Source organism: Rhopalosiphum padi, chromosome 4 (assembly GCF_020882245.1).
Source record: "Rhopalosiphum padi isolate XX-2018 chromosome 4, ASM2088224v1, whole genome shotgun sequence".
Classification (NCBI taxonomy): domain Eukaryota; kingdom Metazoa; phylum Arthropoda; class Insecta; order Hemiptera; family Aphididae; genus Rhopalosiphum; species Rhopalosiphum padi.
Genome location: NC_083600.1, coordinates 29,141,238 through 29,213,326, shown reverse-complemented (window position 1 = coordinate 29,213,326; position 72,089 = coordinate 29,141,238). Strand labels below are relative to the sequence as shown.

General features: G+C 25.7%; 5 protein-coding genes and 2 long non-coding RNA genes across 17 annotated transcripts in view; 4 read left to right on the top strand and 3 right to left on the bottom strand.

The window, feature by feature from the left end:
• LOC132928596 (E3 ubiquitin-protein ligase SHPRH) overlaps nt 1-6,406 on the bottom strand; it is a 12,943-nt gene extending 6,537 nt beyond the window's left edge. The window contains exons 1-4 of one of the 4 annotated variants that reach the window (XM_060993389.1): nt 6,320-6,406; nt 1,492-1,662; nt 229-341; nt 1-172 (exon numbers count right to left, since the gene is read on the bottom strand). The exon at nt 1-172 is cut by the window's left edge and continues 281 nt beyond it. In XM_060993389.1, coding sequence (XP_060849372.1) covers nt 1-172; nt 229-341; nt 1,492-1,651 — 445 coding nt within the window. In that variant the 5' untranslated portion in view covers nt 1,652-1,662; nt 6,320-6,406. Of the gene's footprint in view, nt 173-228; nt 342-1,491; nt 1,663-2,528; nt 2,885-6,319 lie in introns of those variants that run through there. The other 3 variants (XM_060993387.1, XM_060993388.1, XM_060993390.1) reach the window with 3 other exon arrangements.
• A 110-nt stretch (nt 6,407-6,516) lies between these two features.
• On the top strand, nt 6,517-11,171 carry LOC132928597 (protein will die slowly). Its single transcript, XM_060993391.1, has 8 exons — nt 6,517-6,787; nt 6,847-6,943; nt 7,862-8,025; nt 8,576-8,665; nt 8,729-8,868; nt 8,941-9,172; nt 9,241-9,328; nt 10,249-11,171. The coding sequence occupies exons 1-8, from the start codon at nt 6,746-6,748 to the stop codon at nt 10,347-10,349; spliced, it is 954 nt and encodes a 317-aa protein (XP_060849374.1). The 5' UTR covers nt 6,517-6,745; the 3' UTR covers nt 10,350-11,171.
• Nucleotides 11,172-12,874: 1,703 nt separating this feature from the next.
• LOC132929482 (tyrosine-protein phosphatase non-receptor type 2) lies at nt 12,875-19,451 on the bottom strand. 2 transcript variants are annotated; one of them, XM_060994862.1, is made up of 10 exons: nt 19,265-19,451; nt 19,091-19,195; nt 17,797-17,958; nt 16,557-16,691; nt 16,367-16,494; nt 16,083-16,308; nt 15,861-16,019; nt 14,916-15,166; nt 14,697-14,840; nt 12,875-13,118 (listed from the first exon to the last, which is right to left on the bottom strand). In XM_060994862.1, the coding sequence occupies exons 2-10, from the start codon at nt 19,175-19,177 to the stop codon at nt 13,082-13,084; spliced, it is 1,329 nt and encodes a 442-aa protein (XP_060850845.1). In that variant the 5' UTR covers nt 19,178-19,195; nt 19,265-19,451; the 3' UTR covers nt 12,875-13,081. The 2 variants fall into 2 exon arrangements, with proteins under 2 accessions (XP_060850845.1, XP_060850844.1); XM_060994861.1 differs by lacking the exon at nt 12,875-13,118 and having other exon boundaries at nt 13,149-14,840; nt 19,265-19,450.
• Nucleotides 19,452-19,748: 297 nt separating this feature from the next.
• Nucleotides 19,749-21,114, top strand: LOC132929484 (CCAAT/enhancer-binding protein gamma). 3 transcript variants are annotated; one of them, XM_060994864.1, is made up of 4 exons: nt 19,749-20,040; nt 20,276-20,415; nt 20,484-20,640; nt 20,709-21,114. In XM_060994864.1, exons 2-4 carry the CDS (start codon nt 20,305-20,307, stop codon nt 20,816-20,818), a joined length of 378 nt encoding a protein of 125 aa, XP_060850847.1. In that variant the 5' UTR covers nt 19,749-20,040; nt 20,276-20,304; the 3' UTR covers nt 20,819-21,114. The 3 variants fall into 3 exon arrangements, with proteins under 3 accessions (XP_060850847.1, XP_060850846.1, XP_060850848.1); XM_060994863.1 differs by having other exon boundaries at nt 19,756-19,982; XM_060994865.1 differs by lacking the exon at nt 19,749-20,040 and adding an exon at nt 20,067-20,198.
• A 19,195-nt stretch (nt 21,115-40,309) lies between these two features.
• LOC132930739 (uncharacterized) lies at nt 40,310-41,900 on the top strand. Its single transcript, XR_009662270.1, has 2 exons — nt 40,310-40,445; nt 40,569-41,900. It is a non-coding gene; the product is annotated as an uncharacterized LOC132930739 (long non-coding RNA).
• Nucleotides 40,402-40,994, bottom strand: LOC132930740 (uncharacterized). Its single transcript, XR_009662271.1, has 3 exons — nt 40,890-40,994; nt 40,554-40,785; nt 40,402-40,488 (listed from the first exon to the last, which is right to left on the bottom strand). It is a non-coding gene; the product is annotated as an uncharacterized LOC132930740 (long non-coding RNA).
• Nucleotides 41,901-49,775: 7,875 nt separating the features above from the next.
• On the top strand, nt 49,776-71,578 carry LOC132928331 (serine/arginine repetitive matrix protein 1-like). Of its 5 annotated transcripts, none has more exons than XM_060992918.1 (11): nt 49,776-49,989; nt 50,416-50,597; nt 53,958-54,059; nt 54,128-54,298; nt 56,266-56,456; nt 65,348-65,422; nt 65,523-65,748; nt 65,813-66,228; nt 66,786-66,892; nt 66,948-67,164; nt 70,412-71,578. In XM_060992918.1, exons 2-11 carry the CDS (start codon nt 50,473-50,475, stop codon nt 70,438-70,440), a joined length of 1,659 nt encoding a protein of 552 aa, XP_060848901.1. In that variant the 5' UTR covers nt 49,776-49,989; nt 50,416-50,472; the 3' UTR covers nt 70,441-71,578. The 5 variants fall into 5 exon arrangements, with proteins under 5 accessions (XP_060848901.1, XP_060848904.1, XP_060848905.1 ...); XM_060992921.1 differs by having other exon boundaries at nt 49,778-49,989; nt 66,957-67,164; XM_060992920.1 differs by lacking the exon at nt 49,776-49,989 and adding an exon at nt 50,025-50,167.
• Nucleotides 71,579-72,089: the final 511 nt, after the last annotated feature.

The following is a 72,089-nucleotide window of genomic DNA, read 5'->3' as shown; positions in this document are numbered from 1 at the left end:
TTAGAATATTTTTATACCAATTTTCTAGCATACTACGTGAACTGCTTGTTGATTTTATTTTAAGATCTTTATCATTGGTATATGCTATATATTTACTTGTTGATGGTTTAGATGGGCTTTGAATCAATGGTTTTTTAATACTATCTTTGATTATAATATTTTGGTCGTAGAACTAAAAAAAAAAAATGTATAAAATAAAAATATATGTGGAAATTTTAAGTTTAATACTTCAGGAGGTGCTGTATTTTCCATGATGCAACATAACATTTCGACAGTTTTTCCTAGACCCATTTCATCAGCTAGAATGCCTCCACTAAATGGAGATCCATCAGATTTTGTTACTAAAACAAAATAAAATAAATAAAACTAGACTGATATATACGTAAAACACTATATAAAATATGAATAGCAAATAAATAAAATAAAATAAATAATCACTTATTATTAATTGTTTTGTTAGCAGATTTATATATATTTTTAAATATTGAACAAAGCATTGATTATATTAATCTTATAATGTATTTTTCTCAGTGACCTAAAGTGATATATTGATTTGTTTAAATATGAACACTTAAATATTCTGAAATATTTAATATTTAAATAAATGTTTTGTAAGCATAATTGTAGAGTAGGACAACACAATTATTTTACAAAAAAAAAAAAAAGGGTAGATAAACTTTTTTAAACTGCGTGTGTTCTAAGAGTTCTTCTGTATATAATTAAGATGGGGAATGGATAATAAATTACAAATTACAAATAAAAAGATATGATAAATAGTAAAGCAGTGGAATAACTGAGAGCTGATACATCCCTCATCAAAAGGGCCTCATGAAAATATAGGGCCATTGCCCATAATTTACACATAAATAAATATAAATCTACCAAAAAATGAAAAAGATTGAATAATTTACTTTTTAAAAATAAAAAGTAATAAATAGTAATAATAAGTAATAATTTTAAAATAAAAAATATGTTTAAATGTTTTCATATAGTGTACTAATACACTATAGAACACTATAATATATTATTGTATTTGTATTTTTTTTTAACACAATTAAAGTATATTTTTATCTGCAACCCATAGGCTAGCAGCTAGGTGAAGAAAAAGTGTTTTATTAGTCTACAGTGCTGACTTGTGCCTGTATGCGTATATTATCGGTAATAGTAAGTTTTATTTCTTACAAAAAAATGATATTAAAAATCTATGTAAGCTAGTTTAGAATTTATTATGTTATTTTATATAAAAAAACTTGAAAATCAGTTTAGCAAAATAAAAGCAAAAATTTAAAATTTAATAGCTTCATTTTTTTTTTATAGAGGTGGAGAATTTTTATGATGCACCACCTAAGTTCTGTAAATTAATTTTGTTCCAAGTAAAATATATAAAAATATGCATTTACATTAAATCTGGGTCCTGGAACATACTTGCCTACTTGTAAATGTGATTATTGTTTATTTAATTGCAGCATAAAAATTAAGTTTTTAACTCACAAATATTGTTTTTTTCTCTGTCGACCATCCATTTCACAGCTCTTCGCTGGTAAGATCTAAGTGTAGGAATAATAATCTGAGGTTGTTCAAAGTCATCATTAATGTGTGTATGATAAGTTTTAATGGCTTTAAAAAACTTAGATGCTTGCAAATTATTCATATTTGAAAGTCCTAAAAATATTTATAAAACTGTAACATCATTTATACTTATAGTTTTAAATATATATTATATTATTTTTGTATTATGTACATCAGTTAATATAATAAAAATTAATTTAATTACATTCCATAATTTATGAATAAGTAATTTCTCCGTATATCTTGTATAAATTAGGATTTAAGTATTTTAAACAACTAAATTTTTAAAAGTATTTTTTTATTTAAATTATGGGAAAAAAAATATGATCCAAATATTGTTTTCCCAAATTTAATTCTGGTTTCAAGTATAAAAAATATAATATAATCTCATTAAATGATTAAATACATCAAATTTATATACCCAAGATAATTTGAATTATTCCTAAGAAAATTAAAAAAAAATAGTATATTAATATATTATTGAACAATTAGGAATCAATAAATATTTCATTAAGGAATTAAATTTAGAAAATAAGATAATACAATTTAAAATCAATCTAGCAACAAACAAATGATTAGTTTTAACATTTGTACTACCCGAGTATACTAATTATTGCATTTATAATAATTACAAGTATATTTATGTTCAATGTCAAGGTAAAAATCAGAGTAGAATAAAATATATTAGGTATATCTCCATTTTCTATCAAATTATGAAACCGGATAACATTTCAAATGCGAGTTCTATATATTGTATACTTCATAGACTGAATTCAAATCATCTACTATGGCATTACAACGATTATATTATACATTTTAAATTTCAAAACATATTTGTACTTTTAATAAAGAAAAAAAGTGGACGAAAATTTGGGCTAGAACACTATATATTTGCGTATTAATAAAGCTAATCATATTATGAGGGCAAATGCGCTTTAATACAATAATATTGTACATACATCAAATTTCAGCCAATTTAATCAAGCAGATTATTGAAAATTCAGCCAAAGAGTCTGATTAGGAACAAAATCTAACGTACCAAATATCAATATCTACATTCGAAGATCAACAAAATAATACGGCAGATCAGTTATTTAGTATTTACATAATGAGTACTAATTAATGAGAAGGTACCATTGTATAACACAATTGTACCCTTAAAACGAACAAGAAATAAATTAATATTTAAGTTTAAACGAACTCTGCGTAAAAAGTTATTTAATACAAATCATACTAATCATAGTAATTTACTAAACAATTTATAAACTAATAATAAAATCTTATCTAATATTCTATAATAGCTGCTGCTTTCAATACTATGCACGGAATACAGATACAGATATAATATAAATGTATTATTATTATCTGAGGACTGAGGTATACAAAATTTTACGATATACCATGAAGTTTATTGTTGTTTACAGATTCCGGAGTATAAACAATATCCAGTGTAGGAAACCTACCCGACCTAAATATCTTTCAAAGAAACTACACTATTCCACTGGTCACCAGTGAAAAGCCGCGACCTGTTACTCTTTTAAAAAAATGGTAAATACATATTATCAAATGCACTATACGATAATTGAGATAAATTTTGTCGTTGGTGTCGTAGAGTGAATGTCATTTTATGAAAATTCAGACATACAACTTAAAATTCGTTAATTTTCTTTTTTTCAAACTAGATAGAATATTTTATTTGATGTAAACGTGCATCAACGTGTTACGGGAATTACTGAATGAATTGAAAATTAAAACACAGTTTAACTTTTACTACTAATAAATCAATTCTTGGGACGTCGAAATTTAACAGATAACATTATATCAATATCAATAATTAAAATCTGGGTTTCGTATATATATTATCGTATTCAAGTTCCGGCACATAAGAGTTATTGATGAGTAGGGTACATAATAATATGTACTGATATGAAATTTTTGGGTTTTGACTTAAATTTGAAACATAGAAACCAGGTTTCACATTATTCACTTTAATTTTTACGTTCTTGGGTAATTCTGATTTCATCTTTTACCAGGAATCAATTATATATTATACATATATATATATTTTGTGTGAAAATAAACAATAACTATAACATTATACTATCCCTAAATCTCGGAAAAACCCACAGGAATTAATCAATAAAATAAAATTTAAGTTATATGGCCATATGAGCTTTAAACTTAATTTGTTTCTTGAAATGAAACTAGAAGTTGTTATAGATGATCATGATACCAAAACAAGGTAGTAAAATTTAGGAACAATACAACTAGGTAATATAAAAAGAAAATTACAGTAAAAAATCAAACCAAATTAATTAAAATGATTATGCATAGACTACTGCAATGAAGGAATAAAAAATAAAACAAATGAAAATTTCTTAGAATTTATTTCGTTTATACACGGATTCAACTCGATTAACTATATTTAGTTTATTTATTTATGTGTACTTTAATAATTAAATTATTGATTATTTTATTATTTTATGAACTAATTGAAAAGAGACTGATGAGTATTGAGTGACAAATCACGTACCCATCACGATTGTATATTTATTATTTATATTAATTATATTATTATTATCATCTGTTATATATACAGGGCGATTCTTTTATCATAAAACACTCATTATTTCAAAAAGTATTCATGTTTTTGAAAACATATTTTTACATAGTTCCAAGTTGTTAAAAAAACGACGTTTTTATTAAAAAATAATATTTTTAAATATTTTTTATCCTTATATTTTCTTAAGTTTTTACTTTTTTGAATGACAACATAGTTTTAATTTCATATTCCAAAGCAAAATAATTTTCTAAGTGTTTTGATACATAAAAATCGGATTTAGGGTAAGTAGTTTATGAGTTATACGTATTTAAAGTTTAGACAAGCGAAGTAGAGGACAAAAATTTTGAGGGGTAACCCCGTACCACTCCACTCCACGAATCAAAACTTTAAATACTTATAAATAAATAAAAATATAATTTTTTTAATAAAAACATTATTTTTTAACAACTTGAAACTATGTAAAAAACATAAATACTTTTTGAAATAAAGAGTGTTTTATGATAAAAGAACCACCCCGTATATTATATATTATTATTATTATATTACAATAGAAGATACCTTTAATCAAAAATAGAAAAATTATATGGCACTTGCATGGACTTTTATTTCATGCTCACTTTTTCTTTCAATCACTATCCCTGTTTCAAATCCGATTTGACTAACTAATTAATTTTATTTTTATCAAACAATTAATTCTATACACGTTTGTACATCGATTTATAATAATGAAATATATAAAAAAATAAACATATCAGAATATTACGCATTCGGGGAAGGCATTCAGTTGTCTATGGCTACACGAAAGAAAAATATTGGAGCTAGGGACTATATTTTTTAACGTGTATGAGAAAAAATATTTACTTGTTTATTATATTGCATGGAAGCATGGAGCAGAGAGAATTTTGTAGATACAAATGGACTGAAGTCTGAAACACTGAAGCGATCAAAGATTTTAAGGTTTGGCTGAGCCCCACACTTGGATATCGTATAATCACATGTGTCTGAGTATGGCTTTATAAATTATAATTTAGAAAAAGGATGACAATTTTCCATTTGAATCAGAAAAGAGCGAATAATCACATTTATTATATCTAAAAAATTATGATAATAGTATACATCTATATCATATGTTATTGTTAATAATTTTCGAGTTTCAATTGAATCGCGTATAATCGGTATGGCCTTACCGCCATAGAACATTGTCATAGACGTACACAGGGGGGTGTTCAAACACCCCCCCAAATACTTGGGTTTTTGCATAATTATTTACTATTATTCAATTTTAATGTTAATTTTGTTATATCAATGTTTGTATTTAAAAAAAATATTTTAAGTATATCTAATTTTCATAAATTTTTTTTGTATATTTATTAAAAAAAGTTCTACTTTTCAATAACTGATTTTCAAGAATATTCCACAAAACTTTTTTCTGCGTACGTCCCTGAACAGTGTAGTTAATTGTGAATAGATTCGAGCTTCGAGTTATGCGCCTATGCCTAATAAATATTAAAGTTATATTAACCTAAAATTAATCAAAATATTTTTAAAATGTCATCCTGTAATGTTTATAGTAAAATAAAGTAAAATTTTAAAGTCCTCGTGAATATTTTTGAATTTGGTGCAATAAAATAACAATAAAATCTTTATTTTTATTTAAATATCAAATGTTATCAATATTTGAACTTTAAATAACACTAGTGAAAAAACCAAGCTAATGTATTTTTAATATTTGTAAATTGCTATGATAACAACTTAAAATATAAAAGAATCCACAATTTTGGTTTTTGACAAAATAGTTTCTTTATACCGTGGTCCGTGATAAATATTAATATATATATAATATATAGTAATTGTACACATTATATTATTATATGACGATATTTTAAATTAATTATATGTACAACCTATGAGTAATCTTTCATTAAATTGTCAAGCTTTTTATGCTAGCATAAAAATGTTATTAACGTTTAAAGAGAAGAACACTAAAAATTAAATTCAAATAACTATAAAGCCATTTAGTTTAAAATTAGTCTAAATATATTTTGTTAATATTATTGTACATATTATATAGGTACTTAGACTATTATAAAATATAAATTATAACATAATAATAAAAGTAATAGCACAGAATAATAGGGGAATGTTAATATTTTAATAATTTATATTTAAATTGTAAATTCAAGTTACCTGTCGTGACTCGTGGACCTCGGTTCCTAATGTTCCTAGTTCCTATATTGTGACATTTCTATTTTCTACTCATCGTTGATAATGAACTGATAACAAAGGAGTATTTATCATGGAGTGAACGATTCGTTTGATATTTGTTCCAAAGGCGGCGCCGTCAGTATACTTCAGTGTTGTATACCTATAAGCGGTGGCGATTGGATGGCGGTGATCAAAGCTCGGTGTTTATAGGTCCTAGTGTCCTACGAATATAAACAAACACGAATTCTAACCAAATCCGACTGACGGAATATTATTGCTTGATGAGCCTATTCGACATTTAGATAATACCAAGAGGTTTTCATTACCCAAATTTCTGGATCAGGATCGAGTTATTGAACGAACTCGTTATTATTTGTAAACAGCACTTCATCCCCTGTTGGCCAAAGTATGCAGCCGGCCAGGGATCGAGAAAAATCCTCCAGCAATGTGGTAATTGTGTTTTTTCACGTCTCATCTTTAGATTTCTTTAAGAAATGTTTATATTTTAGAAACCCAATTACTCGTTAAAATTTACATTGGCTGGTCACACCAAAGCTGTGTCGTCAGTAAAATTCAGTCCAAATGGCGAATGGCTAGCGAGTTCATGTAAGTTACTTTCTTGAATTTTAGAGTTTGTAATATATTTTTGATATGAACTGTGTTTTATATTTGATGTTATATATTAATAACTTAAGGAAAAATTAAAAAATACTAAAAAACCTTATGTCTAGTGTTTAAATTATAAATAAGCTAATTAAGGTATCTTATCACATTTTACTAATTCTTACATGCATTATATGAATGGAAATTGTTGATACAGGAACTTGATTGCAGATTGTTAATTATATCATTCATCTCTTTAAGATTCATCAAATTTTCAAAAATACACGAGCCACGTTTATTAGTTACAGACAAAATATATTAGTATAATAATATTAATAATGTATTAACTAATATTCAATACTAATAAATTACTAAATTAAGTGTCAACATACCACAAATTTCATCATTATTAAAATGGATATTACAACTTATTTTATAATATTAATACCTAATATAATACACAAATACACTTTAGTTTGTAGAGAACAATATGGTAAAATAGTAAAATAAAAGACTAATGCCGGGTTGTGTGGAAATTTGATTAATTTAGTTGTTAGATAAAATGTAATGAATCAATCGTAGGCCACTAAATCATGTTTAAGAGACTTTTATCTTACTATTGTTTCATTATATGTGTGTATATAGTGTAAAAGCAGTAAAATAAAAATTTTAAAAATGGAGGGAGTATAATTTTTTGCGTGCTCATTATGGATACAGGCATAAAAAATTATACACTTTTTTAAAATCATTTTACATTATTGTAAAATACCCGGTAAAATATGTTTGGTGTCACATACTTCAATATATATTTTGAAATATACTTAAATAAATGTATTTTGTTAATTTTAGTTAGGTATATTAAAATAAATTTGATTATTTTATAATATATGACTTATTTAATTTATTAATTATTGTTTTTAGCTGCTGACAAATTGATCAAGATTTGGGGTGCTTATGATGGCAAGTTTGAAAAGTCTATTGCTGGACATAAATTAGGAATCAGCGATGTCAGTTGGTCATCAGATAGTCGTCTTTTAGTATCTGCCTCAGATGACAAGACTTTAAAAGTTTGGGAATTAAGTTCGGTAAGAATTATTTTGTAGTTATTATATTATGTAATCTAATTATGAGTGGTTTAAGATATTTTAGTCTTTATTTATTATTGAGTGAATATACCTGCAGGTGTTTTATCCATCTAAATAACATGCAAAATAATAATTTCTTATTCAATTTAGAAGAACTAATTTGTATTAAATATTTATCTTTTATAATAAAATAATAATAATAATTTACCTATTATATAGTTTAAAGTTAAAGATATAATCTGTGTTTGTACTTGGCTCTTCTAGATATTAGTTTTCCTGTAAGCTATGTTAGTAAAATATTACAATTTAAAAATGTTCAGTATCGAACAAAAATTGAAATATTGTAAAAATGTCTATGTACAAACATGATAACTTTTTTTAGCTTTATGGCTGGTATGTATTAGGTTAATTTACTGTAATATTAGAGAACACCCCCAATACTGAGTCTGCTCAATACAATTTTGGTTTATTGTAAATTTGTAAGCTGGAGACAACACTATGGCATCTTCTTGAAAAAGATTAATTATTATTTTTATTTAAATTTTTTCAGTCAAAATGTGTCAAGACGCTTAAAGGCCATAGTAACTATGTTTTTTGTTGTAATTTTAATCCACAATCAAATTTAATCGCTTCTGGATCTGTAAGTTACTAATATTTAGTAACTATCATAATTCTATTTTTTATATAATATTTATTATTTTAGTTTGATGAAAGTGTAAGAATTTGGGAAGTAAAAAGTGGTAAGTGTCTGAAAACACTTCCTGCTCATTCTGATCCAGTTAGTGCTGTTCATTTTAATAGAGATGGATCTCTTGTGGTCTCTAGTAGTTACGATGGTTTATGGTAATATCTTTTAAAGTTTATGTATATCTAATACATATTTTATATTTTTGTTTGATTTGTTTTTAACCTTAGTCGTATTTGGGATACTGCCAGTGGTCAATGTTTAAAAACACTGATCGATGATGACAATCCACCTGTTTCATTCGTAAAATTCTCACCTAATGGAAAGTACATCTTGGCAGCCACCCTTGATAATACACTAAAATTATGGGATTACACAAAAGGCAAATGTCTTAAAACTTATGTTGGCCATAAAAATGAGAAATACTGTATATTCGCAAATTTTTCTGTGACTGGTGGAAAAGTAAGTGTTAAAATTTAATTATTACAATATTAAGTACATGCTAATTTTGATTGTTTATATTATTTTAGTGGATAGTTTCGGGATCTGAAGACAATATGGTATATATTTGGAATTTACAATCAAAAGAAATTGTACAAAAATTACAAGGTCATACAGGTAAACATGTTTTGAATCTCTATAAAAGTTATTATTTGTATTTCATTTTTACTTTGTTACTTTTTAAACTTAACCATTGTATGTATAGTATGTATCTAGGCTCTAGGACATTGTTATTTTATAAAATTATGTAAAACATTTTTAGATTATCTCTACTAAATAAATAAAAATTATCTTTTTAAGAAGAGTTAAATTAATAATGAAAATATGTAATTTTATTGTTGAAACAAGAACTTGTAGTATCATTTTATTAAACATATCTTAATTCAAAAATGTCATCTCTAAACCTTATTAAAAAAAAAATTTCTTTATTATGAAAAAATACAATAAACTCTCTTTCAAATTTAGTTAAATTAAAAATCACAGATCACAAACCTAAGTTTATATATTTTTTTATTATTAATGAAATATTAACAGAAATTATTATTGCAGTAATATTTTAACAGATAACACAAAAAGATGACTTCAAGCTCATATATTTTTAAATTTTAAGTTTCATAATGATTGACAGCTTTTAAGAATATACCACATTTGCATTTGTTCCCATGTTAAAAGCACATATCTTAACAAATTGTTGCTTAATAGTTTAAGTTTAAATTATTGAGTTTAAAAATTAGAATGAATCTATCAATTATGAAACTTAATCTGTTAATTTTATCTGTATTTGAAAGTCATTTTTTATGATAACTCGGTTTGTTACGATTAATGAGTATTTTTAAATTGCAATATTTTATGTACTCAAAACTCACTAAAAAATTGGGTTATTGAAAAACATTAACTTTTAAATACAGATAATGTTTTCTCATTAAGTTTCATTTAATTTTTAAAATATAGAATCTAAAAATGAATTCCAGAACATACATTTGCCATGATGACACATCAAATTTGTTTTTTAATAATTTTTTTAAATTGGTTTACAGATGTAGTTTTGTGTACTTCATGTCATCCAACAGCAAATATAATTGCGTCAGCAGCATTAGAAAACGACAAGACAATAAAACTATGGAAAAGTGATACTTAAAGATTAATTTAAAGTTTAATTATTATTTTGTATAATATGTATAAAGGGAATGGTTATATTCTCCTGCCTTGTGACTATAGTCTTATTTTCATTGTAATCAACTGTAAAATTACTTACAGTAATAGTAATAGTTAAATTATTATTTTTACTATTTTTTCTTATTTTTTTGCTCAAAACTTAAATATTATTTATTAAATCAAATATACAATTGTATTGCCTTCAAATATAATAAAAGATAATTTGCCTCAAAATAAATTATCTACAATGTTTAAAGATTATATATTGTACAAAATATGACTGCTTTATCACAAGTAAAATACTAAAATCTTAAAATTGATTATAAATATTTAATTTATGAAATATTAATAGACATGTAGTGTAGTATGTTTTATATTAAAGTTTTTAAATTTCATTTCACTTTTAAGTTTGTATGTCCTAAGATAATTAATTGTTTACTGTCAATAATTTTAAAAATCAATACTGTCAATGAATCCAAGTATTAATTTAATTTTAAAATTTACAATAATACATTGCAGTTCATATATTTTATATATTATTTGTTTACAAGTAAATTATTTTGTACTTTTATAAATTGTAAAGTATTTTTCTGGAACTTTTAATTATGTTTTTAAAACTTTAAGTACATAATTCTAATAATAGAAATAAATTGAACTCAAAATGGTATTTTTTGTTCTTGGGTACCGCTTATATATTTATTCTAATACTTGTTTAAAATATGTTGTAATACAAAAATTAGTTTTGATGAAATGTATAATATTAATAAATTGTATGTTAAAATAAAGCAAATTTCTATCATTTTAACTAATATTACAGTCATTAAAAATAACAATGTACTATTACGATTACAGTTATACTAAATTTCTAAATTAATAGTGTGACTGGGTCTGTGAATTACTTATACATTCACAAACATTGCTTTTTACTATAGTAACTTGCAGTGATGGTTATTAACTATTTAATTCCTAATTCCTCTAGATTGGCATGAATAATTTTATGGTGTTAATTGGTAAAAGCTTAAAATTAATCTACATTTTTGGAATTATTTTGTGTATACAAACTATGATAAAAGTAATATTTTCTAGTCCCTATAAATAATATTGTCGAGTTACAATTTCGACAAATTTAAACTTCAAATTTCTATAAAAAATATACAGTATTAATTTAAGCTTTCTGTAGAGTTACATTTAAAAAATATTTAATCATAAAAATGTATAAGATTTAGCTATAATAATTTATAACATTTTTCACAATTAAATGATTTGCACATTTTCATGATTTTTCGACATCAAACATTAAATGTTTACAAAAAATAATTGTATTTTTAATATTATTTTAGTATTTTATCAGGACAACAATTTTAAAAAAAAATTTCATCGAGTATAGTAGATACTGATAATTTTGAACTATGGAATTATTTTTTGTATGAATATCATAATTATTAAGTTATTTATAACCTATCCAATGTCTTTAACATTTCAAATATATTATCAAAATTTACATCAACAATCAATTTTTATTTTTTTTAAGCATTTCATTTTATCATTATATATCATCATATATTTAAATTTTGTACTACACTGTATAGCCAAAAATTTAAAAATTATTTATTTGTATGGAGTTTAATAATATCATATTCATTAGCTATGATTTTTAAATATCAATATTGAGTATCCTTTAATTTGTTAATAAACTATTAATTATTTGTAATGTTGAAGGTAAAATAATATCAACTATCAAATTTTATTTATAAACAATTGTGATATTTAATTTATTATTGTGTTCCTGTCAGCTATAAAATATATAAAAAAAAACCCAAAAGTTACATATAAGAACAAATAGTATAATATGTTATTAACTTATATATTTTAGAAAACTTATTTTAAAATTATTTATCTTTTATAAAAATAAAGATTTTCACCTAAAATGTTAGTCATTATGTGTAAATTGATGGAGAAAAAAGCTAAGAGAACAAAAAATTGGTAAATGACCAAAATTATTTTAAAAAAAAAAATCTCAAATTATTATTCATAGCTCTAACAGTATACTGAGTCTAGTTCCCTGTTCCTTGAGCTAAGTAAAAATATATTTTATTATTTGGTAATATGATTTATAAGTGTCTCTGTGTTTGACTGTAAACTTGCTTCATAAAAAACCGATTTAACTCTTTACATTAAAACTCATTTACAATACGAATAAACACTGAACACTGTTGAGTATATTCTTATGTAAGATAATAAATAGAACATTTTTTTTTACTTCAATTTTAATGCATAAAAAAAAACAATTTCCTAATAATTAATATATTCTATTACATTAATTATCTAGATTTTATTGTATATCAAGATCAGAACAATTATAAAAATTAAGAATAAGTAAAGTTTAAAAAACAATTATTACAACTATTTTTATCTAATGCACATACATTTTGTTTTTAGATTTAATATTATTAAGATAATTCTTAGTAACAACAATTCTTAATTCATTTTATGTAATAATTCAAAAATATTAGTGACATAGTTAATATAGTTAATTAAGTGTTAAAAACTTGTTTCATCATTATAATAAATTTACATAATACTATGTATATTATATTTATAGTAAGACATGTTTTAGACTTTTTTTTGTGACAAAAAAAAGATTTTATTTATGTGTTTATTTTTCTTAAGTGTAAAAAAATAATTTTCAAGAAATGTGAAGAATATGACTCCATTTCATTTATTTTTACTTTGTTTTCCATTGTTGCAGTGCCTAGAAATTTAAAACAAACATTTTCTAATATTAAATTGTATTCAAGGTATTTATTAAGTATTGATTAAATTTAAATATTATAAAAATGTATAACACACAGTATAATATATTAAATAGTATAATGTTTACCTATCACTAATCATAAATAAGTAATTCTGTATTTTCAACATTTTAATTAATATTTAAAATTTAAACGCAATCTTCAAAACAGTCTTTATGGTATGAGCAAACATTATTTACCTTCCATAAAATGATTAAAAGTACATTTCATTAAGTAGAATAATAATTAATAAATTAACATAGTTGTGATAAAATAACAATAATAGTTATTTTGGATAAATTTTATATTCTGACAGTAGTACATTTGATCAATATATAATTTAAAATATTTAAGTTACTATTTATAATTTTGTTTTAAAATACTTAACAAAAATAATTGAATATCCTAAACCTTAATTGCTTATGTCTTAATAATATTAGTTACACTGTTTAGTTATTAACTAGATACCTATTAAGAATAATACATTTTTACAATGTTGAATAGAAAAAAAACATTTTTCATTGTTAAGCTCAAGCAGAGTTCAATAAATAATAATTTATAGATATATTTAGATCTTAATTTTTTTTCAAATTAAAATCGTTCATTCACATATTTTGATAATTTGTTTCCTTGAGTTAAGTTTTCATAATATTACATTACATTTATTAATATCAAATTTAAATAAATAATGATCTTAACAGTATCATCCATATTCCAAAGACAATAATTAAAAGAAAACTAATAATACATCAAAGTATAATAAATGTAGGTAGTTAAAAATTAAATTTTTTCTTATATTTTATTTAATTAAATTTTTCATATTTTAATTTTAAAAATAAATAAGAGAACACACATCATATTAATTAGTTTTTTATTTAATTACCACAATTTGTGATTGTAGATTAACATTTTATATTTTTATTAAAATAAAACTTAATTCAACTCAATAATATAGTGTTATTTCATTAGACAGTATAATATAATTTACGGAATGATTAATTTTAATCAATTCATTAAGAAAATAGATATATTATTTACTTACATGTGTTACTGACTAAATTTAAGTAAAATGGTATGATTTATGCTATTAGAAATTATTTACATTCTTGTTTTGTTTATAAAGCTCGACATCTACAATTCACAAAGATAATTTTAATTTGTTTTATAGACAAAATTCCATGTAATTTTATTAAAATTATAAAACAAATTAAAACTAAGGTAGAATCAAAGTAAAATTTGGCTTTATTTTTTTTATTATTTTTATTATGCTTATTTTCAGTCTTCTTTTTATTCAAATGGAAGTTTAGCTATTTTGATAAATATTTGGTCGTCATCTATATTACCACTTCTTATTATATTTAAATTAAAGCAAACATTGTATATGTCTGTTAATGCCCTTGTAAATTGTAAAGCCGAGTATAAATAACTAAATGAAAAACCGTTATTTTTTATAATTCATCAAGTATGCAACAATCATTACACCACCACTAAGAGCTAAAACTCCAATTCCTAAATTTCTCAATGGATAAAACCACGACCTTTTGATTTGTTCCCATTTTTCTTGCTCTTTTTGTTTTCTCTTCATTATTTTTAATTTGTCGGCCATAATTTTGGTTTTTTCTGCCTCTCCTTCAGCTTTGTTCTTGTTACGTTCGTCTTTGGTATTTGTTGTATTCATACGACTAAAATAAAATAAATAAAGTAAGAAATTCAATACATAAAATATTATTTTAAACATAATTAATGAAATTGCATACTCATTAGATTTAGATAAATCGAGATCTCTAGGAGGTGGTAATGGTGGTGGAGTTGATTCATTTTCATCACTATCAGATTCTGACACTAACGATTCTTCATCATCATAATCATCTTCATCCTGCTGCCTTAATGATTCCATACGAGGGGGCGGTAAGGGGGGTGCTTCACTACTTAATTCGCTATCACTACTTTCACAGTCTGATTCGCTTATATTATTCAACAGTGAGCCATCTAAACTAGGTAAATTATCCTAAAACAAACGCATATAGATTATATATATTATTATCTGAAAAATTCAAAATAAAATTTCATTTTTGAATTTTTTATACTGTTAAAAGATGTGATTTAAATTTGTATTATACTTAGGAACCTTTTGAACAAAAAAGCTAAAATATACAAATACTGAATATATCAATTTCTGGGACTTGTTAAATATAATAAATATTTTATAATACTAAATTGACTTATTAAAAAAAAATATTAACATACTCCTTCTCGAATAAAAAAATATTAACCTACTTTTTTTTCAATATTTGTTTAATGATATAAACTGTGTGTTATAAAAACCACTATTATATATTGCACCAGTTAAATTGTTATTAAAGTACTAAAAACACATAGTACATGTATTCTTACTGAACAAAATATAAAAATAATACATTTTTCTGCTGTATATATTTTTTAAATGTTTAAAAAATAAAATTAGGGTATTGGCCCACTGAGCACAATCCACCTCTACAAATCAAGAACTGTTAAATTATTTATTGATTTTATTTTATTATAATAAAGAAAGTAAAGAACATTTTATGAAGAAAAATATAATTAAGTTGGAGATAGATGAAAGAACAATAATTAAAGGTAAAATATATTAATAAACATATTTAATCATAAACTTTCAAATAATAACATTAAATTAGATTTTTTTTTTAAATAAAATTATTTACCTCATTATCCGCTTCCCAATTTGAATCAAGGGCTTCAATAACACTTTGGTATACAAATCGAAGTTGTTCGGGAGCCTGAACAAGTCCCAATCTACATTTTCTCATTTCTGCTAGTAATGTACGTATGTGAACATAGTTTAAGCCTTCTGGTGTATTCATCTACATTAAATACATAATTTATTTTATGCTTTAAATTAAAATTTAATCGCTTAATTTATTCACTTTTATAAGGCAGGAATCTATTAGACAAAATGTTCCCGAACGACCTATTCCTGCAGAACAATGAACGACAATCGGTCCGTGAGATGGATCAAGACTACCACTACGTCTAACATCTCTGAGAAATCGTAAAAATGGTGTGGGTGTTTTGGGTACTCCAAAATCTGGCCAATCAGTATAATGGAAATGATAAATTTCACGAGATTCTCCAGAATCTAAGTCATTAAGTCTAAAATAAAAAGAAATTAATGATTTTTTTTAAACAAACAAAACTGATTTATTCTTACTTTAAAACACTTAGTGCATAAAACCCATGATTGATTTTAGAGACAAATTCTACAGATAGACCAACATCATTCCATACAAATTTATCATTATCCTTTTTTTTCTTTGGCCAATATTGATGACATTTAAGCTTAAGGAAAAAAATGTTATATAAATAATTAATTGAAATATAGTATAAAATATATATTTTACTTTTTTCTTTTCGATAACTTTGTTCAACATTACGATGGCTTTAGAACTTTGTTCCCACACCATAAGCCAAAAATGAGAAGTGCTGTTTTCTAAGGGTCCTTGAGTCAGTATATACTGCCTTTCACAATTACATACCTAAATCAACAAAATATAAAAATTATTTGTACATTTTTATTTTTACATAAACACTAGATTCATCAATTATGCTAAGCCCCATTTTTTTTAAATTGTGCATTTCTACAAAGGAACCAAAGGATAAGGATGAAACAAAGAGGGTTCTAAGGAATGACATAAAAATTTTAGATAGATATTTTTATACATGATGCCTAAGACCAAATCTCAAAAATATCAGGTCTATGGATCTAAAAAATAGAACTTAATGTTCAGTATAAAGGAAAGTATTTTGGAATAACATTGAACTAATTACTGAAATTTAAGATTAATTTGAAATACTACAGTATAAACTAAGAACTTAATATAGAAACTAATAAGAATCTTATGAGGAGCAAGTGCTACTATCCTAATAATTGCAAAAATGAAGATAGTGTTCATTACAGCAGAATAAGCAGTTTTGGTTTGATCAAAAAGCACCCATTTAGGAAAGGCTGGCTACAATTTATCTATAATATGGAATTAATAGTGAATAAAAACAAGACTAAATATATGGTGATGACTAGGAATGCAATAGTAAAAGGAAAATCGCAGTATTGAATAATTTACTTTTGAGCAAGTAGGCTTAAAATGCTGGGACCTAATACAAACGAAAAAAACTAAATACATAATGAAATTAGGATGAGACAAATGCAGAAAATAGATTTTACTTCACAATAAGAGAAATATTCTCATCCAAGTTACTGTTAAGATGCACAAAGGAGAACCTATATGTACATCAGACCCATAGTGACAAACACATGCGAGACGTGGACTAATATTCAAAGAGATGAAGAAAAACTAGTGTTTCGAGAGAAAAATATATGGACCAGTCTATACAATAATAACCTTAGTAGTTTCCAAAGAATATGGTCCTAAATGAACCATTATAAGTTTTAGAAGAAGAAGAAGAAGATGGATCAAAGGGATGGGATCATACATAGTGGATTGCCCTATATGATTACATTAAAATATTCTGTCAGTAACAAGGAGAGAAGTTTTGTCATGTCGAACAAAGTATAATATGTATAGTAGTAAATACTACAATGAAACTATTGTTAAAATTATTTAACATAAATGTTATTCTTACTTGTACAAGATTGGCATTTATGTAAGATACATTTCCTCTCTTTAGGATAATTCTAGTTTCATCATAAGGCGAAACATCTTGATATCTATTTAATGCCTTATTTTGTGGTTTCTTTGCTTCATCAGATGTTTTCTTAATTTTTGAACTTTCTACTTCAACAAACTGAAAAAAAAAAATCAAAAATTAAAAAATTCTATAGTTAATTAATCCAATACGAATCATACATCAAAATTAAGTTAACTAAAATTAAAACATTAACGAACTAATAATTAACCACTTCAATATATTTTTAATAAAGAACATCACATTTGTTCAAAATAAATACGTGTATTATCTGTTTTGACTGTTTTTAATTTAATTGTACTGGTAAATGTTTGTTCCATCTCCAAAAATTATTAAGGTAGGACATTTTATCCCCTGGAAGTAAATAGATTTAGGACTTTTGGCCACTGATAAAATATTGATTATAGGACATTTGGTCAGACGGTTTTAAATTATTATTTAATAAAAAAAAAAAAATTATATATTAATTTTGAATTTTACATAAATAACCATAATAATAATAAAATTAGAAATAATTTAAATCAATCTAACATTGCTTATAACTCCTAAGGACAAAATATCCTTGCTTAATATTTTGGGAGGCAAAACATCCGTAAACTCGATTTTTTGATGGGGATGAAACATTCAATGTATCATAATTTTTAAACTATATAAGAGATTGTATATTTGTCTGAATATTTCTAAAGTAAAATTAATTTATTACCGTGCTGGAAACAAAATAATTTTTGTTATAATTATTATTTTTAGTTTATTGTACACATTTTAGATATTAAGTCGTATATTATAGTTTACACCATTTAAACTAGGAAACAGTTATACATTAGGTATGATAAATTACTTTAAAATATGAAATCTTGTATTTTTCACTAGCTAAAGCTGTTTGAGACTACTTATTATACTTATATTGTCAATTTAAAAATTATATTTTTTTAAATTAATAATTATTATATATTTATCTGTAATACCATATCATGTTTTTAATTTGGTTTAAAAAACATTATTAACATTTTATTTTTATTTTATACAGTAAGTATTCATCCACAAACTATAATAAAGATAGTTATAATATTATTGATGTATGGATACGGCGTTTGAATAAAATACATAGGTACTAATATCTATATTAACTTAATAGTAGATTAAACAATTTAATTATACAATGAAATAAATAGAATATAACGCATACTCATTGAGTCATTATATTGTTTACACAACCATTAAATGTACTTACTCTGAACGTGATGTTCCACATATTCTTCGATTCTATGTCGTTAAATTCATCTTGTAATCTTTTTTTCACTTGTTGATCGGTATGCATATTGAATTTTTGATATACCTTTAAATAAAATGCAAAATGTTTGTTTTCTGAATATTTTCTAGTTTCAAGCAATCAAAAAGTGTGTACCTGTTTGGTAATCACGGTGTAATCTACAAAAAGTTATTAATACTTAAACACAAAGTATATAATTTTATATTACAAATAAAAATATATATTATTCAAATATAATATTAAAATAAATCGTAAAAAAATTTACTAAATAGTAAATTGCAGTTCATAACTAAAACTGCAATCAATATAGTGTAGGTATTCATTTTTTATCACGACATTCTGTAATAAATGTATTACATTCACGATTGTTATCATCAGTGTGAACCACCACGTAGGACAAAATAACCAACTAAACCAACACGAATAATCACTGACGTTTTGTTCTATTGGCCGGTGGCGGTGACGGTCCAAATGTGATTAAAGATAAAGTTTATACAGATGATATGAACCACGATGTAGAGAAGATCAGCTCGACTTCTCTACATCGTGATAATATGAACAACTACACAAAACATGAGCGTCTCCACAACAACCATGGTTCGACCACGGAAGGTTGTGCGCACAATAACAGAAAAATAAACATTGTGCCAGATAATGGTACTCCGTTATCTATAAGTTTTATATTATTATTATTGCATAGAGTTACAGTATAAATACGGTATCTATATCTAACGTCGTAATAATAATAGTAATAATATTCCGTGAGTTGATGCAAATTTATTCAATTGCAAAATTCATTCATTTTCACAACACCGGATCCGATTCTTCATTACACATCGGGTGCTCTGTTTGAGTAAGTGTGATCGCCGGACTTAATCCAGTTTGACATTGCTCGGTCGTCTGTACATAATGTATATGTAAATTGTATATATTGTCAATGACCCAATAATTAATACACAATAGTGTCCTAGAGACATCTATACACGTTTCTCTCCCGTGTCCTCGAAATTACAATAATTGCCATTTTATTCTCTAAACAATTATTTTGATTTCGCAACTTTTTTTTAAGGTTTTTTTACTACTGTGGCATTGGCATCTCACTCTTATTGTAACTTTTGGTAATTTATTGTTAACTCTGGTTTTTAGAATCATTTGAGGAGCGTGTGTCGCGTTGTATGGCTCGTAAAAATAAAGAAAACAAAAACATGGCTCTATCGACCATGTTACGGGATGAAGGCGATAGCAGTGAAGAAGATTACCGACGAAAACGAGACAAGAACAATCAGGTATTTTTAAATTCTTGCATTATATTTTTTTTTGTCTATATTTATGTATTTTTTTTTTAACTTGTCAGGCGGTTAAAAGAAGTCGAGTCAAAAGTAGAATGCGCACTCAACAAACATTGCAACGTGTGAATCAATTAAAAACAGAGAATGATATACTTGAAGAAAAAATTAAACTTTTAAGTAAAGAACTAGGATTTTTAAAAGAACTATTCATGGCACAAGCTGGTAAGATTTAATGATAATATCAGTATATCATCATAACTTAAATTTATGCTTATTTTATTATATTTTAGGGACATCACAAATTGAACTCCCCAAATCCGTTGACCTTAAAACTTTATTGAGCGACACTACATCAGATATTTTGGATAATGATTTAGCAAAACCTCAAACTTCGTCATAAGTATAATATAATTTGTTTAATTTTATGGGCACAGTGTATTTTATAAGTAAAAATTATGTTATGAGTCATATTGATTTAATCATTTTTTAAATATTTTTGTCCCATACTCAAAAAAAGATATTTATTTGTTAATATTGATTAGGTTATGGATTTAAAATAGCTTAAATCATTTTTATATGGTTTTATTAATATTTGTCTAATTGTGTGTATGTTGTGCAATATTTATATTTATATTTATTTTTTCAAACAATTGTACAATTTGAAAAAAAAATTTTAATGAATGTTTAATATTTGTATTATGAGTTTTTTATTTCTACAGAAGATGAATGACCCGAGTTGAAAAATGGGGATAGTTAAAGTTCATACAAGAATATACAACAAAGAGGGTTGTTGCCTTGTTGATTAGTAATTCATTTTTATAAGTAAAATTATTTCCTGGTCTATAAACAAAATATTATTTTGAAAGTCTCAAAAAATTAGTTCAATTTTATTTTTAAAATAATGACATAATTAATCTAATTAAAGATTTGTCGAACAACCTCTGTCACTATCATTCATCAAAAATAATCATTATGATGCAAGATTCAATTCCAACAAATCAATATATAAAGTTAAGTACTTTTTATCGCACTGCTGTGCAACTGATTCTTCAGTCTATCCAGTGGTTGAGTGTTTATAATATTTTTTAATACTAGTGTCATAGGTCAACTTTTATCAATTGACTTATAATAATAATTTTTTTTTTTATTAAAATGAAAGAGATAGTAACCTTAAAACGTATTACTGTGAAGCAACATTTTTCCTAAAAATAATAAACTATTAGTTATATATAATTGATTAATTGCAACATAAATTTTTATTGTTGAACTATTGTACAAATACCATAGGATAAAATATCAACACTTATAATAGAATATTTGTATATATTTTCTTCATTGTGCAATTAAGGGAACGGTGAATTGATATCAGTTATTTATTTGTACATTACGTAGAGAAAAAAAACGTTTCACATATTTAAAACATTTGATGTGTAAATATGTTGATTATTGACCTATTGTGAAATTTAAAGTGGAGTATACTATCTGGTTGATTAAATTAAAGTTTAAAATAACATATTAATCAATTAATAATAACTTCAAGTTTAAATAATAGAAGACATTTATTATGTTTGATAATTAATTGGTTAGTATACAATAACAATTATTGGTTCTATAATTTAATGTTAACGTAGGACTCAATACATTGAGTGAATGATAAATTATTTTATTCATCAGTGGTATACTGGTATGTTTTTAATTTTTATAGCAATAATTTTAATGAAGAGAATATTATAGATTTATAATTACACCTTAATACTTAAATTAGTAAAATTATATCTCTTGTGATGGCATTGACATGACCTTATAAAAAGTTACATAATGAGTGTTAGGTATGTTTTTCATACATCATGGCATTATTGAATTAGAGGGGATTAAAGTAAAGTTTGTTTTACTAATGTCAGTTAGGTCTTAGGTATTTAAAGTAATTAGAGAATGAGTGACATTATATACTATTTATATATTAAGTATAGTGAACAATAAACAAATAATTGTTTTCAAAAAAGGTATGCATCTGCTAAAAATTGATATTTTGCATGAATTACACACCTGCATGCCTACATAGATATAGTATACAACAAAGTATAAATAATATAATATTGATTTTTTTTTTTTGGAATTACAAAATAATAATTTAATTTTAAAATCCATTTAAATATTTAATAGTTAATACACTAATTTAGTAATATTTTTTTTCAAGCGACAAACATTTAGCTACTATTATAACAGTATCACAAATCCACATCGGTTAAATTAACCTAACCTAACCTACTTACTAGTGTCTGTTGGCTGTTGCACTATTATCCAAAATAAATTAAAACTTAATTGCTAATTGGATAGTATACAGTATGTCACAGAAGTCTTTTATTACTCTTTGTATCTTAGTGGCAAATCAATATATTAAATACAGATTTTTTTTACAGTAATAAGTAAATATAAAAAAAAATATATTACCCTTAGGTTTTTAATTATTTAAGATATTTTCATTATTACTATTTAAACAGATTTTTTTTTAAAACATTAAAAATGTTTATATTAATTTGCTATGGAGATATTAAGGTTGATACAAGACTTTTGTGGCAAACTGTATATTATAGAATTAGCAATTAAATTTTAGTATATTTTGGATAATAGTGCAACAACCAATAGACACTAGTAAGTAGGTTAGGCTAGGTTAACTTATACATCTGTATTATCTATATATTCTATATTAAATTAAATCTTTTTTAAATTGTTGTGTTTAATAATTCATTTACTTTTGATACTATCTATATTCTATGCTATGTGCCTATATTCATTTATAATTGATTTGATTTAATACTGTGAATAATCAATGATGACTATCTTGATGACGTTTTGGTAAACATATACGATGTCATATACCTAGTTCTATTTTCTATAAACTCTATTAAGTACTATTATTTATCAACCTACCCAACTCATGTTTCCGCAATTTTTTTTTAACACTAAATGTAGGCTTTTATTACTCTCCAAAAATGTATTGTGCTTGTGTAAAAATAATTATTATATAATACAGATTACTTGTCATTAATTAATTTTACACAAACACAATAAAGTATAAACTTTTGAAGAGTTATATCTTATAGAAGCGTTAGAAGCCGCCTCCTCGTGGTGCTTTCTGAGTTATGCTTAATAGTTTTATATTAAATTAATTTTGAGACAGTGTTTTCTAAAATGTTAAACGTGAAACCGTGGGCGAAAAGAATGCAATTATTTTTAGGCGTAAAGATGAAACTATTTTATCATTTTTGGTTGAAAAGAGGAAGGTAATTTTTGGTCAAAAGGAGTACTGACCCGAAATTTGTACATCACCACCTACTAACTATAATCATTTTTGTAAAATAATTTATTTATTGAATTGATTTCAAAACTTTATAATTACCTATTTTAAAACGATAATAAAAAGATTAATATAAAATATTTTATCTTAATATTTTCCAGGAACGAAATTTCCGTTTATTGAAATTGAATGATATTTCAGATGTGACGACGCAGTAAAATGATACTATTGCACAATCTAAAATAATTATTTTGCTCCTACGCCTTTATAGTTTATAGAGATAAAATAACTATCTTAGTCTATAAAAGTCTATAAACTAATGATGATTTGTTTAACAGACAAAAGTATTGAAAATAAACAAAAATATCAGAACGAAAAACATCCCAAATTTATTTTTCTGTAAGTATGCTCTAGGGTTCTAGCCTTCTAAGTATACAGAAACTTATAGGTATTAGGTACTGTTAAAAATTAAAGTAAATAGCTTGTAGCTAATAGCTACTACCTATCCACTCAGCCAAGAAAATCTTCTCACGGATTAAATTCATCAACTTGTTATGGAATATTGTACAAAATACAAACATTTAATGATGGACCTTAATAGATCTTATACTATAAGAACGGTCGGATTACTAATTTATTAATTCTGTTAATAATTTTAGACACTAAAAGTTTTAATTTTGTCTAACAAAAAGAAATCTTTTAGCATAGTATCTACATTCTACAATAAACTTTGGGTTGCCAACCGGCCGGTATTTCAATCCGATAAGAGTTCCGACGAGAAAATTGTTTGGGAATTAATACCTAAGGTTAAACTGGTTAAAGCCGAATTAGTTATAACTTATAAGTTAGGTAACTAGGTACTACATGTAATCCGTGGTTATATAAGTAAATAATTTATTATATACATACATTTATACAATATACATAATACATATTGAGTTCTTTAAACAAATTAAAAATTAAAAGAATGTATTTAAGGCTGCAAAAAAATACATTTTAATAGTAATTAATATAGTTTTAAAAATATATAATTTATTTTATTTTAAAATTACCTGTACGGCTGTATCTATGTTTACCTCTAATTATAATGTAAATTTATTTTAAATACAAATCGGTGGAAAATTATGATTTTTTCTTTTGTACCCTTAGGCTGGTATTTTGCAAATAACGAAGAGTTGGCAACCCTAAACTTGATCTATGTGTACTAGAAAATAGGAATACCAGGTTCATATATACATTTATCCAACTAATAATGTCGATTTTTTTGTAAGAATACTGAACAAAGTCGAATAATGAAATAAACAATAGTAAGTACAAAATATAATTATTATGTCGAATAAAATGATTAGTAATAAATAATAAACGAGAAAAACCAACTCAATCTGCATTGATAAATTAGCAAAGTAGATATTACAGTTTTAATTAGATACCAGACACCAGTTCAAGTTATTTATTGATATTCTCGTCGTCTCTTAGCTCGAACAGCAGTTTAAAAATAACTATGAACAAAATAATGGCATAAATAATACATTTTATTGTTATTATTTCTATAAAATATACTTTTACATTTTTAATATTAACTTTGTAGTTCGTACCACATAAATATCTATCCGTCCTCTGTTTTCTAAATCTCCACTCTTTTTTATCATCATCACCATTAAAACATATTTATTTTTCCAACAACTGCTCTCTGGGTCTATTGACTTCCCTTCCCTATACTTGCACTTTAAAATATAAAAGTTTCCATTTGAAATTGAAACACCTGTAATAATTATTGTTATTTGTTTTATTATTCCTCACTGCCCAACCAATTACTCAAGAAACCTTTCACCCGGATGGCCGGATAATTAGAATCGCCAACGATTTATAATTCCTTTTGTAGAATTTAATACACTTACAATTTACCGTTGTTATAAATTTATAATGTTATATTGTTATGTACTCATACTATACCATCACACCTATTGTTATTAAAAAGTAAATAAACAACAAAATTATACATATCTACCTACGTTATTATCAGCCTAAAATGAAAAACTGACATTATTTAATTTTAGTTTTTATATAGGTAAGTACTTTAGTTTTTAGTTAATATTTGTTAATTATTATAATTATTTTAATTTTAAAATTTTCTATTTTCTTTTAATAACATCAATTACTTCATCTAATTAAGTTACATTTTATAGAGATTTAGTCAAGCTGGAAGTTTCGTGACTCTTTTGAATTTTTGGGTTTTTTCTTGTGCCACTACACTTCCTATGTCTGTTGTTGATTTTACTAATATATCTACTTCATACCCATTAGGCAGTGACGTATCCAGGAGAGATATATGCCTCCCCTCGTTGGCCGTATTTACTATTTTTTTGTTTTAAAGATTTATATTTATTTGTATACGCTATACATGAATAATGAAATGAATATATGTCTTATAAAATTTTAGACAGCGTGTGCTCCTTAAAAAAAATTCTAAATACGCCACTGCCATTGAGTACTTCTTTGTCACTGAGTGGCGGTCAATCTTCGTTAGTTAGTGACAAGGTTAGATATGTGTGATATATGTACCATTATTGTGTATCGTCTACCCTCTGTAATCCTTAGTGCTGACACTCTATATACATCATTATTCATTGCGTTAGATCTTAGCTATCACCAAAGGGCCACAATATTTGTTTTGGAGTTTGGTTAAATACCGTGTTGCCTCTGTAGTTTTTCAAATAAATACTATGTGAGCAATCTTGTACACAGCTGGTCTGCAATATTTTGAATTATACCCAATATTCTACATTTGTTGCTCCTACGCGATTTTTTCTCGAACTTGATCCTATAATTGAGTTGGATCTTCCCAGTTAACTGTAGTTATGACATTGCGTAAATCACCATCATTAAAACTAGGAAGATAGAAGCTATATAATACATGAAAAGGTAATAGTTATTTAAAGCATTATTTAAATAACGTTCAAATGTTCAATAATCATTAAATCTTTGTTCTGTATTCGGTCGGATTCCATATTAGCTTGTGCAGTAATGGAATTAATATACAGTTTATTCGCTCAACCTATCTGATCGATTGTGGGTGTTGTACCGAATTTAAGTATGCCGGAACTCGTACTGACGGCAAAATTCTTCAAATGATAAATGCCTTAGCTGTGAATACTGACCCTCTATCGCTGATCACCCGTCTTGGAGACCTATACATTGATATAAAATTCCAGAGACTGCTTACCACTGCATCAGTCCCACAGCTTGTAACTGCAAACACTTTCATATATTTAATTATTAGGGCTCGGAAGTTGATGCATTTTGCATTATTTTTGGAACTTTTTAGACAATGCTCTCCTGGCCACAAATATGTTTCATTAATCATTAGCATATGAATTTGAAAAACTAATTTTTTTTTTGAATTTTTTGGTGTTAATTACTTTTTAAGTCATATTTTGACATCTTTAGCTCATTTTCTCATATTTTTAATCATTTTTACTGATTTCACATTAGTTCATTTCTTATCGTTTTATGTCGACCATAATGCTGATAACTTACTTAAAACGTCTACTATATTTGTATTTTTTTAATTTAATTTTTAAGGTCATTTTTTGTCATTTTTATGTCATATTTGTATTTTTAGGTCATTTTTAATGTTTTTAAGGTCATCAACTTCTGAGTCCTAATAATTATATTATCAATCATCACTAAAAATATCTTTTTCCTTTAGTTGATTTCATACACGGTCCTATATCTATTTGGACCATGTTAATGACTTCAATGGAGCGCTTTCCTACTTCGATTAGATAGAGGGTTCAGGTTGTTTCCTTCGTGAGGGTTTTGTTAGTATACATTTTGGACAACAGTTAATATTTACTTTTACATGAAATCGCATACGAGGAAAATAGTATTGTTTCATAATTTTATTAATGGTATATGATCTGATGCAAAATGACCAGACAAATCATCGGGGGGTCATTGGGGGGGAACTTAGGGGGGCTAGCTCCCCAAGTATTTCAATAGACTCCCAAAAATCGAAGGTAATATGTTATACTTGTGTATAAAAAGGGGGCGGGGTCACTTTACATTAAATTATTAAAGCCCCCCTTAAAATTCAATCAAATGTCCACCCATGTTCTTAACCGGTGTTCCACGGACTTGGTATAAGTGTATTAGTAAGAAAAATATTAAAAATTAAAAAACGTATATAATTACTGTTGTATTTTACGGCTGTGTTCCACGAAAACTTTATAAAATGTTATAAGTGTTTTGTCATTCGAAAAAGATTAAGAAGCGCTGTCATAGACATATATAAACAACCATTTATATGTATATGTCTATGGATATGATCACATTTTTACTGATACAGTGGTACGCATATTCCTCTTCAGACCCAGTCAATTATTCAGTTGTCGGCTTCTCATTGGCTATTAATATTATCAACACTAGACTATATTTAAAAAATTAAAAAAATTAATTAATCAAATATGTAGTTAAATAAGAGTATACTGTTACGGTATCAGTTTTATAACAATATTATGTTATGTTTACATACAAAATATTAATGCCAGAATTATTACGACCAATGAAATAACGAGAACTACTGTAGGCGTGGTGCGCTAGAATGGACGAAAACACGTACCGATGTAATCATACTTATCTATTTAGTTATTTAGTCATCAAATAAAAAATGCAAATTTTGTCAAAAACTGATTAAGCATACAATTTTCCGTTTTTTTTCTTAAACTTTGAAGGATAAAGCCGTTGGAAACAATATACTAATAGTCCTAAGGGGAGAAATTATATGAATAGGGTTGGGAAGGGGGGACGCAATAGGAGTAATTCCCAAAAACAGACATCATATATACTATAACCTAACCTTTTTTTTTTTTTTTTTTTTCCTGTTTTAACCGACGACGCCGCGGGATCTGCTTTCGCATTGCTTCCGCGGCGCCGCCATCGTTTATTGACGGCATCAAATTTAGCATATACATGGGTGGCAGACGGGACAGCTCCCCGACTTACCCCCGTTCAATCATTTTCTAAGCATTAACAATTAAATTTAACATTAGCGAAGGACTTCTTCCTGACCTTCTCGAGCCGACCGGAGTCCACCACTCTGGATGTTCCGTTCTCCATCAGAGCGGTCGCACGTACCCTTGTGCCCTTCGCAGGGCCTGTTCCTCGCGTTCATCCTTTTCCTTGGTCAACAGAATCGTCTCGACCATGCGGATGAACTCCACACGATTAGTTTCGAACTGTTTGATAATTCTCCTTCGGGCTTGGGTGTCTTCTGGCAAGTCATGTGACAGGGGACCACACAGGATTTCCTCAACGTCGCCCGCGTTCGGAGGTCGCCTCACTATAACCTAACCTAACCTATGTTATGGTTGTATCATTAGACATTCGAAAGTACGTACCGTTGTATTTCTAAGGTTAGTGACTTTTTTCGCGTTGGTTACCATTACCGAGGTCTAATCGATCTTATCTAATTATTAATGTGATAACAAGCACGCCAATACGCCATCAACTGTCTGCCACGTATATAGATACTATGGTTGCACAACGAGCACGGATATGACGACTCTGAATGTTCCTCATCATCAAGAATGAATAGAAAGTCGCGTCATACTAGCGCTCTCTATAGCCTCTATTATTGTTATTAGTTATGGTAACATCACAAACTAAATGTAGTCTGTGGTAACATGGTACAAGATTTCTATAATAATGACTGTAGAGGGCACTAGTAGTACGCGACTTTTTGTCAGATTTGATAAGAACATTCTGCGCCGCTCAACGCCGTGGTCCAATATGGGCCGTAGTGCAACCATAGTATCTATATCCGTGCTGTCTGCCTATCAGTAAACTATGTTTACTTTATGTGATATATTGAATCGAGATCGTAAGAATTGTGAGTATTGACTACTGAGTAATCAATTCGACGCGTGGGTTTGAAATTTCGTGATGGCGTCTGAAAACTCCGAATCCGACACTACGAGCAGGATTCTGCGTTTAATGCAAACGATCTAGTGCATTCTTTACTTGAGCAAAGTCGTTTACGAGAACAACAAATGGTCAAGATTATAAACAAGTTAATGGAGACGTAAACAACAGAAAAATCGTTTACTTCAATGTTAACGATCATTACCTAGACGGCCAGACAGTACCAATGTTGAACGGAGAAACTAGTGATACTGATGTAGCTACTAAATGGTTCGCGTCGGGTTTCATTTTTTCTGTGAATTCTCATTACTCAGCAATGGACATACTAGTGTGTTGAAACTTGTAACTAATAGCCGTTGATGCATAATGAAATGGAACATAACTGCAGTGAGAAATTGCGTAACACAACACAAACCAAACGAGTTCCAAAATCTACGCCAAAGAAGGGACCAGTGACAACGCAGGAGAAAGAAGTAAAAAGTAAAACTGTGGACCTTACTTCGCCTAAGACGGGTCTCCGCTATTATAATTGTCAACTGTCGGAACATATAGAGTGAGATAGCACTCAACCTCGTGAGCCGTTCAAGTGTAGCTATATTTAAATATAAAGGACACATACCACAGTGCTAAGTATTGTCAAGTTCAGTCATAAACCGGGTCTATGCACAACCGAAAAGTAGCATAATACATTAATAAAATAAGCAGTATGAATTTATAGTCACTTAGACATTATATATGAACTGATAGATACGGGTAGCGTAGTTTCTATAATAAAAATATCCTCTGCAGTGTGATTCAGTCTATACTCCAGCCACTGAGAGAGCGCTTCTGGGGGGTTACCAAAATTCGTTCATTCTTGCGCATTTCCATCATTAAACCCTCCAAAAAACTGGCCGCCGTAGTGGTAGAGTGGGAGAAATTTGAGTACAAAACTGCGGGGTTCAATCATTTGTATGCGCGAAGAAGTAGCGCTCTCTCAGTGGCTGGAGTAAGTATAGACATCAATACAAAGAAAATCGACGGGTGTGTATACTGTTCAACCTATTAGTTTGGGTGAAACAGAAGTAGTTATATGCATCAATAGAAACGTGTCAAGCTGGTTGTATTTAATGACAACGATACAACAACATGAAATAATTATTAGGCGGTCTTTCACTTTTTACTAAGTTGGAAAATATCACTTTCATCAAGACTACCAACCAATTGAGCTTAGGTTATGCCGTTATGGTATGAAATTTCCTTATAAACGTCAGATATTTCTAGGGAATTTATAAGCAACTGTACAGTGAAAATAAAACATGAGGTGGAAAAATTGCCGACAACAAGTGCCAAAATGGTTACTACGGACAAATGTATTAATGTAATTGTTATGAATAATGTGAAAGTGAATTGAGGTGATTAAGTGATGTTATACTCACGCATCATCAGACGACGCTAACAACTGAGGTTTCAATAGGTCCAATAACTGTAGAAATGGTGCAGCATGGTCCAGAATTTATCCAGGAAGAAGCAAATGATCTTGTTTAACTTTTGAATAACTACCGATGCTGTTTTGCATTTAATTTGGGTAAACTAGATTGTATCCTGGTGATACAAATAGACATTGGGTATTGTCGAAAATGGTCAACCAGTTGTATGCAAACCATATCGGACTAGTGTTTCCGAACTAAAGACTATAAGCAGTATAGTTCGTGAATAGAAGAATGCTAGTATAGTAACAGAGACCAATCTATATGCGTCACTTGGAATATTAGTCAGTAAAAAAAGATGGCGACGCAAGACTTGTAATAAATTATCCCAGTTCAAATTCACAGACAGTACGAAAAGTATTTCCAACACCCAATCTCGATGAGCACTTAGAATGACTATGGAGTGCTAAAATGTTTACGACACTAGACCTTGCATTTGGCTTGGTATCGTTGACTAAATCTGTAAAAGAGAAAACACCTTTCATCACGCCTAGCGAGTGTGGCCAGTTCGAAAGAATGGTGTTTGGTTTAATCAACGTTTCGTATGAGTTTTTATGGTTAATGCAACAAGTATTACACCTTCTATAAAAGATAAAGTGCCCATGTGGTATCTTGATGATATATATTAATGCCATCTACATCAATACCATATATGTTAAAGTTAAACCGACTACAGCATATGTTAAAGAGTTTGAAGGAGCTAAATTAACACTCAAATTAAGTAAATATTATTTTAGAGGTAACTAGGTTCTAGGTTTTATGTTACCAGCGGAAGGCTTGCAACCAGGTGACTAAAAAGTTATTACGGTTAAAGCATTCCTAAAGCCGGACAACAAACATAAAATTATTCAGAATTTTCATCCCACATTATGCAAACTGTAAAGAAAGCTTTATCAATTAGTGAAATGTTAAAGGATGGTGTACCATTTAAGTGGATTTTTACCTATTATCAGTCATTCAAAATGTTAAAGGATCATCTTGTCAATAGGCCAGTTCTACAATTATCCGACACAAAGCCTTATACAAAGTTACATTATGATTCGAGCAGTGTGGGTTTGTGTGGCAGATGCATGTGGTACATGCAGTGTCAAAGAAGATAACCAGTGCAGAGAGAAACTATCATCCCATTAATCAGGAGTTAATAGGTCTATCGCTATGGTATGGAGCACAAGCAGACTTCGTCCATATTTGATTAGTATATAATTTCTGATAGTCACAGATAGTCAATAAATAGTGTATTTAAATACATAGAAAACTGTACAACCTCAAGTAGCCAAGTGAGCTGCTATGTTCAGTGAGTTTTATTTCAACATTAAGCATCATCCAAGAAGTAAGATGAGACATATAAATGAACTTAGTAGAGTTCTAATAAACAGTTCCGAAGACACTGAAGCCGAGGTACTTATAATTATGAGAGAGGAACCCCGGTATTAATTATGCAACGTACCAACCTCAAACTTAAAATGATTGTAAGCATTTTGAGTCGAAATGATTTGGAACGCTCAGTAGCTGAAGAAGCTATGGTGAGATAATATAGTATCAGAGTATCTAGAACGGTATACTGCACATTGTACATAATATAGACTCTATGATCATACCTTCTATTTAGTATATTTTAATGTAGAGGGCCAAATAAATATATGATTGGCGACTCCGCCTACCACGAGGCGATGTTACACAAGATGGTATTCAAACATAAACAGCTGTTGACTGGAAATTTGAAAACAAATCTTTATTAACCACCTATTTTTTTTTTTAGCACAAACCTATAGATTATTCAATTCTGTTCATTATCGATTATATTTTATTGAATCATATATATTTGAAATGCGTGCATTTTTATTGTGTGGACGTTACCTAAAATAGGAAAACGGTACCTAAAACGGGTTATAAAGTAAAACACTACTAGCGTCTAGCACTACAATCTAACTACTTTTAGCAAACTTTAAAGAAATATTTCCCTTGATAAATTATAAATAATAATATCGTATCTATTTGCAATAGTTTTGATATTAACTTTTCTGAAAAGATGAACTTTTGAATTAATTATATAGCATAAGATCAACACTTTCGAGCTCGTAAATTATAATTATTTATTATTTTCATGAGTCGTGAAAACATTCATACATAGAAATATTCATTTTTATTTTTTTATTCGACGATATACGATATCTTTAATTTTAAAAATATTATGTTATTGAAAATATATTTTAAATAATGTCTTAACCTAAAAAAAAATTTTGTATTTAACTTTGATTTTTGAATTCGGGGACTAATAGTATAAAATTATGACGGGGACCAATTGTCTGCATATTGGGGTTTTTTTTTTTTACAAATTAATATAATATACCATACCCGCATGTGTGGTCTCCGCCTTACAAGTACGTATTACGTAACGAGTTATGAGCATTTTTAATTTAGGATATATTTTATACAATATACGCAATACGCATAACTTGTTAAAAAATTGAAATAGACCAATATACGAATACAAAAATGTTCTTATCATAGGTCGATCACTAATTTTTAAACTAACGGAACTAAACGTGATCTGTTGAGTGCAAATTTATTATTTTACATACTTCAGTACTTGTAAGACTGAGACAACATGCGAGTATTGAAAAAGACGAGCACCGTATTTATAACTGTATGTTATTGATTTTAGTCTTTAGAATAATATCCATACTTATAATCACAAATTAAATTATATTGAAAACATCGCATTATCGCAATAGTCGCAATACCAAAAATTGTTTCGATATTTTTCCTAATTATTTTATGTCCTATAATGAACAACTCGTTTTTATTATTTCCATTGACGGAAATCGAGGGGGCCTAGCCCCCCCCCCCCAAAAAAAAAAAAAGCCCACAAAGCCCCCTCAAACATTCTTGCAAACATAAAAATTCTGTAGTTTCATTTGCATGTATTATATATTTATATTCTTAAAAAACAAGAAATATAACACATATAATAATTTTTATGTTATAAATTTGTTTGTATAATATTTTACATAATATTTTATACGAAAATTAAAATTATAAGTTGGAACACTGTCCTATAGTGATTTATTTTATCGTCTGTCGAATGAAACAAAATATATACAATTATATTAATTTGGAAATAGAATATATAATAATTTTTCACAGTTAAAAAAAATAGTTATTTTTTGCTAAATTTTCATTTAGAGTGGTAGAGCTGGAGAACGGGTTTTGTTATTTTGGGTCTTGTTAGATTCACATAGTCTAGGAGAAGTGCTGTGAAGATTTTCAGAACTTTATCTTCAATCGCTAACTCACTACAAAACTATAAAGTTGAAAAACATAAAAAACTACCAATAAAATGTGCTTTATTTTTTTTTTTTAAGCTCTGTAGTGAATTAATTATAAAATATAAAATTCTGAAAATCTTCACTGCACTTCTCCTAGCCAATGTGAATCTAACAAGACTCCAAACAACAAAATCCGCTCTCCGGTTTTAGAGATCTATCTCACTAAATGAAAATTAAAATAAAATAAATTATATATACATATTTCATACAATTTATAAATTTCTAACGGCTTTGGTTTATGAGAAAATCGTAGGCCCCACCCCAACTTTTTCAATGGATTTCCACCTATGATTATTTCCCTTTAACCACTACGATATATCTGTGCGTCAAATTGCTTAATTTTATTGTGACTTATTTCTTATTGTTATTATTCCAAAAATATTTGCAGCAACTTGAAATACTTTTCACCAGTTATTGTTAATATAATATTATTTAGATTAATATTTATATCATAGACAAAAATCCAAGGGAGTATTTATTCATAATTCTAGAGGAGCTGTTACATTTTATTTGGGTCCCAAAAATAATAATTATTGAATTTTTTTTGGGGAATATTTAAATTAAAAGAAATAATAATAATAATAATAATATTTTTAATTCTCCAACAACACATATATACAAAAACAAGACATAAATAACAAATTTTGTTGGATCACCTCGAAAGCCATAGGCTGTGCTGGAGCTGAGAGTTCATATTATTACAATATTAAATATAAATATCAAGAATATATCATAAAAGAAGGAAATATTATAGTTATTTTACAATTATTCAATAAAATAAAAATAAAAGTATAAACATTAAACAACAGAATCAATAATTAGTGAAATAACATCAGTAAGATAATTTATAAATATTAGGTATTAATATCTAAAGACAGAAGTTTTCTCTTTAGTTGTTTAAAATTAGCAAAGTCGTGAATACAAATTTTATATTTTAAACAAAAATTAGTAAATACAAAGTATGGTCCAGATTGACAAAAAGTAGTTCTTAATTTAGGTATAGTTATATTAATATCTTTAACAAATCGTGTATTATGATTATGAGTAGGAGTACTAATTGTGTTAATATATTTAAAAACAACTGCGAAGACATGTACTATATGAAGACTTAATATTTAAGATTTTACATTCATTGTATAAAACAGTTGTTGGATAGAGTCTTGGCTTATTGAATATATATTTTACAAGACAATTTAATGTTGTATGTAATTTTTTAATATGAGTATCAAAAGTGTTACCCCAAAAAGCTATACCATAGGACACTATTGATTGCACTAGATTTATATACAGTTGTTTTAACGTTAACAGTTGGACAAGGGTAAAGATAAATTAATTGATGTTTTTTTCATTATAGTATTAGATAATAAACCTTCATAATAAGATGAATAATCTTTACATGTCATATTCATACTACTTATTTCCATAGGGTCAATTATAATTAAGTTCTTTAAATTGTTTGTATATAAAACCATCATCCCTAATGTTTGATTGCAAATCCAAATTTACATGGTTCAAAAAATGTTAGATTTATTTTAATCGCTTAGATATGATAATCAATTTAATTATTATACTTTCATGGTATCAAATAATGTAGAACGATTCAATAGTGTAGCCATAACATACTACACAATATTTTTCATAATAGTGTTGCTTTTTCAATTTTAATAAATTCATATTAGCATCTGCTCAGCCTTGGAACGCTCTTTGATGGTTTTTTACTTAAACTAGGTAACCATCGACAGCAATTATAGTAATACTTAATTATTATGGTGCACTATCTTATTTTATCTTGATTTCAGATTGTATAGGTATATTATAGTAATATACTATCATAGACTAATTAGACTACATATAATAATATGATTTATAAACTATATTGTCTATATTACATCATTTTATAATAATATAGAGTGTGATATTTTATTCTCGATTTCAATCTAACTCTTTAGTACAACACTCTCTAATAGGACCAAATACATTATTAACATTTAAATTATTTTTGTGTCCAATAATACATATTAAATATTTTTTTTAAATCTACATTAACGTTACTTAATTGTGGTTGTTTATTATAATTGCAAGTGCCATATTTTCCACTACTAAAAATATACAGATTAAATAAATTAACATCAATAATACTATTTACATTAATAAATAATAATTATTGGTAACTTCTGTTAAATTCAAACGTGTTTAAATGTTGTTTCATTTATATACAAACCTAGAAGAAACGTAAATAAAATTGGAATAATGTATTAAATTGTAAAATGTAGATAGTAACTAAAAAAGAGAATTTTGAAATATTGATTAATTTATAGTTTATAAAATGTGAAATAAATACTGAGTAACTATATTCAATTGTATTTGTAATTTATTTTTACCTATTTATTGATATTGCTAATTCTTTATTTTTATTTAATAGTACATGCTGAATTGTCGGGAGTATTTCACCAGACAAAGCTATTGTATTAGATATTTTACTTTTATTAAAATAAGAATGGTCCTTTAATGGTTTAGGTGCATATAACTGTAAACCTGATTTTTTTTGATTCCATGTGCATTTAAAATCAGTCTGAAACTTCTTCCAATATATTTATAATTTATGCCAGATCTAAAATTAGAATAGTAGCAGACAAAATATCTGCTATTATTCTTGACTACCTGCTTAAAAAATGATTAAATAACCTGTTATTTGTTAATATGAAGTAATGTAGCAACAACATGTTTACAAGTCTAACTAGCACCTACTTTACAAGAACAAACCATATTGGGATACAATCCATGTAATATTATTTTGAAAGCTCAAAGTTCCATGAACTTAATGGGGTTTTTCTTGTAATGCAGATATTTGAAGACACATAGCAAATAAATTAATATTAGCATCATATTGTGTAAGTATACCCACAGTGAATTAAATGCCCATAATTTAAAACATTTTCGCCTTCAACTATGTTCCTTGTTGTTGGTGTTCCATTTCAATTCTTGACTATGAATATCGGTTTTATACACGTATCGACCGTAGATCGCAAACGTCGCGCTGTGTGTACCCGCGAAGCCAACACGACAACGGAAAACCGAAAAACGCTGGTAAAGACAAAATTGGCGGGGCTCAGGGACGAAGATTTTGAAAAACGCCGATTTACGTCTTCAGTCGAAACGCGCGAAACGTCGGACAGGCGGCGCCGTGACGGCGGTTTTCGATTGGTCGCACGCAGCACAATTCTCAATGTCAGATACTGAACCACGATTCGAAGCGCCTCCGGTGGATGTCAAAAGTATTTACTATTTACGTTTTACCACGAACTAAGATACTATAGTATCTACATAATAGTAAATAGACTGATGAGTGATGAGGGATGATACGATATTCCATGACAAAATTGAAAATTCATATTGAATTATTGAATATATTATATTGGACAGACGGATCACGGATTTTATATATTTTTTAGGATATTTATTCAATAATATTGTAAGTAGTTTTTTTTCCGATATAAATTTATTTATGCATACTTATTTAATATATAAGTACAATGAATTATCTATCTTCTATAAACCAAGCTTGTGTTTAAGGTATAGAGTTGCAATTTACAAAATATACAAGCTAGATAATGAGATAATTTAATAACAAATTTATAATAAAATATATACATAACAGTATTTATAAATTATATTGAATTTTGAATTTTCTATTTTTTGTAAGAAAAACTTACAAATTTTGGTTGGTTATGGTTAAAGTAGTATAAATTCTAAATTTTATATAAATAACTTAAACAAATATTCATGGGAAAATTATTCACAGGAATGTTCAAAGTACACATTTAACATTAAAGTTATAAGATTTTACCCTACTTTTGATGATGGAGCTAAAGTATGTATAGTGTCTAATTTAAAAATATACTGTTAAAAATTACAATCTGGAGTCATTAATGATGAAAACATAGGTATAGAACTGTATTGGTGTGATATGGAGTCTAAAAAAAAGTTCATCAGATAACTTTATGGAAGATCTGTCATCCTATGCACATCTTACAAGAATGCATGTTAAAACACTTCATGATTAAATAACCATAAACATATGCATAAACATTTCTCTGGCAATTCTAATAACCTGTAATTGGTTGCATCAATAGATAACAGATTAACTTGAATTACCTTATGGTTTTCAGGGAATATTGTTTTCAAATCTTCAATTAGTTTTTTGTTTAAAGTATTGAGTACTTGGTCTAAATCTTCCAAATAATTTGTACCTTCATTATATTCAAAATAGTTTAAAATAAATAACTTTATAAAGGTATGCTGTTGCTGAATAGTTGTGGAGATTATCCAGTGATCATACTAAATACACATAGCTCCAAATAAATTTTCTGAACAATCTCTTCATCACAATTTTTTTGTTGATATATCATATAATTGTATTAAACTTGCTATTGAAATTATCCAATCTGTTAGTAATTTGATATTATAACTTTTCTTAATGTTGTGCCATTATCTTGTTGATATAATAAATTTTTGTACATCGACATTTAAAAAAAAATTGAACATTGTTAACAAGAAATTGTTTTGATATTCAGCATTTTAAAATGCTAAAATGTTTTGATTCATCGTCAGATTTAATGTCTGATTCTTATGGCTTTATTTGAAAATTAAATATATCAAGTAAGTTATCAATTGCATTTATGAATTCTATTGTATTCTCAGCTGAATTTTGATATGATCCATCTGCCATGCATGTTATAATTAACTAGACAACAGTTTTAGTGAAAATGAGACGTAAATTTTACTTTAATGTTTTACTCTCAATTTAGGCGCTAGGCAATGAGTTTGTTGGACATCAGAATTATAAAATTGTTTTAATGTTTACTTTAGATAATTTTGTTTCTAGAAATTAATCTATAGTTAACAAAGTTATTTATGGTTGATTTTAGTAAATTAGGAGGGTCAAACATGTATATAATTTCTTGTATTCCCACTTTAAAATAAGGGTTTTCTGGTATTACACTCACATTATTAGTGAATTATTTACAATAAGAATCCATATTAGATATTATGATTTTAACATTAAATGAAATACTCATAAACTTAAAAATACACTTATAAATTATGTTTTTTAATAAAAAAAACCCCAGCAGAAGTTGAATCAAAAAAATAATACCCATTTGGTTGTTTCTACGAATCATGTATACTTTTCATCATTAAAACTATTACATATTTAGCGTCATCAATGGTTTCATGTGTCTCTACATCATAAAATCCATTAATTTCATCTTTAGCATAATTATAGTAGAGACAAGTTTTTAATGACATTTTATCAGCAACATGATACGCAATCTCTTTCTTTTTTTGTTCGTTGGTTGTGCTTTTAAGGAAAGTACTTTAAAAACAAAATCATTGAGTTCAACACTTATTTCCCAACGTTCTGTAGTCCTCTGCAAGGTTCTCAAACTTAGTAAAAACCATGATTTTTTAAGAAATCAATAAGCCTTTGCACTATAAAAATGAACCATTATAACAAACCGTTTTTCTTCCTGTGTATAACTTCTACCCAAGGCTATAGTCAGCAAAATATTTTGGGAGAGGGTTAAAGTATAAATATATTATATTATGTAATAAAATATAAAATTATTATAAAATCTTATTTCAAGAAAACATTTTGGAGGGGGGTAAGGGTCTGAACCCTAAACCCTCCCCCAGGCTACGGTCTATCTTGCTTCCATAATACACAATCAAGCTTGGTTTGTAATAAAATAATTAAATAACACATTTTTGACTTACCAGCAAATAATATGTCACACATATTGTAGAATTCAGATAATGTTCACTACTCACTGGTCCATCTAATCAGTCTTGTAAATTTGTATTAAAGCTGATTTCAATTGAAATTTTTGAATTTAAGTTTATAGTTTATAGTTTTTGAGTTTAAGCGATTTATATAAGTAATATAAACTACCTAAACAAGATGCTGAAGAAATATCTGATGTCATATTGAACAGTTTTTTGAACACCTAAGTAAGTATTCTTGGAAATAATTCAACTGGACTTAAAAAAGAATCTAAAATCAAAAACTTAATTAATCACATGTCTTGAAAATTGTAATGTTTTAACATTTACTCTTACTGTTTGTAATATCAGATATATGTTCAAAAGGTTGAGGAGTAGCACATTTTGGTACCTCAATAATTGTCTCATTTGTTGATTTCAACAGAAGTGGGAATTTTTGGAGCCGCATTTAATTTTTATCGGTTTGTATTACATAAATAACAAGTAGAATCAAAATGGTCAGAACAGATTCTGGTTTGAGAAAATCTAGATGTATCATTTAAACCATGCAAGTCTCCAAATAATAAACCTATAATTTTAAATAAATATTTTAATTAGAAATAAAATTTCAATACTACTTATGTAATCATTTTTTCACGTAAAATTAGAAAAATATTTATTTTAACAACTTACTACAGTAAAGTAATGCTATATTTTTATTGTATAAAAATTATTTATGTTAAGGCTGTTGGAGCACAACATTTGAAATAATTATATGTATTACGTATAATTAATAAGTGGATAATATTCTTGTAAAAATCTCAACTAGTTTTTTCAATCAAAATATCAAATGCAAATGTGCGGCGAAAACGCAGTGATTAACCAGAGGCACCACAAAACATATAAATGTTCTATCTTATATAGTACTATTAGTAGTAAGTTACATGACAAAATATGTAGTATATATAAATATATATTTTGTCATGGTAAATTAGTAGTTAGTACTGTGACGATTGGATGTAGTATCTACGCCGGCCGCCGGGAGAGTACCTAACATTCCGAATCCTTATCAAGCATGCGCCAGTTTTGGTGACTATACCATCAGAGTCACGAAAACAACTATTCTGATTGGTCTATATTTTCCGCGCAATATTTGAAATATAAAATATTGTGTCATGTGTATACACTTTATTGTACAGTATGTTAACTAATTAAAATGCAGTAGCTCTAATTAAATATTTTAGTGCAGTTTTTTTAATGTAATATATGACTAATTGCATACATTTTACCATTACATACATGTTATATAACTTAAAAATTTCTAACATATATTATAATTTTGTTACAAATATAATTGATCAATTAAACTGATTTGTGCATAGTAGCTCATGGGGGATATATTATATTATGATTTATGAAAAACAAATGTATTTAATAATCCTTTATTGTAATATTGACCGACGACTATTACTTATTAGAATTACCATATTACGGATTTATGTATATTGTACACATTATTATTTTGTATTTTTATGACATTTTTATGTCCGCCCCCATCATAATTATATACACGTACAATGATTCCCGTCCATTTTTTCTTGAGATAATGAATATTTTTAATTACATTTCACTAAATATTATTAACAAACAATGTACCAGACATAATTTAATCAGGATTGAAATATATTTCAACCATTAGTTTAATCATATGTTTGAATAATATCAGATATGCGAATTTTGATGGGTTATAAAGTATTCTGTATAGCACTACAATACTAACTATTTTTAGAAACCTTTAATATTAAATTATTTAATTTTAAATATTTCCCTTGATAAATAATAAGATTTAATAATAATGTTTTATTGTTGACCGACTTCAATTTTCACTGTTTACTGAGATGCCGAATAGTTATCGCTGTGTATCCGTCTAGTCAGGGACGGACTTACCATTATTCCGCCCCAAGGCATTACAACACTATAATATTATATAAATAAAATTAGAAATATACTGAAAAAATTCGGCGCCCCCGAAAGATGCGTAACATCATTTTTAGGCACGTGCCTAGGTAGCCTAAATTCACCCCTGCGTCTGGTGCATACCTCTTGATGGTAATATTAACGGAGTGTTTAATAAAATGTTTTAAAACCAGCCATGGGAAAATTAAATTGAGATACCAATATTTCTATTGAGTTTATATTATTCGTCCACAAATAGATGAACTGCTATTGGTGTTAAAAAACTATTGTTCCTCTATTGTTAATGTCATTTCGATTGATTTCCAACAAGCTGTGATAAAAGCAATTGAAAATGAAGTAAAAATCCAATTTTGATATTTTCATTTAATCAATCTATTTGGAAAAAAGTTCAAGAATTAGGACTAGCCATAAAAATAATAAATACAATGAAAATAAACGATTTAAACAAGGTCTACAAATTAATAAACGCCTAGTATTCTTACCCCTGAATTTGAATATGATTAAAAAATGTAATAAAATATGAATTATTATTTAATTATTTGTATTATTACTATTTTAGGAAAATATGACGTATTGTATGATACATTTAATTACAATAAATTATAATGACGTAGATTTATTTTATGTAACGTACGTCAATGGAATTTATAAAGCAACACCGACATTTGGAACCACGTATTTAAAACGCCAACCACAAATTTCAAACATTTCCACCACATTTATGGAGTGTATAGCATCAAAACAAAGTTATACCCGCTCTAATAAAGTAATAACATATCTAAAAGATTTAACAATAAATATCAAAATATTGTCAGGATTAAACACCCAAATATTTATATTTTTATTGAATCAATACAAATAATTAATTCTGCAATGATGATATCTTTGACAAAGAACAATTGAGATTTTTTTTTTTAATCTTCAAGTGATGAGAAAAAAACATTTTCATCTATTTTTATTGTTTTGATATTAACTTTTGAATTATTTGTAAAGTTTAAGATAAATACTTTCTCGACTTTCATAAATTGTAATGATTCTCACGAGTCGTGAAAACACTTACACATAGATAATTTTTATGTAACGATATCTTTTATTTTAGAAGTATTGTATTATTGAAAATACGTTTTATTCTAAAAAAATATTTTGTATTTAACTTTTGTGCTGGGGACTAATTGTCCGTATATAAGATTGATGGGGGCCAATTGTCCGCATACGGTGTTTTTTCGAGGGGACCAACTGTCTTAAATCTAGAAACCATGTTGCCTGGCGCACGCGTGATAAGGACGGATGGAACCGATAGAACCTCAGATATATAAAACAACCTAACCTATATACATCTGTGAGTGTAACCGTAACGTTAGGAATAATAATATTTTCCAATCGTCAATTAGACTCACCCTTGGACCATATAATATTCATATATTCATATAAAATTCAACATTTCAACGGAAAGTAGTTTTAATGTTTATTATTCATACATGATACATCCAATATATTGGATCGATTTAATGGTTTATGAAGTATTTTATTCAATTGTCTAGAAGTCGACAGTTGAAATTATTACAATATTACAGTCCACAGATAACTAAATACACATCTGTATATTAAAGTAAAAATGTCTGTATAATGTAAAAAATTCAAAACCACTTTTATTAATTACTTTTTATTCAACATTTGCCTACTATAGCCTATTGGTATTTGTTCTGGCTACTCTTATAAATATTTTAATATAAATAAAATACTCAAATAATGTTCCTGCCTAGGTTAATATATAAAATAATAGTATACATAATAGTAGATGGTTATTGTTATTATATAATATTAAACAAGAAGTTATAATTTTGGATATTTTGAATTTTGATAACTTTTTTTGGTTTTTATTATTATTTTTTTTAAATTTAAATTTTAAGTGTTCCGTTTGTCTCAAATCTCTAATATCTACAACAGTGATCGGCAACTGACGGCCCACGCCGTTATTGTATACGGACTGCTTTAAATTTTAAAACATTTTTTTTCATAATTTCAGTTTCAGATGGCATTTTTTTTTTATAGTAAATAATTTAACAATGTAAAATTTTTATTTTTATCCGGCCTGCGAATTCTTTGTAATTCGTAAATTTGACCCGAGAGTCCAAAAAGGTTGTAGACCACTGGTCTACTACGTTCATATGCATAAAAAATTATCAAGTGTACCTATGTATATTAGTTGTATAGTTATTAATGTTATGAGTTTATGACTTATAAATTATATCCAAATTTGGGTAGTATCTTTTTACAAATTATGCAATTATAAATAGTGTACTGATTCGATTTATTACTAACTGTTGTTTAATTAATATTTAAATATCATCCCAATCAGTGGCGTAATTATGGGGGGGCAAGAGGGGGCACTTGCCCCCCTGACAATTTTTTGAAAGCTAAAGGTATATATTTTAACCGGGGGGGGGGGGTGTCAGGGTTTTGATAATAATAAATATATTACATTCATTATACATTGCCCCCCCCCTAGATTTTTTCCCAGTTACGCCACTGAATTCCCAATCATATTGGTTCAATACAAAGTTTGTGGAATGTAATTTATTTGGTATTTTAATTTAATTTATTTTGATTAACTTTAAAAAATAGTATATCCAGTATTTAATATATAAGTTATAAATTCAGTAACTGAACAGTTAATAAAATACTAATACATTTAAATGGACAGTCATAGACCATAGTGATTTTTATTTTAAATACGAATGTAATGATTGTAAGTATTTCTCTATGTAATGTAAGCAAGGTACCTGGTTATTTTATGAAATTCGTGCCTTTATAATATAACATTTTTATCAACGTACTAGTGAGATATAAGCAATAAGCATATTGCAAAAATCAATTATTATGCAATTTGAAGAAGTCACATTTGAATAATTTAAGTATAATTATTAATTTCTCGTTACATTTATTACACTTATTAATATACATAGACTACACTACTACACCATGATATAATTATATCATGGACTACACCATAGTCCATTATACACTCCATATACCCAGTAGAAGCGACACTCACCCCTCCACTTTTATTTTCTTCATTTCGGGCGACAAGAATGATGTTGTAAGCACGATTAAAGATATATCTTTAATCGTGGTTGTAAGCTTAATGGTAAAGCATGATGTTACGAACGCTACGCCATAGCATAATACTACCAAATGACATCAAGTGCTTCCTGGTGGTATACATGTTTACTAAATGTGTGTCGTCAAAAATCCGCCATTTTTTCACATAGTGTTATCGTTATCACCTTATTTACTCCACGTGGTTATAATAAAATGTAATAATTGTATTGATCATAACATTCATAACAGTTTAACACGTTATCTAGAGAATTGTCTATTGATTTATTCCAATCTTCTTATTTTATAAAACGTAATAACTAGTAAAGAAATATTTAAAAATTGTAAACACAAATGTATGTTTGTTTTATTACAGAAAAACATAAAGATACAATTTTAAGTATTTTATTTTTATTATGTTCACAAATCGATACGCTAAATACCTATAATATATCCAAGAAGAGGATCCCATAGTTCACTTTAAAATATGCCCTCCGTGGCTGTAGGCTGTATGATTACATTATATTCAACCCGGTCTACACAGCGTCGGCAAGTTGCTAAAAATCGTATAACAATAATGTATGATAAACATATTTATACTATTAAAAATAATTATTTAATAATTAAATATTAATATTTAATAAAAAGAAAAATGTAATTCAATCTGATGCGTATTATCATTGATTATAAATTTATAATCAATGGTATTATTGGTATTGTCGATTAACTGATTGCTTTAGTAAAATAAACTACTATAACAGTAATATAAAAATATAAAATATCCTAATAAATATAGGCCTTTCGGACCGTATATCGCTCAGAATCGTTTTCGGTTATTCGGCGAGTGGTGAGTGGTAACCTACACAATGACGAGATCCACTTGATATCTACTATTTATAACAGAGCGAATTTTCCTATATTTTTCTATTAAATTAATGAATTTATTAAAATTCTGATATTTTAGATTTTTTAAATAAATTCAAGGGTCATGTTTAGTACATTTAAAAATACTAGTTAAATGCTTCGTTTTTTAATCATTAAAGGAGTGGTGTCTTGTGATGATTTCAGCTTCTTTATAGATTCTAAGCGGAGCAATTTTATAACGATGTTTTGTTATTTATTTTTATGTTTTTATATAAGATGAGTTATTAAAAAAATGCTTCGATCTTTGAAGATGTGTCGTGTGTGTGTGTGTGTGTATAGACTCATATACTATTCGTATATTTTAAATATTTTTACTTTTAACTGTTTTAAAACCAAGTAAAATATAAACAAACTGTATACCGATATCTACCTATTATATGTAACTTACATATTATTACTACACATAATAATAAAATATACGTCATGTATTAGTATTAAAAACAAACTCATTGTTTAGTGTTTACAATTCTTAAAATGTAATAAAAAAAAATAATAATAATAAATTCTCTAATCTCATCTGGTAGAAATGCAGGCAGTGCTCCCTTTTCACCCACCACTCAGTATACACAGTACAGCCACGAATCATACGATCGGCCAACTTGAGTCATCGTCTTTCTTCTCTAAATTTTGGTTATTGATCGGAATATTATAGTGAATATACTGTTTGTCCCGGGCCAACACAGAAACAGCAACATCGATTTATTTACCACAACCCTTACATTTTACTAGTTACTTATATAATTATATCTATTACCAATACTTACTACATAATTTTATAATTGATATAATATATTTAAAATAATTAAAATTATATACCTATATACATATAAATTTATTAATACGATAATATACCTACTTAATATAATATAATATTTTTTGTATAAATATTAAATATATTTTACAATTATATTAATATATTTTATTGTAGAGGGATGCAATACCTAATTTAAGTGGGTATTACCGTGGTAGTCAACTAGTAGATGATTGTAATCCGTATAATATAGGTACACAAGTTATAGTTACTAAGTACCAATAGTATCTTCTATCTCAGATTTTATTTTTATATAGGTAATAGGTACTATTTGAAACTGACATTGGTGCACCATAACCTAGCATGCTACTAATCGTATGTTATTAATCCTACGTGTATTTTGATTGTTAATGTTAAGTTTATATAGATTTCGTTAGTTTTTTGAAGGATTAATAATTTTCATTTTTCTGAACCTTTTATATTATTGATGATAATATCTTTTTTTCTACTTTCCCGTCGTTGTAGATATTTTCGAAGAGTTCCTAGCTATTCATAATTCATTATATTTAAAACAATTAAAAATCCATATAGTAATATAGAACTGTTAGATTTCTTGTATTCGTTTTTTTCGATTATTTTTTAAAATATTAGGAATATTTAATTTTAACCTCTTATATAAAAGTATAAACTAATAAACTAGATCCAATTTTATAACAGAAACCACCCTCGAAGGCTCAAAGATGAATATACGCAACAACATATTATAATGACCTTACTAGAATTTAAAAAAGTCAAGGAAAAGCCATATGTTCATCGTAATATTTCATGAGATGTTTTACGGGTGGAAATTGTCTGCTATGCTGAAAAATCTACGGGTTGCAAATGGTTAGGTATGGCAAATACTGACAATGGTGCCATTCAACTAAATTCACAATTATAAATATATTGTAATAATCAGCGTTTTATAAGATACTAGAGTATTATAAATACCGTATAGAAACACTAGACACAAGAATTATAGTACGTATAGGGTATAGATATAAATTATATAATAATGGAACCGCGCAGTATTGAAAATTATACCCTCTGGTAGTCTGGTTTGTGTCGAATTACTCGAATTATAAAAAAATCGTTGTCAAAACATCAGCTGGTAGAGCAACAGCTAGACAACATTTTCTTTTATATATAATATACAATAGTACATTACTATAGCATTACAAATTACAATAGATTGTCTTATAAATTATATTATATACATACATATCAAATATTATTATTATTACATTATATTAAAGTGAACTCACTGTATTCCTATGTATGTACGTCTTTAAATTTTTTTAACAATGTACGAGCAACCTCATGTAAATCGAGTACTTACTCAGTAATACAAAGAGAATATTATACCTATTGTGTTATGTTTATGTATATAATTATATTATACTATTATTATGTATATAGGAACCTATATAATATGATTTTAAAAATATATATTTAAATTGTATATTATTAAAGTAGGTAGGTACAGATATAAGGGATGTGGTAAATAAATCGATGTTGGTTTTGCTGTGTTGGCCCGGGGCAAACAGTATATATTCACTTTAATATTCCGATCAATATAGCAAAATTTGGAGAAGAAAGACGATGACTCAAGTTAGCCGGTCGCATGATTCGTGGCTGTGCAGTGTTTAGTCACCCAGACTACCAAAAAGAGAGCGCTGCCTACATTTCTGCCAAATAAAAGTAAAGAGTTTATTATACATTTTTTTTAAAAATTAAAATTATTAAAAATTGTAAACAATAATTTTTGTTATTGTGAATTAGAAATAACTAATAAATTTATCCTGGCAGATAAATTATATAACAAAAAATTATATAATACATCTGTATAATATGCTGTTTTCAATAAATATTTAAGTCTGACTACGTACCAACCAATATTTTTATTTTGTCACTAAACAAAATAAAATATATATAGCTGTAAGCTGTAATAGTACATAGTTAGTCATTGGATATATATAGTATTGATACAGTGTAAAAAACTGATATATAGTTGGTATGTAGATAACTATAGACAATTCATTGTTCTATATGTCTTTACTTTATCTAGTTAAAGTATTTATTTAAATATATAATTTTAAAGTAAATCTTTTATCTTTCACATCAATATAGGTACGTTAAATTATAATTAAAATATTTATAATTATGTATAGAATTCCTATTTTCTACCTTACGGATTTTAAGACTTACAATAACTACCTAATGGGCAATGACTAATATTGATATCATTACAATTTCAAGGATGAGTATTGAGTTTCATTAACCAAAGTTATATTGTTAGCTACCTACTTAATCCTTGTAGATTATTTTTTATTTTTCACATAATTTGAAATATGATTAAGGCTTTATTTTTTCTGATAAAAAATGTTTAATCAACATTATTTAGGTATAAGCCATTAGGTAACTTTTTATTGTTTATACCTACTTATTATATGGTAGGTACATTATTAAAGGCTCTAATAATAGTGCTTTTATATTTTATATCACGAGGCACGAATTAAGCTATATGATAAATTACATTAAATTGTGCTTATGGTATCTAATTTGCCATGTTTGGTTATTGCTCAATCATTGTTTATTTCGTTATAATCCTGCATAATATTGGTTATTAATTATTATAATAATATTATATTCGGAATTTCGGCAAGACACTAATATTCACGGAGTAATGTCGCGCGGGGAAAGTGTTTCACACGACATATTATCTACTATCTACCAATTGTCCAATTATTAAAAGCAACATCAATAACTTCTGCGCACGGCATGACCCTGGTTGGCGGATTCAGGGCACACACTGCGCATAGTGATCCTGGTGCCTGGTCATACATCTGAAATCCGATTGCCTGATGCCTTACTAGGCCTAATATTTGATAAACAACATGGCGGCATTTATTGTCCGGTGCCCATGACTGCAACAAGTCGTGTGCCGTTCTAACTATAGATCGTTGCGTTGTTCGACGTTTTGAGTTTGAAAAAAAAAAATACGTGAGTTCAGATTAATTTACATTTTTATCGGTTCGTTTTATTGTAAATATTATATTTTTAATATGGTGGTCAATCTGGAAGGGTGTCAGATCAGTGTTTTTAAATGATTCAGAAATAAATTTCTGACACCGGCATTGGATTGCGCTCCACATACCAACCTACATAATTATTATTTATTGTAATAATAATTTTTAAATACGATGTTAAATAATGCATCGTATTATTTAATAAATTATTAGTATCCCATAACGTGCACTAATTTTTATGAACGCTTAATACTAATGACTGGTCGCGTACAGTAAATTATGTAATATTGTACTCAGCAAATTAATGTAATAATTTATTTAAGAAATCATTTAGCTCTATAGCTACTAGGTTAACATTGACTTGATGGTCGTTATGTGTCTTATCACATTTTTATTTTAGATTATTGTGTGCTATTTAAACTGAATTTGATTTGTGAGCTATACAAAACATTGGAGAATGCCTAAACGAGGAAAAGAACCGAGACCATCCAGTCGTCATTCTGGTGGTCGTTTTTCACCAACATCACAACCACTACGACAATCTAGAAATGATTATCAAATTGCAGGATCTTCACGTTCAACGTAAATATATTGAAAATACTCATACTTTTTTTATTTAAATTTTTATTATTTTTGCTTCAAGTATAGGTAATTTTACGTATTTACTTCACATATTTAATAACAGTGTTTCATTAAAATTGTAGAATTTGTTTTGTACTTATATTTGAACATAGTTATTCTTATTAGTTAAATTTTTTTTTATCTTTTATTATTTATTATGGAATTGATAAAATATTCTAGTTGGAAAATCGTCTAGTCTTAGAGGTAAAAAATTAATTACCAGAAATATGTCACAACAAAATTTGTGTTGATATTTGTGATTTATTTATTATTTAAAGTGAAATCTAGTCTTAAAAATGTAAATATTATTTTTATATTTAAAGTAAGTATTTCATTTGGAATTCATAATAGATTAGTACATTTTAAAAATCTGTAGGTATAAATTAAATTCATAACTGTTAAAAAAATGATGAACATGAAATTATATACAGATTTACAACATTACATGTTTAGATGTACAGTAGAGCGTCGATTATTCGCACTAATTGGGACTGAAGGGGGTGCGAATAATCGATTTATGCGGATAATCAAACAACCATAGAAAATTTAAAAATAAAGTTAAAAACTAATTTACTAGATATAATACTAAATATAATATTTATACATAACATAAAAAATATAATAAAAATATATGTAATGTATTTATTTGAAATAACAATCAATTTTTTTGTTGCTAAATTTAAGATTATGTACATTGAAGTGAGCCATAGTAGATAATAAAATAATCTCGCATTTCATTATATGTACATGATAAAAGGAACATAACGAATGATAAAACTAAATTAAATTAAACTAAAAATAAATTTGTACACAAAAATTTTGTAGTGCGGATAATCGACGCTCCACTGTAAATTAATTTTATACCAAAAGAAAAATTTAGTTTCTTTTGTTTAAAGAAAATTTTATTAAAATATCAATAACCATTTTTTAAATTATTTATATTACTAATATTTTTTACACATGCAAGTTATTCTATATTTATAATTATTTTAATCTGTTTAAATTTTAAAATAACTAAAATTGATGGCTAGTTATTATTAATAGATGGTTTGCAGTCATGTTGAGAATATTTCAAATGTATTCAGAATATGTAAATACTTGATATGGTTTCTGTTTGAAATATGTGTTTAATTACTTCGTTTAAAAAGTATTTGAAAATAAATACAAATACTTTTATTTTATTTCAATAAATTTGGTATTGAAATATCTGTATTTTTATCATAAAATTATACCTACTTAGTTCTTATACTTCTTTATAAATATTGAAATTAAAAAGTATATATTAACATTCTAAAATGAGTTTAAGAATTTCAGATGTCACATATTATTATATAGTTATTTCTTAATCTGGTTAAGCTTAAATATGTATTAGATACAATTTTTAGCTATTTTGTTATCTGATTATTTGATAAAATTATATTAATTCTTAGCCATCATAAGATAATATTTTAGAAACAAAATTTAATATAGTAAAATACAAAAATATTGGTCATTGTAATATAATATAAATGAAAGAAAATATATATTATTCTGAAATATAAATAAAAAGAAAACATTTTTAATTTGTCAAATGTATTTAAACACTTAACAAGACTGATGGCATGAAGGAATTTGGGTTTTGAAATTACTCTTTCGTAACGCCAACTTAATTTATTTTTATTTCTGAGACCAACATTACTTTATTTTCCTAGAGGTCGCTGATTATACTTTCAGGTTACCATCAATGCTAGTACTTAAACTATTGGTTTTGAGAGAGGGTGTAATAAGTTTGAAATGCAAACGTCAGGAATGTACTACTGTTACATCGGCGACCAAAGGAATATTGAGGCCTTAGTATAGAATACAATTAATTGGTCATCAATGAGTCGCCCATGACTACCCTACTCAACTCTGATTGCTTGCGCAATATACTGTATAAAACCGAATAAAATAAATTTAAAAATGTATAAACAATATAATTTATTATGTTATAAGTTATAACATTTTTGCTAATAGTGTATCCATTGTGTTCTACTGGCAGTTATGAACAGGATAAATGGAAGTGCCGTATTAATAGTTTGTTTATTATATAGTATATATATAGTAGTTGACTATATAAAATAAACAATTTTTTTCTTAAAGATTTTTAATTTTTTTTTTTGTTATATTCAAACAATATTAATCATATGGACTTAAAATTCCATTATAAGTTAAATTATCATTTCTATATTCATAAAAATTTTAAAAATATTTAGCCTAATTTTAAGCTATTTTATACTATTCTATGGTACATTGGAATTCGCTTAAATTGTAATAATAATAATTATGTGTAATAATTATTATAGAATTGCATTATTATTTTATTTTTTTCTGAAATTAGTTTAACTTCCCACATTTGAAATTTCTAATATTAAAATAAATTATAAAATATCCAAATATCCTTAGAAATAGAGGCTACTATACTACTGAGAATCATTTTTTACAAACAATGTTTATCATTAAATTACATTTTAACTCAGTTATTATACCAATTCAATGACGATATATGGTCAAATTTCAAAACGTACTATTTAGGAACTTACCCCGTTTTATTTTTATTATTCATAATTATTAATGTATTAATGCCAAACTTACAATAAAAAGTATGGCAATTAAACGAGTTAGGTACATACTTATTTTATGAATAATTTCTCAAACATCACTTTAGAAATACTTCTACTCAATTTTCATAATTTGTAGTTAAAGGAAATATTTACCGTATATCTAGCAAATAATGTTATAATACTTAAAAATATTACTTGATTGTTTATCATTAATGTATTAACATTAATTATTAGTAAATAATGCTATTTACTATTAAATAACTTTTACATATACATATAATTTGTATCAACTATATGAATTGTGTATAAACTTAAAAATCTGTTTTTGGTTGTAAGAATTGAAACTAAGATAAAATACCATTTCTGATCAGTGTAAATTTTTTTTTATTTAATACTTACATACAATTTTTTAATGTCATAATTCTTATATATTCATAATAATATGTATATTTTAAAACAGAAATTTTGTTTTTAAACATTTTTATTTTATTTTTTTGTTTTATCATTTTGATATTATTATCATTGTACTCTAGTACCAATTCATCAAAAGGGTGCAAACAATTGTATTATTATTTTTTTAAAACCTGAGTTGAGTTTTACACAAACTAAAATCTTGTATTTTATGAAATTTGTAATAATTATTACTGAAATTTATTTTATCATTAAAAAGTTATAGTGAAAAATGTTTACTGATAAATATCATATTTTAAATATGATAATATCATTGATATTTGTATAGGTGTGATTCTACTTCTGGAAGAAGATCACCTCATACCAAAGATAATAACAAAAAATCTAATGGAAACGTACATCCTGGAAATTCTTCTAACAGAATACTTGTGTTAGTAAATATTTTAAACATTAAGGGGTTTTTGTTAACACTAAACTTAATATTGTGTGTCACTTTAGGAATTTAGTTAATAGTCCAATCATATTAACTGATGATGATGATGATGATGACAATGTATATAAGAATTTAGATACTTCTGTGAATTTATTTCGAGAAAATGGAAATAAATTGAAACCTGAATCAGGCGAAGGTGCAAGCCTTGTGAAACATTTCGTACCTTCTGCTGATAGGTATGGCTTATATGTGATAAATGATAATATTGTGTGTAAAATGAGTGTGTAATATCTTAAATTAAATGCTAAAATCATAAACAAAATATTAATAAAATAACATGTTGTAAAACAAAACAAATGAATCATAATGAAATAAAAACCTAAATATTATGTTTAATACTAAAAAATTTAAATTAGGTATCTAAAATTAAACAAAAATCATGCAAGCATCACATTCTATACATCACTATGGTAATCATTTTTATAAACGATGGTTTTTCATAAAGAGAAGTTATACTTTACCTATAAATATATTAATCAATAATCATATATTTATTTATGATATATATTGTATAATAACCATTATTTGAATATTGAACTTTAATAATATTTAAGTAATTTATAGGCTGATTGGTAAATAATCTAAATTTATTCAAATTTGAGTATCTAGATTCTAGATTCTCTAGAATGTGGATACCGGTGTACTTTATTTAATTTCTTAACTAGCTATCCTAACATATGAAAAACATAAATTGGCATAATTTATAATAATAAATTAAACTAAAAACAATAAAGCAAATTATAAATTTATTGAAATTTGGAAATTATGGATATATATAATATATATAATTATTAATAATACTGTTATATTTAAATTATATATATAGGTAATTAGTACATTTTGAATAATTCTATAAGGAATTTGGAGACACCTATGCAATATCCTTATTTGCAATAAAAAGTAGGAATTGCATAATAGGGAATTTTGATGATGTATATTTAATAAGCTTTTTCATATTAAAGTCTGTTATAACTTCATATAATTAGTTTAGTGGATGCAAAATAAATTAGAACCTATAACCCATTTATCTGTTATTGGTATTTGTTATTATTCTAGTGTAGGTTCTATATTTTTACATCTAAATCTGTGTTTAATATAAATATATCATTAACAATACCCTTTTAAGTCATTGATCATCCGGTATTGTATCTTTTATGGGATGAATATCCAAACTATTGTTCATGGACAAGTTTTTACTGGGCCCACTAAAAGCTTATAATCAAATAACAATCTTTTTTGTGGATTTTATGGAGTTAAATGTTAGTGTTAAAATTAATGAAGATAAAGCAGATTTTAATGGCAATTACATTTTGACTTGTTGTTAAGGTGTTAGAAAGTATTATATGATTCATTAAAATATGCCATAACTTTTACAGTTACAGAACTTATTTTTATTCAAATGTACCTCATTTATATTAAAATTTTCCTAAATTCATTCTTTGTAAATAAATAAATTGTTTTATATGTAAATTACTTACATAGTAATATTATAATGAGTACATATGAAAATTAATATTTGGAATGCAAAACAATTTTTTATACTTCACAATTATTGAAAATATTTAAATTACTTATATTTTTAGGATTATAAAAATATACAGGGGTATTAGACATAAAATAATCACAAAAAATACTTACCTTAATACATTTTATTTGAGTTATTAATAAAAATAATCTGAAATCGACTAATTTGTTCTTTTAAACCTTTTTTTCATTGTGTTACATTAAAGTTAGAAGATAAGTACTGTGCTGTTTATGGTATGTAAGCATAACATTGATTATTTTAATAATTTATGAAAAACTCATCTGTTACTTGTAACTTATATTAATGTAATTTTTACTAATTACTACTATCTTAATTTAGGATGATAAATAATTTATTGAATCTTATTTTAATTAAAAATTAAAATTTGTATTAATTATTTTTTATTATATGATATTTATACATTCAATTTAAGCATAATCTAATTGATAGAGTCTGTAGTTGTTGCAAAGACGATAATGGTTTTTATTTCTTTTTAATTTGTGATAATATATACTTTTGAAGTGAAAAATAATATTTTAGTGTATAATAATATGTGTATGAGTATTATATTTATATATATACATATATATAAGTATCTGTTTGTATATTTATTAATAGGTACCACATGTCACAGAGTGCTCCTGAAAAACCAGTGTTTAGAGGACCAGAAACTGATGTATTGCATGATCTTGGAAATGACAAATTAAAAATCATTCGAGTCCAAATGATACGAGCTGACATTCAGCAAAACGATTCATTTCGTAAAGCTTATGTAGTTGAAGATTCAGTAGCTGGAAGTAGATCAAAAGGTAGGTGATATTTATGATAAAAAAGGTATTTTTCTACTGCAACAAGTTAATATATATTAATTAATATCTTAATGTTTGTATTCCCAATCAATTTAAATTACTATAAACCCTTAAAAATCCATTATGAATGAAAAATATTGGTTTTTTAAAAATTATTTTATTATTTTATAACTTAATATTTATTATCAATAAAATTATATAAAAAAAATACAGCGAAGAAAACATGATTTTTTACATTTTTTAAATTGGTTTTTTTTGTTTTTATATTTAAATTTTATTGTTTTATGTTAACAAAACTTGTTTTATAATATTTTATTCAAATCAAATTTTTACATTAACTTTCTTGTGTTATTTTATTATTTAAAAAAATATTCTAAAAACAGTTTATAATAATATGTTATTAAGATATGTGGTCAATCATGGCCTGTTAGCCAAATCTAATTCACAATCATATTATAATAACTGTTCCACAGAAGTATTCTATATAATATATTAGCTTTCTTCTTGCACTTCATTACCTATTAAAATGATGTCTTATGTATGTGAATCAATCGTTTTTGAATTCATTATTTAATATTCATCATTCATAGACAATACGACATTCCTTTGATACTTTTATAGCTATCTTTGTGCGCTTTGTTGCCCATAAAAAACCACCTCTTATATTGTAGTTTTTAAAATGTATTTCATCATTAACTGATAATTTAGACATTCTCAGTCCCTGTCTAACCTATTGCGTTGTATCGTCCATCCATGCTATTACCTAGTTTTGTTTAGTGTTCTTTCTAACTTTTTCTTATTGCTCGGCTCCCAGTCGTAGTATGATGTTCAATAGTTTTTAACCTTTCTCAAAGATTGGGCTATTAATGCAAAAATAATGTTTCAAATCCAACTGGTAGTCCCAGAGATTTATCACTTCCAAATAAACTCTTCAGTTTTATTATATTTGTATAGATTAAAATCAAGCCATTAAGGGAACACAACAATTATTGTTAAATATATTGTGATATACTCCTCTCTATAATATCCTACTAACTTTAAGGAGTATATTTTTTCTAATTCTTTGGCCATAAAAAATAATTTTTATTTGCCTACAGCAGGGTCGGCCTGGGTACCTGAGGGCCCAGGCAGGAATTATTTTCTGGGGCTCAATAATTTAATACTGTATTTTGGGGCCCAAGAACTATAATACGGCAAGGGCTCTGCCAGGAATCCCGGCCCTCTGGCCCTGACCAGGCCGACCCTGGCCTACGGTAAAATAATTTTGTTATCACTGTCATAAAAGATAAGTTAATTTTAAAATTTGATAAATTGTATTTATCAATAACATCACGGTTTAAATAATTCTTATAATTAATTATCTTTGTTCCTTTCAGGATATACTAGCTTAATTTAGGATCTAAATTTAATGCTTTTGGTAAGAAATTATATTTGTTTGTTTTATTGTTAATAAAATGAAAAGTGGATTATTCTTTTCGAATACTGAAGTCACTCAAAATATTCGATTAGTTATTATAGTATCAGGTGTATTCTCTACAAACGGAATTCTGTTAAAAACTTTTTGGATTTTAATTTAACTGCTTAGTAATTTTTACTTTTAATTAATAATAATAATTATAGTATATTGATTTATTACATGGAACTAAGTCCTCCAGGTGCACATGTTTAGAATATTCTAATCGCTGTGTATTTAAATTTTATAATTGTGTTTTTAAGTCTGTATACTCTAGATTGAGTTAAGAGTCTTACATGAATTACTTAAAATAATACACAGCTATTGATGAATTATGAAAAAGTAATGTATACTATTAAAAACAGATCAAATTAATTTTTTTAATATGAAATTTATTTAAATATAAATAATTATCCTATTAGCTATTTACAATAAAGAATAATTAAAGATCCAAAAGGTTCTATGTTATATCAGAGTGCATCTATATTTAAAGAAGAAATGTGAATTCCCAGTGTATTGATCAAATAATTATTTTAGTAGTCTCTTTTAATCTTAAATTTTTATTTATTTTTTATATGTTTACATATGTAAAGAAAAATATAATTTAAAATGAAACATTTTACATAATTTTTATTAATTTAATAACTTATTTATTTACAATAAATAATATAACAATAATATTTATTTAATTGTAAATTATCTTTTTATTAAGTAGTGTGAAATAACTTATATTTCCGCTATAAGCAATTATTTAATTTAAATTTTAGATTTTAATTATTATTTTTATACATCAATTCTAAATCAACTTTTTATTTATACATATTATATTTTCTACATAGACATTTTGTTCAAAACATACTTTTGATATTTAATTTAATTTTAAATTTCAGTTACAATTTATTAAACCTAAATAGAAAATAATTTTTAAACAAACTTTTCAAGGAGACATTAACAACCTGTTTGTATCAACATAAAGTTTTAGTTGAATACAGGTCTTATTGAAATTTTACCCTATTGTGGGTGGTTATGTATGGATACATATAATTTTGTTTCCTTGAAAATATTACCATTTCTATTAATGAAATATTGGCAATACAATACATACCACAAAAAACACAAATATACATAATAAAAATGTCAATGTTTTTAATAACACCTAAGTTTAATATTTGTAGACAACAGGTTTTAACAATATAGTTCTATTTATTTAGATACCCATTCTATTTTTAATGCTATAATTTGTGATACTTTTAGTAAATATCATAAATATATTATATTGAGATAATGATAATAAAAGATAATATTTGATCGGGAAAGCAATAGGAACTAGATTCCAAAGATGTCAAAAATCCAATACTGCAATATAAGATCCATCAGAATTATGATTAATTATGATCATACCTGTAAAAGTGTGTTAGAAAAAGAAATTTACTACAAGTGCTTACTTAGTACCAACAATTGAATGTGTTATTATTATACCTATCCTATAAAATTATATATATTTTTAAGGGTTAAAATTAAATATAATATTTTATTATTATTTTTTTTGGTACTTGTTTGTTATTGTCCCATCACTAAGTGACATTACACTGGTAGTTTTTAATCTAAAATGTCAACATTTTTCTGTATCTCGATATCTTCCGTGTAGGTTTAAGTATATAATTTATTAATGGAAAAAGGGTAAATACTTCTTTTAATATTTGATATTATATTTTATTATATTTTAATTTATAATATTACTATATTAGTAAGTTGTTGGCTTGTCTCTATATTGTGTGTATAAACCATTTATCATAAAATCATTATTTGTTTATTTGCCTTATTTTAAAATATTGTTAAAAATTATGTTAATGAGATATAACAAAAACATAATGTTAAAACAAATAAAGTTTGTGACATTTAAGAAAATTGTCTAGTTTTTTTTTTTTTGTGTCATGAAATATTAATTATTAACTATGCTTCTATTAATCTGTAAAAAATAAATTATTATTCACATTTATTTGAAACTTATACCGGTATATAAAAAATATAGTACAATTGTGACCTGGAATGGGTTATACAGTGAGGTTGTGGAGAAGTAACAAACAATTACTCCTTTTTTAATTCCTAATTTATCAAAATGTACTATTCCTTCTATATAAGATTTTATATTTTATTATTTAAGAATAATTTTTTTGAAATTGATGATGTATTTTATTGTATTGAAAAAACTAGTTTAGTCAATATAATTTGAAGTAAACTAGTGATTTTGTTCTCAACTTTTTTCGATCTTATGCTTAGAGATCCGTTCAATGTTATATAACTATATTTTTAATATGTTCACTGCTATATGACTACTGTTATCCGCATAATATCAGAATATAAAAGAATTTTTACGGATGCAAGTGATCACACCTTATATTATCTACAACCCATATGACCGTGGCTATAATAATCACATTTATTAGTAAACATGAATATTTTCTTAGGCATCAAACTAATATTGAATATTTTTTGATGATGAGAAAAATTTATATCAAGTGATTTATCAGTTGCTTAAACATATTATGTTGTAAATTTATAATACTTAACAATGCATCAAATTTTATTATACAATAATTTTATAAAACGAAATGATATCAAAAAAAAAATATTTGCCCTTAAATAAAGTCATCCGCTGGCTGTCAACGTGTTAAATTAAAATTATAATTTTTTTGTTAAAATATTTTCTAATTTAGGTTAACTTAACTTGATGAAAATTTCATTATACCTTTACCCATTTTAAATAAAGAAAGAAATAATTTGTATATAATTGTATTTACATAAATACAATATAAAGATAATGTATCTACTGGATAATATTCTATATGATGAATATAGTTTAAAGAATGTCAATTTGTCTTGATCATAATTCATAAAAAATGTGATTTGAGAAATAAATTATTTGTATTTAGATAGAACAATAATTACTGTTGATCTGATCAATATATGTTATACGAGTGTGTTATCAGTAATAGTGTGTTATCATAGAATTATTAGTGTGGATAATCCTTATTTCAAATTTATTTTAATTCTAGAATTTTTATTTAATGCTATAACATTGGCACCGATATCAGTTTTAATTTTTTAACACCCTCCTAAATTAGATATTGCATCTGTAAAGTTTATACATAGTTTATCGGCACCACTGACTATACAAAAATGCGTTGACATCTGAAATAAATTTTGATATAGTATAGTCATGAAATGCAAATTTTATAAATATGTTTTCTGTATTATGGTTTCAAATCAGAATGCTCATAAAATATTGTTAGTTTAAAAATGATAAGCCATTTAGTAATGAACAACAAACTTTTTCAATAAATTATTGTTTTACAAACAATAGTTATATGGCTGTTCATTGATTTAGTGTTCATTTTGTATTCATTTCAAACGTTAACAGCATGATATCCTGTACGAAGATGATAGAAAGAAGTGATGAAGGTCATTTGAGGAAATATTTTTTATTTTAAATAATTGGTATGTTGGTACTTCTTTTTAATAAAATAACAATTCATTTCCATTTGCTTTTTTTAAATTTTTAATTAAGCTTTGAAAGTAGGAATTTTTAGTGCCCTACCCTATATATATAAACCATTAAATCATATAATATGTTGAGTAATGGTTCAGATTGTCAATGCTTGATAATAATAATAATAATAATAATAATACAAAATTCAAATTGATTAATTATCATTATATTTCCATTAAAATTATGTTTTAAATTAACAAATGTATACATAATTATTATTCATATATATAATTTTAATCATAATATGTTTGAAATTAATCATATTGAATTGTGCATTATTATTTAATTATAATTTATAGTTAAGTTAAGAAAAATAAAAGATTGTTAAAAAGATAAAAATAATAACATTTGGATTAAAAAAATGTTACTAAAGAGAATTAATAAACTACTTAATAATATTTATATATTAATTATTTATAAAATAACTATTATTAAACAAAATATATTCATTTATAAAATGTATTTTATTTAATATATTTTTAAAAATTAATAAGTAAAGTTAAATTTGACTAGAAATCAAGTAAAAGCATTATAATATATGTTTAGTTGTACCAAAAGTACATTAAACAATATTTATTAAAGAGTTTAAAAATTTTATTTTACCATTCTTATTTTATATTATACACTATTTGTAAAGTTGTGCATTGAGTATTGACATGTAGAATATGAAACTATATTTAAATTAATATAATTGATAAGATTAATGACCAACTTTATTTTAGTTTATAAACATAAACTTTATATATAATAATTTAAAACCTCAGTTTACTTTTAGTAGTGTATTTAAACAAAAATTTAATCTTAAATATATTAAATTATATTATCATAATAATTAATAGTTTAAAATTAGTGTCATTGGTCATACTTATCTTATATCATATTAAATATCTTATATAACAATTAATTGTTTATATATTTTTAAACCAATTAGAATAATTAAATAATTGTAGTCTATACCAATATTTCAACAGAATAAACAATTATTACGTGAAATAAATACATTTTTTTGTCTATTTCAATAAATACTGTATATTGTAAACTTATTGAAAACTGTTTTCATTTTTTTTTTTTTTTTTTACTAACATAAAATGTTACCTGCATGTATCTATCATATTCAAATTTCAAAGTAGTCCCTAATATTTATATTAAAATATATCAAGTTTATTAATCAGTTAAACTGAAAAATATAGTATTGCTATTGTCAAATTTAATTAATCTTATAAATTTATAAAAATCATATCAATACCATTTTTATTTAATTAGAAATAATAGTCTATAATAAAACATCAAAATTATACCTAAGAATTTATAAAACAAACATATTTAATGTATACATATCTAATATCTTTAGAAAATGAGATCAATAATTTATTTTATATTTACATTTGTATATTACATAAAAATTGGATCATTTTAATGAATTTACGAGTAAATCTTTCATTATATTATAATTAGTTGTTGCTAACTTTTATATCATAACTCATACATGAAATATATACCTTTAAAAAAATGAAATCCTCAATGATAATATAATATTATTAAATTTGATTGATAATTGGTTTTACTCATAAATTAAATATTTTTTCAAACTAACATCCATTTACACAATGTGATAAATTTAAATTATATACTCGGTTACCGATTTTTATATGAATATCTGAATATAATTTCTTAAATTCTTTGCTATATTTCATTAATTATTATGTGCATTTGTTTTATAATTATAATTATAATATTATATTATATTATATCAGTCTATAATAATCTAGGAAGCATTTCTGTTATTTGGCATGTACCAAAAAATTCTTAATGTGTTGATTGTTGTCAATAAATTACTATTCAAATGAGATAATTATAGCCATGATTGTTTTACTTAATATATTTCTTAAAGATGGAATTTTGAAAATTGAGGTAAGACAATTTGCACCTTTGGTTTAGTGAAAATTATTGGGCTAATAAATATGTAATAAATTAGTAGGCCATAATGAAAATGTCTTAAGGTTTTAACTATATAATTTATATTTATATTACTAATATAGTTTGATATAATCTTTGTCATAATGGGTTATGACTTGTTATATAGATTTTTAGATTCTGAGCGGAGCGATGAATTAATAAATTGTATAATAATTTATTTTAATTTGAATGTATTGTATACACACGAATAGTTGAAAAAATGCTTCAAACCTTTAAAGGTGGTTCTTCACAGAAAATTGGATCTAGTTTGTGCTTTAGATAAATAATATTTAAAAATTCCCAATATTTTTCATAATAATCGGTGAAAACAAATAAGAAATTAAGGAAAATTAGAAATATCAGTTTTCAATAAAAAAAATTTTGTTTTGTTTTTGGTATAATTAAAAAATGAATAAGATACTTATAATTTTTTACCAAATATTTATATCGAAAATTTCCTACACATAGTATAATATAGAGTAAATATTAATAATTGTCTAAAAAGTTAAGATTTTTTTAGCTATTTATAAACATAAAATTGTTGCTTATTAGTTTTTTAATTATGAATTAAATGTGGGTCAAAATAAATGGTTTCATATAAGTTTTTCATTTAGCAGTTATAAAATATCAAAAATACATAGTCACAATATTTTTTAAAAGCATTTAAATTAAGAATTTGTATGAAATGTATTAGAACTTTTAACCAAGAGTCTTTTGTAGTAAACAATTTATAAAATTTTCATTTTTATAGCTAAGATTTGAAAATGTAATACAGTGTTCCTCTTAAGTAGTTCATACTGAAACTAAAAAATTTAAAAATATATTTATACAGTTCTTTTTCATAGACATTTCAATTTCAAATATGAAAAAAAATACCATATTTTAACAATAAATAATGTTAATTATTTTTTTATAATTAAAAAATATTAACTTTTGGAACTTAAAAAGTTTACGTATATTATGAACTTTGCTATATGCAATGACTTTTTCAAAATATATAGATTAATTTTAAGAAATTTCCTATTTATGTTCTGTATTTTAAAAGGTGGTATTGACTTAAAAATGTAATGACAATAATGTAATAATTTGATATAAATATAAATAAATATATTACAGTGAAACCTCTAAATACAATATTAGAGTAATAAAAGATTGAAACTATAATTAAAAAAATTGATTTATTAATTTAAAGTTACATATATACATACATAGGTATATAATAAATGTAATTTATTTTTATGTATTTTTAAAAATGCGAAGGTAAAAAAATGATAATAATAAAAATTAAAACTAACACGTATTAAAAAAACCAGTTGGTTTTGTACCATGACGCAAAGTCATTTCATGTGTTAATGCATTTTTTAATTCCACAAATTTACGATAGAAATGATTAAAATCAAAAGTTAAAATGCCATAAAAGTGTCCAATAAGGGAGGTTTCACTGTATAATAATTATTAATAATATAATAAATTCAATCTTCTTGCCAAAAATTAAATAAATCTTATGTAATAGCAATATCAAAATAAAAAAAATATCACAATAATAATAATTTATTTAGTGATATAGACTAATTAATTATCTCCGCTCAGAATCATTTTTTGTATATAATGATATATCATTGAATTTAAATTTAACACACCTATAATGGTAACCCACTCGACACTTATAGTAGAGTGATACCCACTAGCGTAAAATATTTAAATAATTTCATTTTTTTATCAACTAGGTTTTATATAATACATAATCGATACATTTCAGACTTGCTCTAATAGTTTTAATTAGCATTCGTGTTGCCACAAATGTTGTAAACAATTTTATTTTAAACATTTCTTTACAAAATTTAATGGCACAAATTTTTCACTATTACTTTTATTATAAGTAAATAAAATATAACAATAATACAGATATTTTAATTTTATTTTGAATCATAGATAAAAACCATCAAAATTTTGAAGAACGACAAGTTCATTTTAATCAAAATAATCAACAGATAATTTATGATAACGGTATGTCAGTATAGATTGGTATTATGTATAAAATTTAATTAAAACATATATATTTTTATAATTTATAAGTGTATTTTTATTGTGAATATTTATATTTTAGATAAAAATTATGGAATGCCTATGAGTCCAACCAGGTTAATGTCTCGCGATCAAAGTTTATCCCCACGTGTTAATATGGTTCGTCCACCCTCTCCTCCTTTACCTTATTCTCCTGAACGTGACCATTTCAATTCTGACAACAATATGTTACGCAGAGATAGACCAAAACGCTCCCCAGAAAGAAATGTCCATGATCGTCCACCAAGGCCAGAACATTTTTTGGAACAGTAAATAATTAATTCTTGATTAATATTGCATGTTTGTGGAATTTATCTGTATGGTACTTTTTAGACTTAAGATGGAAAACTTTTCTTCTGGTCCTCCTCCAGAACCTAGATCACCAGAAATGCGTTTTAGACCAGGTGATCATAATAGACATCGATCAAAGGATGACCCGATTCATTATGAAGAACGTCCCAGACATAGTGGATCTCCTATATATTTTGAGAATCATTACCAGTACAACAGAAGTATGTCACCTAATAACCGACCATTTTCTCCTAATCATGAACAACAATTGCCAATTACTCCACCGTCATTACGTGAGCTTTCTTCACCTTTGAGAGATCGTCCACCACACCCTAATGAGCGTCCTCGAAGAAGACGCACACCACCGCCTAGACGGGATCGTTCAAGAGAAAGACGACGTCGCATTTCACCTAGAAGAAGAACACCACCACCAGTTCGTTCACCTATAAAGCGTAGAGGTTAGTATACAGTTAATAGTTAATACAAATGATAATAATTCATTACATTTTTAATAATATATCAACAAATTGTATTTTCATTATTTTTCTTTATTAATTATTTATATTATATATACTTCAGGTAATTATAAGCAGTGGTTATAAATACTAGTATTTATAATTAATGATATAAGATAAATGTAAATCCATTTTTGTAATACAGTAAAATTTACTAGTTGATTATAAATACAGTGAAACTTCCATGTAAATTTCCAACGAAGTTGAATAAGCAACAAAATAAATTTGTAATAAGGAGGAATTCGTAAAATGGAAGTTTGTTATATAGAAGTTTTACTGTATCTTCATGAATTGGATACCAGTAAAATAATATATTATTAATATATTTTATATTATATTATTCTAATCTGCAATTGTATTGGTGGTATCCACCATAGAACTAAAGTAATTCCACTTTTTATGAATTTTAAATTTTTATTTAAATCAATTATTTTATAAAAATGTTCAAATATTAACAATTTCATTAACTTTTTAATATTGCATACGTGTTGTATTATTAGAGATTGGTAAAAAACGAGGACCTAATAAAAGTCAGGAAGCACGAAAACGAGAAGCCAAAGAAAGAAAAAGACGATCTCAATCCAAGCCAAAATCTGCTACACAACAAGTAATTATACTTAAAAATACTATTTGTTTAAATGAATTTATACTATTATTTTTAGGAACATCAGCAACAACAAAATCCATTCCAGCAACCTCAACCACAACCTATGTATCCGCCACCACCTCCTCCTGGAGTTGTTCGAATGCCACCGAGACCTTTCCCTCCAGGACCCATGATGATTCCATTGCGACCACCTCCCTTCCCACCACCAATGGGAGCATGGAGGCCACCACGTCCACCAATGCAAGCGCCTCCTTCTGGTTGGCCATATCCACGTAAGTTTCATAACTCAATAACTTTTTATATGTAACAAACTATATCCTTTTACATGTCTCATCAAAATAATAGGCAGATTTTTCAGTTAAATTATATAATAAATGTGAGTGTCTAGTTGAAATTTATGGTAGATTGCAGAAACTTTCATTACAGTTAACCTAAAACTCATGAATTATGGTCTTTAAAATTACTTTTTTGTGCAACCTAGCAATTCTATAATGTTAATTATGATAAACAATGGAGTTTTCAACAGTCAGAACCAACTTTTTAATTATTATAACTAAATTTCTAAACGTCATTGGTATTGTGTTAGCATAATAAATATGAGTGAGACTAAATTAGAGGTAAATAATTTATGAGATATATCATCATCTTGCCTACAATGTGTCTTCTATAGCTGCCAGCTAATCTAAACCTAATATTTTAAGTAATGTTCACACATAAAAAGTGCGCGAATTTCAAATGTATATAATCGATAATGAATGTAATTGAATAATCTATAGGCTTGTAATAAAAAAAAAAGGGTGGTAAAATGGTTACCTAACAATAATATTGATTTTCAAATATCCCTCCAACGACTGCCTTTGTAGTAGGGAAGTCACCAACCGCACATTTGATTAGCCCTGACTAGTGCTGTGTTTACTGTAGAGTTTTCATCATCATGCAGCTACTCTCTTTAGTCTTTAGAGTTTTGGCTACTATTGTCAAAGATCTAATAATAATCACCCTGTATCCTTACCATTCAAATAGTTACTTCCAATCTCTCCTTAACTTGTCTTATTTCAGCAATCTACTGTTTCTTTGGCCTGCCTCTAGTTTTTGTTACTATCTAGTATCCTAATTACTTGAAGCTTTGGAATTTCTCAAACATAATCCTCCACAGTTAGGTCCTCACTTCTAATTACTAACTTTTCTATTTTTATATAAAATTGATATTTTATAGTTAATCTATCGTTTCCTTATTTTTTCCCACCAGATTCAGATCCAATTCATAAATTATATTGTATAATTATTAATTCTGTTCTGTTCGGTACTACCTTATAAGTTCAGTTTGTAGTCCGCAACCTGGCTCTCCAGTTCTAAAGTAGACTTATGTATGTTGATTTGTCTAATGTTATAACTAATTTGTTATTTATATTTGATAGTATTTTATTGTTATTTCCCTGCCATCAACTCGAATAAAATGTATCACCCTGCTACCAATTAATAGTTTGTTATACTTATATTTTTTATTAAGTGTTACAAAATTTTCAATTAATGGTAAATAATAATTATTATAATAAATTATTTGCAATAAATAATAGCATAGTTAACAACTAATATTTCATAGTAATATTTAAAAAAATAAAAGACAGTTTTATAAAGATTTTTTATTTATTTTAACAATAATTTTTGTTGTAATACTAGTATTAAATAATGCAGGAAATAACTTATTAAAATTCATTTTTAACAATATTTTAAAATAAAATAATACTTTTTGTAAAATAGGAGAAAACTTACTATTACATACAATATAGTGACAAGCTGAAAACATACTAACACAATTAACATAATAAAATACAATTTCAAATATATATAAGGTAGTTACCCTTTTTTCTTAAATATATTACATATTAAACTAACCTACATGTAAGATATCATAGAAATGGAAAAATTATTGATTCTAAATTCAAGCTGCTGGCGTAAGATTACCTAGTAACAGGGTGATAAATCTTATACGGAATGGTGACAGGATGATTACAAACAAGTAGCTATTTGAGTTAGTGCTGAGTATAATTAAAATGTAAAGTTTTTAATCTGGTTTATTTTTAACATCAAATATATTTAATAATTATTATTTTCATTTGTTAAAGAAATGATAGTAAAACACTAACATTAATACCAATGACGATTTACATTTTGTTATAGGCTATAGCACTTTATATTTGCATGTAAAATCTTAGACTTTGATAGCATAATTTATTATAAATTAATTTACAACTTCAATAATTTTTTTTTTTTATTGCTAATATATACTTATACTTGCATGTTAATTTTATCATCATTACTTTCTTAATATATAAATATGACATATATGTATCCTAAATACTTATATAGTTAAATGATAAAACATATATTAATTATGCTAGTATTATTTTTTTCTTCACATATTTTTTAGAAGCAAATTAAAATTCACCATTTTGATTATTATATTTATAACTGAAAATATATGTAACGCATATTCAATAAATTCCAAAATATTCTAAATATTACTACAGGAAATAAATTATTTTGACAAATTTTTTAGCAGTTCTCTTCTTTAAATTTATAACAATCTATGATAATTTAAAAAAAAAATCTATTTGTAAATATTAAATAATAAAACCACTTTTTTAAATTTTTATAAAAAAAATTCAAAATAATTTATTATACGACTTTTTCACATATTGTTACGTTTCTGTGTACACTTTTTATAATTTTGTATTATTTAATTTGTTCTTATGATTAAAAATTCTGTTTACCAAAATAATATAACTATTCTGTATACATATTTGTCTATTTGGCTTGGTTATAGTTGTGGTGGGTCAAGTTAGTTTTGATGTCTATAGACTTGTATTTTCACACAAATAGTTACTAATTGTTAAATAAAAGTAGAAAACTCATTTAAATATATTACTTGAAGTTGTTTTAAAAATAGTTATATCATTTGAAAATTATTCCTTAATTGTTGGTTATTTTGATATTTTGATATTTTTTTATTTTAATTTTTTTAATTTATGTTTGTTCTATTTCCATTTTGTCAAATTAATGGTAAATTTAAGATAAAAACTAATAATTAATTAAATGTCTATTAAATTAATATTACTAGTAACTCCTAGGCTTAATATTTATTGAATAAATATGCTTCACCAAGAAAAACATGCACTTAACGGGCATTTATTTTTAGGCTGTATTTACAAACATTTATTTTTGATCTATGCAAAAAATTAAATTAAAAAAATCTTAGCTTACTAAATCAGATTATACTTATATTATTAGTTTTTACTACTTATGATGTTAACTTTTAACAAACACTATTGTGAAATCAGTCTTACTTATAGTTATTAAGTTTAATTTAATAGTTGTTAATAACAAATGCCATCCAAGTTATTCACTAACATAAAAATATGCTAGTGATAAAACTAAGTGTGTACACTATTTTGGCTATATTACATTTCATTTCTTTTATTTTTAAATGTTATTTTAATATTTTGAATATTTTTACAGGCCCAAGGCCATACTACTTCCCCTACTAAAAGGAGTGGCTACGAATATTTAGATTTTAATATTTTTTAAGTGTGTGTATTTCAAAAAAAAAATGAGTTCAATGATAAAAACAATTCCCAAATAATTAATATTTTATCAATACTTGAAAATCATACTATTGATATGAAATTATTTATAATTATAATAACTATGTTTTTATCTTACATACTCAATATTTATTAAAACTTTAATTATTATACTTATTATTGTGATCTTGAAAAAAAAAAATCAAATTAAATATTTCAGTCAAAAAAGCTGAAAATTAGATTTACAGTTATTTTTCAATTGTATTTCTATTGATATTTCTTAATTTTAGCTTAAATGTATGTGTTATTTAATAATTTCACAAAAATAGTGTGACGTGATTAAATTATATTAATGTATAATTTAAGTATTTATCACTAATTTTGTGACATAAAATTAAATTGACAGTATATGTGTTATATGTGTGTGACATTATTATATAGAACATTGATAGACAAAAAAATTACCAAGTTTAGTTATTTTAAAATTTTACAAAATCTAATGTGTATAAATTTCTATAATAAATTTATTATGTTTTCAAAAATGTTAGCATGACATCCAATTATTATACTTGTAAGTTAGATAAATAAGTTGATAAACAATATTAAACTATTAATAATATTAAATTCACACATGTAAATCAATTTCTTTTTTCAATAGAATCTTACAAAATGAAAACATTTCCCTAGAAATGAATTTCAATTATTTAAGTATAAAGATATAAATCTTTTCAAATTTAATAAAATTTATTTAAAAAAATAAATATTTATTACATTAAATTTGAATATTGTCGTACCTAACCATTTATTTAGTAGTATTATTTAGTAAACTAGTAAACATAATTGTCTTGTATTATTATAATATTATATAAACAGGATTATTCAATTAAACGTTACAATAATTGGCATTATATATTTTAGTAGATTAAGAAATTTTCAATGAAGTTTTCTTCATTTGTTTAGTATTGAGTGATCCTATTTATATTCTGACAAATAACTATGCTGTTTTAATTGTTAATACAATTTATTCTGCATGACTTAAATTTATTTTACTTGTAAGTTAAATAGATCATTTCATTATTAATAAATGTTAACTTGTATGAAATTAGGTAATTCTTGTTTGATTGCTGCAGTGTCACAAATATTTAAATATTAACCAAAACGTCTCATAGATCTTAACTAGCACGAAAAATATATTTTCATTTACGTGCAAAATCAAATTTTAATAGCATCACATCACAATTCGACTTCACAAGTTAAACATTCGTTATTATTGTAGATATAAATGTATCACTTTACGCAATAATGTTGATATCATCGACACCGAGAACAATTATTACGTCATGACTTAGTCTCGGTGTCATGAGGCATATGCCGCCAAAAATTAATGCAAAAATGGCTTTTGAACGATTGTGGACACCGGTTCCATAGTTTGTCGACGATATTAGATGTTTGCTGCACTCAAATATAAATAAATAAATACACGTGACTCCGTTTTACAGGAAATTAATAATATATATAATTGGCATTGTGAAAACCGTCACTACACGGTTTTTTAGTCGATCTGAAATATCGATTATTTTTTATCGCATGAAAAGGCGCTTGTTCTATATAAG

Coding starts and splice junctions, on each gene's coding strand:
- LOC132928597 (XM_060993391.1), top strand. CDS start 6,746: ATGCAGCCGGCCAGGGATCGAGAAAAATCCTCCAGCAATGTG. Junction 6,788..6,846: donor AAAAATCCTCCAGCAATGTG/GTAATTGTGTTT, acceptor TTTATATTTTAG/AAACCCAATTACTCGTTAAA. Junction 9,329..10,248: donor AAAATTACAAGGTCATACAG/GTAAACATGTTT, acceptor ATTGGTTTACAG/ATGTAGTTTTGTGTACTTCA.
- LOC132929482 (XM_060994861.1), bottom strand. CDS start 19,177: ATGCATACCGATCAACAAGTGAAAAAAAGATTACAAGATGAATTTAAC. Junction 16,692..17,796: donor TAAATGCCAATCTTGTACAA/GTAAGAATAACA, acceptor TTGTTGATTTAG/GTATGTAATTGTGAAAGGCA. Junction 16,495..16,556: donor AAGTTATCGAAAAGAAAAAA/GTAAAATATATA, acceptor TTTTTCCTTAAG/CTTAAATGTCATCAATATTG.
- LOC132929484 (XM_060994864.1), top strand. CDS start 20,305: ATGGCTCGTAAAAATAAAGAAAACAAAAACATGGCTCTATCGACCATG. Junction 20,416..20,483: donor AACGAGACAAGAACAATCAG/GTATTTTTAAAT, acceptor TTAACTTGTCAG/GCGGTTAAAAGAAGTCGAGT. Junction 20,641..20,708: donor ACTATTCATGGCACAAGCTG/GTAAGATTTAAT, acceptor ATTATATTTTAG/GGACATCACAAATTGAACTC.
- LOC132928331 (XM_060992918.1), top strand. CDS start 50,473: ATGCCTAAACGAGGAAAAGAACCGAGACCATCCAGTCGTCATTCTGGT. Junction 56,457..65,347: donor AGCTGGAAGTAGATCAAAAG/GTAGGTGATATT, acceptor TTTGAATCATAG/ATAAAAACCATCAAAATTTT. Junction 67,165..70,411: donor TTCTGGTTGGCCATATCCAC/GTAAGTTTCATA, acceptor ATATTTTTACAG/GCCCAAGGCCATACTACTTC.